Source organism: Lygodium microphyllum, chromosome 13 (assembly GCF_053477565.2).
Source record: "Lygodium microphyllum isolate KBCC chromosome 13, Lygodium_microphyllum_v1.1.10, whole genome shotgun sequence".
In the NCBI taxonomy this organism is placed as follows: domain Eukaryota; kingdom Viridiplantae; phylum Streptophyta; class Polypodiopsida; order Schizaeales; family Lygodiaceae; genus Lygodium; species Lygodium microphyllum.
In genome coordinates, this window is record NC_141147.1 from 91,869,247 (window position 1) to 91,941,335 (window position 72,089).

The window sequence follows — 72,089 nt, forward strand, 5'->3', positions numbered from 1 at the left end:
GTTTTTTTATAAATATGATTAAAATTGGATAAATGGGACACATGAATATATTGGAAATATTTATGGGGAGGTTTCAGCAGTCCACCATGAGTGAACACTAGACCATCAAGTTTCAACAATATTTTTGAATTTATCTAGTATTTTTCAGTTTATTTTCGAAATTGAAAATGATTTTTCCATGAATTTAGGTATTGAATTTAGTATTTTTGTCTTAAAATAATAGTTGGACCATTTGACAAAGTATTTTCAACATATGAAACATTCTAAAAATATTTAGATAAGTTGGTGGATTTTTTGATTTTTTTTTGAAATTATTTCTATTTTAAATCATTTTAAATGAATTTTGTTCAAATTTCAATGGATTTTGAAGGATTTTTAATATTTGTAATTTGTTTGCAATTTATTTTCTACATTTCAACCAGGAAAATAAACCAAAAAAAATTCCAATTTGGTAAAGGTTTTTTCAACTATTTTTATTATTTTTAAAGAAATTTTAAGGATTTTAGGTGTTTTCTCAGGTTTTTAATTGGGTTTTGAAGTAAAAAATAGGTACCTGGGGCTACGTGTGAATAGTTGCATGAAAATGGTTGAGCACGCACCACCGCACGAAGAAGACCAAACACGCATCCTCGTGCGTGAACACCTGCAAAGCAACGCACCAATACGGGATCACGCCTTAGCGCCTGCACGTGACTATCCCGCGTGTCGCGTGGAGGTCCCATGAGCAGAGCGGGGTGGGAGCGGGGGCTAGGAGACCGCTGAGGGAGAAGGGGAATTGGGGGGGCGTAGGAGGGGCATAGGAAGGGGGCTTAGAAGGGGAAACCAAATGTAGAGGGGGGTTCAAAATGGGGGGTGGGTTAAATTAGGGGGTGGGGGGGTCAAAATGGGAGATGGTGCCAAAATGGGGGGGTGGTCAAATTAGGGGGGTGGGAGGGGGGGTTGAAGAGGAGGAGAGAGGTGGAGAAGAAGGGTGGAGGAGGAGGTCTAAGATAAATGTCATTGAGCATGGATTGTATGAAAATGGTGCATGGCCTGTAGACACTGATCATGGTTAGCATATGAGGGCTACAAATAATTCTTTGGGAGAGCTCTATGCTGCATGTCCTAATGTAAAAGTGACAATTGGTGATGTACAAGAAGAGCAATACTTCTTTGTGCAAGATAATTTCTCATATGCAGTGATTTTGGGACAGCCCTATATTACAGTAGTGTGTATGGAAACAAAGGTGCTTGATGATGGTTTTGCTTATAGAAGAGTCAGAAGCAAGGATGGGAAGAAAGCAGTCCAATTTCTTACTATTTGTGTTAATCATCCTAGAAATCGAGATACGCTTCGAGAGTCTCCTTTGGCTCCCAATGCAAGGGAATTCAAAGACCTGGATTTTCATTAAGCAATTTTCATTAAGCATTGCTGTAATGCGGGGCTACAGTAGTGTTGTTCAAAGGATATACTCACCTCTTGATGGAATGAAGCATGTATTTACTATTGGTTATTCTCAGATTATAGCAAACAGTTCATGTTGGTTTAAGCCTATGGAAGTTATGTGTAAGGCTGAACGCATATATATGAAACGGGCTACTAAGGAACTGAAAGCATTGGGAATATTAATGACACTATGGCTGGAATTTCAATAACTATACATGCAGAAAATGAGGCTGAAAACAGAGTGTCATCATTATGTTCTTTGGACATGTATGATGTTATAGCATTGTTTGCTCAGCAAGAAGAATTACAATGGGTTGAAGCACTTGTGGAGATAAAGTATAAGACAATTGACAAAAAGGTGAAACCAATTGCTTTGCCACTTCCACCACAGAGTGAGGGTTTGTATGAAAAAGTGTCAGGGCAGCCAAGCTTACGGGATCCTAAAGATATAGGTCATCAGTTTACATCTGAAACATTACAGGAATTGAAAGTTGGTGCAGAAGGGTTTCTTTTGCCTACTAAGAGAGACTATTTTATGTGGATGTTGTCTAGGAATGGAAAGGCATTTGCATTTCAGCCAAGTGAAATAGGTTGTGTGGATCCAAATGTTATCTCTCCTAATGGTAATATTTACTGTGCCACATGTGCCATGGAACTTGAGGCCTATTCCAATGCCTAAAGATTACTTGCCAAAGCTGATGGATTTGCTAAATGAAAAGATTCACATGAAGATCTTGGAGCCCTCCTCAGCCCCGTACTCAAATCATTGGTTTACTGTGCCAAAAAAGAATGGGGCTTTGAGATTTATTCAAGACATGCAACCGGTTAATAAACGAGACCACAGATTAATTGGCCATTAATCCTAGGGGACTGGACAACTATTAGTCAAGCGTACCAAAATTATCTCCATTTTTTCCAATAATATTCACAATCTCTCGATCCTTTAGTGAGATTGACAGCCCATTTTGCTTGGTACCTAGCATTTATGCATAGGCATTCCCATAACGATCAAAAGGCCATTCCCAAGCTTTGTATGAATGTCAATGTGAACATTGATTCCCAACATTTGGATTTCCTATATTTTCATGCCCTTTGTTTACCTAGCAGATACCTTGTTTTGCTAGAACAGATGTGTTGCCTTCAATTATTTCAGAATCCTCCAAAATCTTTTGTAGATGAATCCTTATCCATGGATTGCTTTCGTAATCATCAAGTTTTCAAGAGGGATCATCTTCACTGATACCCCTACATGTATCTTCTATGCTTCTTAATGATATATTTTTTGGAGGTGCCATTCAGATGGTTGTTTTGTGTTTGTGATGTATTAATTTTTATGTGATGAGTATGTGCAAGTTGAATAACTTGTTCGAGAGCTCTCTTTTCGACTATTGACACTGATGGTGATGGTGGATGGCAAGCCTACTATGAAAAATTGAAGAACCTCTTATATCCTTTACAAATTTGTCATGACTTTCTATTATTTATAAGTTATGTTAATGCATAACGATGTTTTCCTTTAATAGTATTCTTTCTTAGACATAGGTGATAAGTTGGGGTCGTGCTTGGGTGATTATTGAAGATGCTTAAAAAACTCAAATTGAGCTCTTTACTGAAATTACATTCTTCTTTTCCTTAGGTCGCGAGGATGCTTCCTTTCTAAGTGTGGGGATATGTTGAGAGTGGAAAAAGACTAAATTTTTGATTGATTTTTTGTTGTTTTTGAGGCCTGAATGGTTGATTTTTGATGGATTTTGAGTGATGTTTGGTTGTTTTTGGAAGTGTTTGAGAGTGTTTTAGATGATATTGATTATGTTTTGGAAGCTCATGATGATTCGTAGTAGAAATATGAAGCTCAATGATGTTCTGATAGGTCCTGATGCCTTCTGTTTAGCTTCTATTTTGTTCTGATTTTCTTCTGTATGAAGCTTGGATTAATGATTGATAAAGGTTGAGGTCTTTTGAAAGCTTATTGAATAGTTTTGGATAGTTTGGAATGATTTTAGTATGAAATATGAGGATCTGATGTTCTCTGATGACCTTATGTAACCCTCTGTAGACCTTCTATAGAGGCTCTGTCTCTACTTTGTCTTTGCTCTGTTCCTGTTCTATTATGTTCTGTAGATCTTCTGTAAGTGTTCTGTAGAATGTATGTATAGCTTTGGGAAAGTTTTCTAACTTTTGGAAAGGATGAATCTAAGTTCAAAAGAGCTAAAACAAATGGAAGAAGTAGCTGTTGCAGACTGAAGAGAAGACTGAAGCTATGAAGAGACACTGTAGTGGCTCTGGTGCCCTTTCATACCTCCCATACCTCTTGGGAGGTGCATCCACGACCTAAGAAGGATTATTAAGTGCCATTCTTGAGTATTGTAATGAGGAGATGATGTACTATTGATATATATATATATATAGAGAGAGAGAGAGAGAGAGTCAGAGATAGTCAAATCTATCAAAACAATGTATCTTTCTATGAGAGATTGTGAGAGAAAGCTATGAAGACAATGAAGATAAATACTATGTGATTGATTTTCATTCAAAAGTGGTGTACTATTTTGTGTTCTTGTTTGTTATGATGAATTTTGTGAAGATGTTGAAGATTATGGTTGATTCTATCAAATTTGTGGGAGATATCTACTATGATGCTATGTGAAGATTTGTTGTTTTCCTTGTTTTGGTCATCAAAAGAATGAAATAAAATCTTTTTGATGTTAAAAGATAGATTTTATTGTAGTAGAATCCCCTTTTCCTTGGTGTCTCTCTTGGGACACCAGATGCATAACATCCGTTTGTACGAGTGATGAGTCGTCGATATTGAGAGTGTGAGGTATCCCAAGCCATAGGGCTAGATATTTGATTCCTTGGGAGCTATTTGGTGAGGTTTATATATAATCTTATGGATCCTTTATCAAAATGATTGGACTTTGTTCCGAATGTGTCTTATGTTCAGGGCGCATCTTGGGGCCAATCCTAGAGGTGTAGTGGAGGCGCGGTGATCAATGGAGAGGTGTTCCTTGTGTGTGTGCTACGTGGTGTATAACACCAACATGTTTAGGGACTCCCTTTAGGAGTGAGTGAAAGAGTTATTTGTTGGACTATAGAAATATACAAATGCAAAGTCTTAGATGCTCCTAGCTATGAGGCCATGTGGAGTAGTTTTAGGGGAGTGGCAAAGGCTTCGGCTAGTGCCTTAGAGCCACTGTTGGGACCATTTTAGATCCGAGACCTATCTCCTTTGCTTAGGAGTCAAAGTAGATTGAGTCAGGAAGTACAAGTGGATGTGATGGTCTCTCTTTACTTGAAAACAATTGCCATATAGGTAGTGGTGCCATTTCTTAATAACATGGAGAATGGCCAATATCTCCTAGTTATAAACATTCATTTACATCTCCTTGTCATCAAGCTTAAGACTCTCAAAAGAAATCTTGCCATGCTCTTGCAACAATATAGCACCAATGCCTCAATCACAAGCATCACATTGAATGATAAGCTCGTTGGAGAAGTCAGGACATGTGATGATGGAGGCTAAAGTAAGCATTTCCTTCAGCTGCGTAAAGATGTGACCAACACTAGTATCCCAAAAGAATAAATCCTTCTTTAATTGATTAGCCAAAGGTGCTATAATGATGGCATAATGCTTAATGAAGTGTCTATAAAATGAAGAGAGATCAAGGAAATCACGTAATGAAGTAGTGGTGGATGGTGTGCGCTAGTCCTTTATACATGACACCTTCTTAGGGTCAGCCTATATGCCATTCTTGCTAACAATGTGTCCCAAGTACTCTATTGATGTCTGCATGAAGGTACACTTACTTTACTTAGCAAAGAGTTTATCCTCTCTCAAGATATCAAATATCCTTTTGACATATGCCAAGTGCTCCTCTTATGACTTGCTATAAATGAGAATATAATCAAAGAAAATGAGCACAAACTTGAATAGAAAGAGGTGAAGGATTTTATTCATGAGGCTTTGAAATGTGGCAAGGATATTAGTTAAACCAAAAGGCATCACTAGGAAATGATAAAGCTCATGATCAGTCATGAAAGGTGTTTTGATCTCATCACCCTCCCTCATGTGTATCTGATGGTAGCCAGAGCACAAATCAATCTTAGTAAAGAATTGTGCCCCTTTTAACTCATCCAACAAGTCATCAATCCATGGGATGGGATATCCACTCTTAATTGTAATTTTGTTCAAGTCCTTTATAGTCAATGCACATGTAAAAAGGCCCATCTTTACTCTTGACTAGCAGGATTGGAGATGCATAAGGGGAAGAACTCGGTTCAACAAAAAGCATCTCAAGTAACTCCTTGACTTGCTCTACAACTATTTTATATTCACACTTGGAGAGTCTATAAGGTTTCTTGTTCATTGGCTTGGAATGGTACTCTAAATCAAGTGGATAGTCCACTTGTCCCTTAGGGGAAGGATTGTAGATATGTGAAATAAATCACTCAGAGATAGGCTTGGTCCCAACCCATATATGTACTTGTGTAATTTTGCATTATTACTAATACTCTCCACATACATGGTCAAGTTCATAAATTGATTTGTGTATTCTTGTACAATGAGATTGTGTTGGTCAAGAGTGTATCATCATCATGGCAATCGCTCTGTTTTCACTGTGGATACAAATACTTGAACCATGTGCATTTTATAGTCTCCACAATCAATAAACCGATGATTCTCTTGGTTAATATAACACCACCATGTGTGGACAAACCCTTCCAAGTAAAGAGATACAAAGATAAATTTTTGATCATCCATGAGGGGTAGATATTGAAATAAAACTCTCATTTGAAAGTCCATTCTTTCAAATCCAATGGGGATGGGGATTGCACATTGTACTTAGTGAGAAGGATCTTATCATGGAGATCATAGGGTCCTTGTTACTGCCATGAAAGCCTTGGTGTCCTCCATACATACCATGATGTACGCACATAGCATGCTATCCATACATACCATGTTGTGCATTTATCCCATGATGTTGTCCATTATTTCTATGTTGTCCATTATTGCCATGTTGGCCATTAATACCATATTGTCCATGATTGGGTTGATCCCTATAAGTGCCATTGGGGCTTCTAGGAAGAGTGGGGTAGTTCTACCAATGGTGGACGAGGCTCTCATTAGAGGATTGGCTAGATGGATGATGGGGGAGCTCAAAAGGGGCTCATCATTAACATGAGAGGGCTCACCAAACTCATAGGAAGAAGGGGGAATACCCTTGGATCCAAGAATGCCATGTGGACAATGTAGTGGGTGGCAAAGGCTGTTAAGATTCGCACTTGGACTCGTTTGCCTTTTCTTGTGCCAGATGGCTAACTAGGCTACAAGACTGGTGAGTTGCTCTAGGGTTTGTTTTTCCAAGAATTTGAGAGGGCCATTTTCTTAATTTCCACATCAATTTTAGACAGCTTCTAGTGAGGGTTGGCAACCATGTCATTATGCCTTTCCATGCAATGAAGCTCATGTCGACATAGAGTGTGATTGAGCATGTTGTAGAGGTCCACATGGGGCAGTTCCTTGTACATGTCACCATGATAATCTAGTGTTGAGCTAGGTACATCATTCATTGAGGTCCTAGAGTCCCTAATCTCCCTCTGGGCCTCCTCATGGGCCTTTCTTTTTCCTTTTTGACTAGCCATTTAGGTGCAATCCACACGACCCACTATCAATAAATGGGGTGTAACTTGTAGTAGAAAACTCCAATCAGTGAGGATTTTGATTCAAATCAAAGAAAAGGAAGCCATCTTCAAGATGAGCTATCAATCTTTGTGACAAAAAATGATCAGAGAATTCTACAATTGGATTTTCTTACCTATCCTAGAGTGGTTTGCACCCTATCCACAGTGACCTTGGTGCATAAAAATGGCAGTAACTTTTAGACTGTAGCTCCCATTGGGGAGATTTTTTATTCAAATAAAATTAGATGAAGCCTCTTCTAGATGAGCTATAGGGTTCACTCACACATGCAATACATAATTTTCTGTAGCAAGCTTTCTACGACTGTTCTTGAGTGCCTGTGGCTAAAACACTGTCTTTCCCAATTTCCACATGCATCGTATGAGTGGCACATGGGCCGAGGGACTTGAGAATCATCATAAGAAATATCCTGAGCATATTGAGCATAATCCCAAGAACATTGAGATATCCATTTTATCTACCATCATTGTACAACTAGGTTTTAGTATCATACATCTCATATTGACCACATACATGTGTCAAGTGTCATACATGGGTGCTTTGATCACTGAGGGGTGTCCAAATAGGGATCTCATCAGGAATGGGGTGATCATGGATTGTACTTGTAGTTACATACAAGTATTAGGTTCGAGATCACTAGGAGGTGAGCAATGTTCCCCCGAGCTGGTGGGTTGTGTACACCTTTAGGGTCTTAAGTGTGGTAAGGGAGGGTCACCTCTCTTTGGCTTACCACTTCGCCTGGCATCAACATTTTTCCTCAATCAAAGTATACATGGCATATATTTTAAATTAAACAACCAGCATGAGGTGCATTGGAAAATAAGCATTAAATTTTTTCATGAGATGCAAGCATTAAACAAGAGCTTGGGTAGGGTGTACCTTGGTAGTCACGTGACTCATTGGCTACCACTTATCCTTTAACAATGGCTTATTATCCACTTGGGATTAATCCAAGACACACATGATCACATAAGAGTTAATGTTAGTAAGAATAAATGATGGAGAGTTGACATGATGCATTGGAAGATAAATGGGAGCAAGTAGGTTTTTGATTTCATGTGGGTAGTAGGCATACAAAGAAGGACTAGACTAGGAGGCAATATGCATCCTTAATCTCTCCAACAAAAGAAATTAAGCTCAACAAGTGTATTAAATAAGAGATTAAGATTTAATTGACATACCTCTTCAATGTTTGAAGTAGATTGATGAAGCATGATCCCACCATGATGCCAAGTTCTCCATTGTTAACAGTATTTTGAGAAGACTGCAAAATTGGAAGTGCCGACTACTATTTTTTTGTGGATATTATTTTTGTGGAGTGCATTATTTTTGGGTTCTTGGATTATATTTGTACTTCATGGACATCACCAAATTATCATGGATGTATTACTTTGTGAGAGAGAGGCTCACTCCTGTGCATATTATATTCACCATCCGCAATTGTGTTTGTCGCACCTACAACTATTGTGTGGCATTCGAGTTCCTTGGAAAATTGTTAAGTGAGGAAATATCTATCTCTTGGAACATTTTAAAATAAGAGTGGATATGTATTTGTAATTATAATATCTTAGGCTTGGTCTAATTAGGCTAAGGTTGAGGCATGCAATGATGATTAAGTGGCCCTTAGAGCCCACAAAGTGGATCACAATGTACTTTGATGGAGCATCCAGGGGTCCCGACAAGAAAGGAAGTATAGGGGTAGTTATTAAATACCCCCTGATGTAGAGTCGTAATGAAATTGGCCGTTTATCTCGGGGTTGGATTTATCAATAACATGGCAGAATACAAAGCTTTAATCATGGAATTAAATATTGCTAAGAAAGGTGGCATCTGTCAGTTATTAGTCAAGGGGGTTTCCCAGTTGGTATTGAACCAACTAAATGGGACATACACACTTCGAAATCCCATTCTTTCTATGTATTATTGCATTGCTATGACCATGCTCGATGGGTTTGAGAGGGTATCTCTTTAGCTAGTTCCCCATTATTGGAATCAATTTGCAAACTCATTAGCAAACTTTGCTTATGAAGAAGACATTTTTTTTAACTATGGTCCTAGTTTGGATATCTCTATTGATGATGAGATAGGACCCACTCAATTGTGGGGCCTTATATCAGAACATGTCCTATATGGTAGGCGCTGGTTAGTATGGGTGATGCAAAGAGTGGTCGAGACCCATTTGTCTTTGTTATCTTGGACCCATACGCTGGTTAGACAACATGTTATGTGTACATCTCTTACTATTTACGCAGGAGGCATGGGTCACAATATGATGCATTTAGTCTAGGGTAGAAGTCATATTACCTCCTTGGGATGGAGCATCTTGTTGTATATTAATAAGATTTTACAAGGGGGGCTATATACAAGCTAGTTTGTTTGATTTCTTTAGGCCAAGAGGGCCAATTTTTCTTGGGTTTTAATGTCTTATTTCTTTAGGCCATGAGGGCCAATTTTGTTAGGAGTGTACTGTGTTATTTCCTTAGGCCAAGAGGGCCATTTGTCTATTTTGTTTAGGTACGTTTAATGGTTTTCTGTTTTAGTGATTGCATCATACAGGTTGACGAAGTCACTAGAGGGAGCCTTTGCTGCAAAGGAGATTCTTGTGGCCATTCCAGGTGGTTTCATCCCCCTTTCTGAGTTTGTCTCTTAGGTAGATACTATTATATATGTATGTAGGGGTTACTTTCTTTTTATTTGTTGGGAACCAGCAATCAAGGCATAAAGTTCCAGGTTTAGGTTAGGTATGTCTATAGGAGGTTTGAGCAGTTGTTGCCTCCTGCAAAGGCATTGTCAGGCACTAAAAGACCTATTTTAGAAGGCAGTTTCAGTGATCCTATTTTGTTGACCTACCAGGCAACCGTTCTAGGAGTTTTCGTTAGTTGTGAGGCAGTTAGAAAAGCCTGCTCGAACAAATATATGCAAAGAAGTAAAGCCCTGAATAGCTAAAGAATAAACATATACAAAGGTGTGTAAAAAGGGGTTCTAACCCCTCTAAAAATAGAAAAAAAAAATCCTTGAGCAATTATGCATCGCCTTGTGAAGGCATGGTAGGTTCCTGCGGACGAGACAAGACCCAAGGTTGATGCCTTGTCTTCCTAGGGGTGGCATCTAGTTGAAAAAATCAAAATAAGAGAAGGTTGGAGTGAAAATAAAAGTGAGCGTTAGAAAAGGATTAAGTGCGCCTTGCAAGGGCTTGGTAGGTTCTTGGGTACCAAGACAGGACCTAAGGCCGATGCCTTGTTCTCCTTGGGTCATTGCGCTCAACTCCCTTCTTTTTACACGCCCAGGTATGGAAAAAATAAAGGCTTAAAAGGAAAATGTGCTAAAAGATAAAATTTCTCGCTCAGGCTATAGGAGTCCTCGCCTAGTAGGAGCTCCTGGTTGAGTTGTCCTTAGTTAGGTAGGTAGTTCAGACCACCACTTAGGATGACCTCTTTGATAGTTCTTTTTAGCTTGGCCATGTTAGAGCAATCGGTTAGTGACTAGCTTTGGGATTTCTGTCAGATTATGCTAGGCCTATTCCTCGTGGATTTCATGCTTTGGTTTTGTTAAGGGTAGGTGAAAGCTATGATGTGTTTTATTGTGCGTCTATTTTGTATCATGCTCTTTGTGGTTATGTTTGTCCATATTTGTTTGTGGTATTTGACGGGCTGAGTCGCCCTATCCCGTGGTCACCAATGAGCAGTGGATTTTTGCCCCAAAAAAGTACTCAAAATTTTCCAAAATATCCAAATTTCAAGAGAAAGGTGAATCCCATCGAAGGCGGCAAAGGTAGTTGGGTCGATTTCAAGGGTCGATTTTAAGCGGGAAGCAAAAGACGGGTTTCAAAAGTGCTTCGAAGACCCACCAAGAAATGGTTGCAAAATTTTCCTAATTTTTTCAAGTGTCAAATCAAAATCTTGGAAGTGGCCAGTAGAAGGAGACCCCGAAATAGTCAGCAATAAATTTTCACATCATTAATCTAACACCGAATGTGAAAGAGGCAGTGCCCGCAGTGGAGGCCAGGGAAAAATGGTTGTAAATGGACTTTTGGAAGAGAAAGTGTGACTCTTGGGACCCCCTTGGGCCTCGAAATTTTCGGTGAAGGGGGGGGGGGGGGGGGGTTTATGGCATGAAAAAAATAAATAAGGAGGAGGGCGCATGTGAGAGAAAAACATGAGGAGGGGCCTCCATAGCCACATGGGAGGGTCAATACATCCATATAAATTGATTATAGCAGCAGGATGAAGGATTTCTACACTCCCTATCGCCTAGCCTCGTGCGAGAGATGGCTGCCCGATTGCTGAGATCTAAATCTAGTCTTTCTCTCTCCTCCATCTCTCTCTCCCAAAACCTGCAACACGCGAATAAGTGGTATGCGTCATTTTTATAAAGAAAATTTGCATGTTTTTGTTGTTTGATGGTCTAAATGAAATTCATATGGAACGAAAAAAAGTTTGGATCTTGTTTGCATCATGATTGAGGGTTGCACATAAAAGAAATGTAGAACCATAATGATACATAGTCGTAATAATTAAATTACAACCCGAAAAGTGTTTTTTTAAAGGAAAAATAAAGATTTTGTTAGTTTCGAGTGGAAAAAAGAGATTCACATGGAATAAAATTTTGATTAAAACCATCTTTTAGCTGTCATAATCAGTCAAGAATTGTAGATCATAAAATAACCTATTTTTATGAATAAATAAATAGAAAAAAGAAGGAAAATGAGATAAAAATGGGTTTTTGTGCTTTAAAAATTAAGAAAAAATATGATTAATATTTGTGAATGTTTAGCAAGGTTGAGAAATGGGGATTAAGCCTCATCTCATCCTTTTTTATATGTTTTAGTGTGTTTTTATTACTTTTCATATGAAAAATGACCTACAAACGAACCCTACAGCTATTCAATGCTGCAAAACCTAAACGATTAGGGGAAGAGAGATGTTAAAAGTGAGGGATTGCTGGAAATGCATAAAATACTGATTTATTTGGTTTATTCATAGCATATAGGCCGAAAATCATTTAAGTTTAAAGAGACTAGTAGCACGAGGAAACTCGACGCTAGTCTCTAGCAACGCAACAGTAACGCATAGATCGAAAATCATTAAAGAATTGTCTTTGCACACCACCCATTGGTTTGCTTGAGGATTGGCCTTCAATTGTGCTTCTCATGTGACAAATTCATCCCCAAATATTTTTGGGCTAAATGGACACTTGAATCTTCTAAAATTGCCCAATTTCAATTACTAAAACTCAAGTCTCTAAGCCTTCAATTTTTTAGCATGCTTCCTAAAGTGGCTATCAAACTCTTATTTTTGTTGTAAATTAGGATTTGTAGTAAAAATTCACCAAAATATCTACCTCCAATGGCTGAATCTACTAGAAATTGCTGAGAAAGTACGAGAATAGGTTGGATAATAGAGAGAATATTGAGGATAGAGAAAATTCATAGTAATAAATCAATTCCTACCCTATCTAAACAACCATAAAATTTGTATTTGATGGAGCACACCAAATATGATGTTCCTTGGCTAAAGTAGCCCTCAAACTACCGTCATCTACTATTGTAGTCTCTTCTAGGAATGTTGTTAGCTCTTGGAGGGTCTTCTACTAGTTGGAAGGGCTCGTCAACTATTGTAGTAGCAATTGCTCTCTCTCTCTCTCTCTCTCTCTCTCTCTCTCTCTCTCTCTCTCTCTCTCTCTCTCTCTCTCTCTCTCTCTCTCTCTCTCTCTCTCTCTCTCTCTCTCTCTCTCTCTCTCTCTCTCTCTCTCTCTCTCTCTCTCTCTCTCTCTCTCTCTCTCTCTCTTTGTATGTGTATGTATGTCCACGTGTGCATGTGTGTGCATATGCACACATCCAAAAACGTTTTTCCCACTTGCATGGGCAAGTTCTGCCAAGTGGCAACCTTACAAAATAATTTCTACTATTATCCAGCTTTATTGAATTAATTTTCAAAATATCAGTTCTAAAAATAGTTTAATAATTATGTAGGACTCAGTATAATAATCTGACTACTCAACACTTAAATTACTAGGCCAATTTAGCACCCAAGTGGTCATGAGCACTCATTAACCTAGATTTGGAATTTACTATTTAATTAATGCCAATTCTCTAGTTTCATTACTTATACTTAGAGCTAATTAAATGGTCTAGGCCAAATCCTGATACTATGTGCCACCTTGTATCTATCTAATATAACTTGTCACCACAACTTTTGCCTTTGGCACTCTCACTCATATTTCAAGGTCCCAAGTACATTATGGAATAACTAACCTACACCTCACATGTGCAAGTCACATTTGCACATTTGATTAACTCTTTACTCAAATGCTAAGCAAAGCATCAAAATCCCATGTCCTTGTGATAGATCCATCTTCTCACAAAGAAATGCTTGCATTAAAAGAATTCATAAGAAGTTTTAGTATTTTCATGGAGCATGTCCCTTTTATTGCAATGATAGACCTAGAAAATAGAAAAGGATTCATGTCCTCTACAAATCTTTATGAAATTCGCACTAAAACACTCTTAAAATGGTCATTGTGATTTGACAACATTCAAATCACTTATGAACCTATTCGAAGGCATAAAGCTATTATTGTCTATGTACTTTCTAGTGTACTTTCTAGATGGATAGAAATAGATGATCAAAAAGAAAAGATTCCATTCAAAAAAGGTTGGCAACTCACCACCCACTATTAAGAATATTGTAGTATATTTTTTCTAGTCCACTTCCATCTTTTGATCAAACAAGTCTTGTTGTAATACTCTTGTCCCATAGAAATGCCACCAAACCTCTGTGTCCAAGATAACATCCCCTTTTCTCTATGAAAGGAGGCATCTAGACTTGTGAGCCTACTTTCTTCTTACTTTCACGTCTTCTTTGAACCCTTAAATCATCCTACCTCCATTCATAGCATTGTTGTTATATCAACATATTTATTTGTGGTTTTCTTATTATGTTGAGGAGCCTTCTTGGTTTGTTTGGTTTTGCTTTCTTACCAACAATCAATGATTTTGTCTACCAATACATTGCCAATATTCAAATCTATTTTGGTATCAAAGGCCAAAGTACATTGTTATCTTATGTTAGTTTGAGGTTGAATTCTTGCATTTGGATGTTGTTGAGCATGTTTGTCATGTTGTCAAGGTGACATTTTCATGTTTTTGCTCCTAAGCTCATGCACTCACAATGCCTTTCATCTCACAACTATCATGGCTATGTCATGAGCTCTTTCCAAGAAGTACCAAACTCTGGTTCTCAACTCTATTGTTGTAGATGAAGCAAAATCATTTGCTAACTGGAAATTCATTGCAAACCGACCAACACAAATCTATGGAAGAAAGTTCAACTTGTTCAAGGCATCTATAGTCTACATAGTTATCTCAAGCAACCAAACTAATTCTCATTTCCTCAAGTTTCTTGAAAAACTATCTCAATATGTCCAAAAGGATTTTTAAAAAGGCTATAACTATATGCCCTTTGAATACATAGCTATAGGTTTGGTTCCTTAGTTTATAAAGGATCATCTACTTTTGGATGAGCTACTGTTTTGGATATGTGCTATAAACCTTTAGATAACCATTTTTCCTTTATTATCCAATGTTATCCCCTACTCCAACTTCCATATCCCATGTCTTAGCAAATATCTACACTTTGTCAAAAGCTAGTAAACCACACCAAAAAGGCGACTATACAACCAATATTTTTTCTAAGCCTTCAATGTTAGCTACAAAGAAATTATATGCTAAACCAATTATTTGTCTTTAAAAGAATATTGTTTGAATAGATTTAGGCTTCCAATGTTGGCAAGAGACTTGTATATTTAAGATCCAAAACCAAAAGGTGCTCACAACTCCATTCATCCTCACTTCCTATGGCAAGTATTATCCTTAAGGTTTGATAAAAAACTAGCAAAGTATGTCCATCTCTGATATTCAACAAATCCATAATGTTGCAAAAAGATAGATGATTTAGAAAGACCAATGGATTGAAAAAATAATAAAAATAAAAAATTATATCTCCTTCTCCAACTGGACACTTGTTACCTTATCCCAAACCCCCAAGACACATCAATGGTTTGCAAGTACACCAATATAAGATAATGTTCCAAGCATGGATTCCATATCAAGTGAAAATTTTACTCGTTTAGTTAAATATGCTATGAACAAATCTCTACCCCTCATGGTTTTCTATGCTTTGGAGGGGCACTTGTGCAATAAAGAAAGTTGAGTGTAATGCAAATGGCTAAGATAGCTTCTACTCCACAAATTCATAAGGTCCAAATAAGTTATTACATAGTTTACTTCTTACTTATGCCACCATAGGTGGTGTGCCTCTAGGTTTTGGTATGTTAGTAATCAAACTTGTTGGAATAAGTCAAAACCAAAATATATTAAGTGAAACAAAATCACTCGTGTTGAAGATCAATGTTTGGGTCATAGAGCTCAATTTGTAATTCATTTCGAGAATGAGAATGCTTCATATGAAGAGACATCGTATCAACTAAATGTATGCATTGCATTCACTCTACTAAAGTGACATTGTTAACTAGAGGCCAAGCAAGCATTTAGTGGGAAACCTCCATCCTTAAGTGACATAGTGTTGTCTACATGGAAAACCAGCACTAGGAGATGTTAGAAATTATGGTGCAAGAGTGCAAAAATTGGAAAATGTTAAATATTGTATGGTGATTGGGCTATAAATGTAGCAATGAAGAGTAAACTATTGTATGATGATTGGGCTATAAAAGACATTCAAGATTATCAAATATGTCAACAGATGAAAGACGAAGTAGTGGCTATATCATGCCAAAGAGTGGTCAGTGAGGTGAAAATCATGTGAGGTTAGCCCACCATAATCAATGAAGAGGTGGAGATGATTTGGGGATGCTCTTTTGGAGATACATGATATAAACATTGCCTATATAAAGATGTCCATATGAATAATAAAGTGTCACATTTGCTTCATTTTTTGAGTTTCAAGTGGTATGATTTCTCAACTCTAACCTCATCTAACTTTTTGGTAATGATGTGCTTAGTTAGATTGCTATTTGCCATCATAGTTTCAGATATTAGTTTAGCTCTTAATCTAAAGAGTAGTGTTAGTTTTCTATCAATGATTTTCCACTTCTTACACTTTAATCTATTGGACTACTTTCTAATGTACACTTCCCCTTTCCTTTTTCTTATGCATACACATTGTTTGCAATGGTTGACCATAGCTATGAATTATAAAACTTCAATATGGCCGATTGCATTAGCCCTAAGTAGTGCATTCAAGACATTTTGATTACACTAGCATAGATTGTTCATAAACAAAAATATCTCAAGTGGAGATAATTTAGGGATGCTCTTTTGGAGCTACATGATGCAAACATTCCTTACATAAAGATGGTCACATGAATAAACAAGTGTCACATTTGCTTCATTTCTTGAGCTCAAGTTGTTTGATTTCTCAACTCTAATCTCATCTAGCTTTATTGCTAATGATGTGCCTATTTGTTTTCCCACTTTTCCACTTTGTTCTAGTGGACTACTTTCTAATATGTACTTTCCCTTCCCTTTTTCTTTGTGTATACACATTGTTTGCAACAATTGATGATAGCTATGAGTTATAAAACTTCAATATGGCTGATTGCATTAGCCATGAGTAGTGCATTCAAGACATTCTATGGTGCTTGTGTAGATTGTTAGTAAATGAAGATATCTCTAATCATACTTTCAACACCTCTCTCTCTCTCTCTCTCTCTCTCTCTCTCTCTCTCTCTCTCTCTCTCTCTCTCTCTCTCTCTCTCTCTCTCTCTCTCTCTCTCTCTCTCTCTCTCTCTCTCTCTCTCTCTCTCTCTCTCTCTCTCTCTCTCTCTCTCTCTCTCTACACACACACATCCATAATTAATCATGAATATGAAATACTTAATAATTTGCTCATATTAGACATTTTTGCCTTTTTGGCCATATAGAATCATGGATATGAATACATGATGATCCATAATGCCACTATCATGAATAGGGATTTATATAAGGGGCATCTTATATGGAGAAAAGAAGGAAAATGTCATGGCCACAAGTATTCTAAAGCACTTATGCCCAATAGAGTCTCCATTAATAGACAAGTCTTCCCCACTATACTTCTACTTTGCGCTTTATAATAACTAGTGAAATCCTAATCTTGGCAATCCAAAAAAACCATAAGTCAATTCATTGCAATGTGAGAACCTTTGAATCAATAAATAAAGATATGCTTACTTAAACCAAAGGATGTTTTGTTTTCAAAAATATTTTTTCAAAAATCATTAGGATAAATCACCAAATTTAAGATTTTTATAAAATAATTTACCAACATACATCTTTTTTTTTTGTGAAAGTTTCAAATTACCCTTTAAATTTCAAAAACTACTAAAATATCTCTTGTATTTGTTCAAGTTGTTCCTTTGTTTAGCCAAAATTATTAAAACATCTCTCAACTTATTGTCATACCCACATAATAATTTGTAAGTATTTTTTTAAAAATATTAGTCAAGAGAACATGCAAGAGCCAAGCTAGTATTATTTCTATGTGCAACTAGGATAGCTTGCAAACTAAATATACAACAAAGCTTGATTGCATTGAGACCCTCCCTCCTAATTGACCCGAGGAGGGCGAATCATGTGTTTTATGAGTAAGAGCCTAAATTTCCCTCCTTAGTGACCCTCCCTCCTAAGTGACTCAAGGAGAGCTAATTACATGTTTTATGGGGAAGAGCCTAAATTTCCACCAAACACACCATGTGTATAAAAATATCCATAATGCAACAACAAGACCATGAATCCACAACCTCAAATTATAGACCCAAATTTTAAACTACTAAACCGTCACCTTTGGGACTATGCATTTTATGTTTGAGTGAGAATAGCTAGGTCATCACTAAGATATCACTCACCCATATCACTTCCTTCAATAGCATTAGACAATCTTGATGGGCATCACTTGGGTTTTGTAATAACTTAATGCTACTAAAGCTATCAAAGTAACTTAGTACTTCTGTATTAACTTTGCCACCTAAAAAGACTACCCATTTGCCCCAAATGCAAGCTAGTGCTAAGGCTTTTTTAACTCCTCTACAATGACTTTGCCACCTTAATAAACTACCAATTTTTCCTTTTTTCTAGCTACCTTCGTCTTTGTGCTTTCACTTGATCATGCTTTGAGTTGTGCCAATATAAGTTCATCCTGATTCATAGTTTGCCTTGAAACATTTTGATTACTTTAATTCTTAAACTTTATCTTCCATGTTTTAAAACTATGAAGTTACTTAACTCTTTTCTTGCTTAATAACTCATCATCATACCATCCAGTTGAACCCTTTTTCTTTCAATATTACCCTTAGTTTGATCTCTAGCCTATTTGACTCTAATCTATAAAAACATGGATCTAGGACATGGCAATGCAGAAGCTATGGAGGTTGGAAGACGAAGACCAAACTCATGAAGGCATGGACATAGACAAGACTAACTATCACACAAATGAATTAGGTTCCAAGATTGATACTTGGACTCAACACAATCTTGTGTGTGGATTATGACAAAGACACTTTACTGAAAAGAAAAGAGTACTTTCATATCATTTAAGAAAAGGAAGCAAGTGCAATGCTTTATAGGAAAGTGTAGGTAGCACATCTCCTACTGTGCTTATGGGATTCTAGTCCTAAGCCCTCACTGCTCCTTCCAAAGAGACTGGAGTAGGTGTGATTACAAACATCTCAATATCCCTCAATCACAACCAAAAGTACAAAGCGTATAGAGGCTTTAGTGAAAGCAACACCTACAAAGTGTGGGCACACCATAAACATAGCAAAACACCAGAGGTTGTTGCAGAAAAGGCTAAGTGTGGTTACCATAAACATGATGGACACCTAGAGGATATAACAGGGGCCTCACAAAGTGTATAGAGACTGTAGTACTACATGAGGAGTTTACAAGTTTATGTCCAATGCATTAGGGCTAGGCAATACAAAGCTAAAAAAGTTTATGTGAATAGAAGGACTAATAAGGTTTGTCCTTCTCCTAGTGTTCTTCTTCTTCTTCTTCTTTAATAGCAACTAGATAGGCCTTTTGGGACTTCTTTATGATGGCAGAACTTCTCAGTGTGTCCGGTCCTTTTGCAAAAGTCACAGAAAAGCTGATCCTTTTTGCCTTTATACCTGTTATCAACATATAATGCTTGTTCATCTCTAGAGGTGCTTGGTTTTTCTTTAGTCTTTAGCTTCTTTTCCTCCTCTAATAGTGATGCCTGGATATCAACAAGCTTAGGGTTTGGCATATTGATTAGATTTGTTGACACATTATTATATTCAAGAGGTAAACTTTTGAGCAGAACACCAATGCAAACACCTTCCATTTTAATGTTGATTCTTGCAAGTTGGATTAGAAGTCCTTCCATGTAATTCAGATGTGTGATAAGTGATGTGATGGACTTCATTTCAAGCCTGAAAAATTCAATCAAGAGACCATATTTTGATGACTTGGACTGTGCACCAAAAAAAGTATTAAGTCTCTTCCAAGTATCCTATGAAGTATCACAGTTATCCACATAGTGGATATAACTGTCATCTAGCTCTAGTTCGATAATGGCCTGAGTCTTATCATCATTCTTTTACCAAGTGATTGCAAGGTCCGCATCACAAGGCTTCTTTTCTTTTCCAATGACGGGCCATAAACCCTTCTTCATCAAGATGAGTTTGATGCGAGTTTGCCAAGTGTAAAACCCGACTCCTTTGAAGCGAGTTGTTGGAGAGTCTTTTTCCATGTTGGATTTGCAGGGGGAACAACAACAATTCAATTCTAGAATTCTCAAATTTTATCAATGGAAGAGCAAATTATAGTGTCAAGAGATAAATAATGTCAGTGTGAAAACACACTGTAAAGACTATGTCTAAGTTGATGTCGAACTTGAATCTTCTTAGTTCGGAGTCGTTGATCCTTTTTTTATATTTCCAAGTCCTTCCCCTCCTTGATTTAATGATGGGACAATAGATCAGAGTGACAATGGGTTGCTCCAGGTGGTAGGAGAGAGAAAATGATGAGATTTTTTAGTTTAGGTGAAAATGGCTATGGAGTCACAGTTAGGGTTTTTGACAATGGCCTAGTTTTTTTGACATTGCATGAGCTATACTTTATGATTTTTGAAACTTTTTTTATGAAAATGAAGCTTACTTCATGGGCTATCAATGCCCTATGATGGCAACTGAAATCATGCTGCGCAAAGAGAGATCAGGGCATTCGATCAACACGGACACAGTTTTAGACAACGTGACGAAATTTCAGCAATGCTGAAACATAGGATGGTCAATGTTACACTCTAAGGTGCCAAGAATCAGTGCCTTGAGCAAAGAAACAAATCTCCATAAGGAATCATGAGCTGATATGCTTTGTATTAAGAGATCCAGGAACTCCAAGCAAGGTATGTCCTGCATATCATAGTTACAAGCTATGGTAATGACTAAGAATTTTGACAATACTGAGCCTATGGTTGCCTAATATCAGTGATTGAGGTGACAAGAAGGAACTCTGGAAACATAGAAACACTTTACTAGAAAGAAGCTATAGGAGATTTGACCTGTGGAGTGAGATATAAGAGCTTCAAGTTGACAAGGTGCAACTAGCTATGGTTGCCATGAAAGCTCAAGTGAAGGTAGAGTTGAGAGATGAAGTCATGGGCTGGAACTGAGCTGACCGTAGTTTAAAAGAAACTAAGAGAGAGCAGAAAAGAGCTAAGTCTAGCTGAGCCATACCTAACTGGGCTCTGATACCATGTAAAAACATGGATCTAAGACATGGCAATGCGGAAGCTATGGAGATTAAAAGATGAAAGCCAAACTCATGAAGACATGGACATGAACAAGACTAACTGCCACACAAGTGAATTACGTTCCAAGATTGAGACTTGGACTCATAAACACGATCTTGTATGTGGATTATGATATAGACACTTTATTGAAAAAAAAAAACACTTTCATATCATTTAAGAAAAAAAAGCAAATATAAGAAAATCTAAGTAACACATCTCCTACTGTGCTTATGGGATTCTAGTCCTCAACCCTCATTGCTCCTTCCAAAGAGACTGAAGTAGGCGTAATTGCAAACATCTAAACATAAGCATTCTTGACATAGTCTATTAACTAGTTTGTCTTGTGTTTCTTTATGCCATCCATCAAAAAGCTATCATATAGTATATGAAATGTAATTTTTTTAAACAATAAAGCTTCATTAACTACTAAAAAGATGGGTGTTTGTCATACGTTCTTGATGTATCTCCTTATTGATTTTGCTTTCCTTCTATACAAGTTGATATACCATTGTAATAGGTTATCTCCGAATAAGAAATGTTAATGAACAAGAGAACTTGGTGGGTAGATGTATGTGTGCACGTGTGTATATACGCGTGTATGCATGTGCAGGTGTGTGCATGTATGCACATGCAGGTGTGGGTGTGTGTTATGGAAAAGAAAATGAAAAGACAAAGAAAGAGTGAAAATGATTTGCTTTAAATTTAAAAAAGAGATTGAATGACATGTATGTGGACTTTATAGTCAGCTTGTAATGATTCAATTACTCTAACCGAAAGTGCACATCATGCCTTGGAATGGAAAAGAAAATGAAAAGTAGGGAGGGAGAAAATTATTAACTCTTTGAAATAAAAAATAGAAAAATAGAAAAATAAAATGGCATGTGTTTGTAGACTTGAGATAACCTGGAGTGGTATAATTGCTCCAACTAGAAGTGCACATCAAGCATTGGAACAGCATGCCTCCCTAACGTTCAAGTTTATATGTTTTTATGAACATTCCAATTGGAAGGGAACCTTCGATCCCCTTTCAAGGCCTGTTAACCCAAGCTAGAGTGATAGCACTACTTCTCCATGATCCATGAGATGCTTCACAGGAGAAGGAACATTGATGGACACGGATGCCTCTTATCCTACGGTACTTTAAAGCTATAAAGCAGTACCTAGTCTGTTTCGTCCTTGTCAATCAGTAGTCCTTAGACCCATTGTCCCGTGCTTAAGATTTTATAGGCATCTCTCCAAAATATGTGCATTTCTGCATGGATTTAGATCGCTTTCGTTCAGATGAATTATTATGCCATGAACCCATCTAACCAGTCAATTGCACACAAGTCTTAAGTACCGAGCGCACCACATGCGATTCTTGGGATAGCTAATTAACCATTCCCACATGCCTGATGTAAAAGACAACAATGCACGTGCCCTTCCTTGATATCTAGTCTCCTAAACAAAGGGAAATTTTTTGAAAAAGATGGACCATGGGAGCTTAATCCACATACTCTGCAGACTCCATGTGCGAGGAGTGATTCAAAGACAAGTGAAATTTACAGGATTATGGCTTTCAAGTTGCCACTTTGTACTTCATGATTGTTACATTCTCGCAAAGCAATCGATGGTGTTGTCAGAAGTCACAGCATTAAGCAATTTGATAGGGGCAAGGTCTCCTGCTTGATTGAGTTTTCTCTGCTGAAGCTGGGTCAATTGTAAAAAGGTTGCTTTGGAAAAAAGCTGAGTTCACTTTGGGCTGCCGCATGGTATAGGTAAGAGTTCAAGATTAGGTCTAATGTACATAATTTATACTCTTATTGTATGTATCTCAGTGATTCAAAAAGGCAACATTAGCTTTCATGTGACATCAATGTTGTTAGTTTAGATGCAAGTTGCAAGTTACCAAGTGCAGCAACATCTATCATCACAAACAGGTAGTTAAGAAGTATAGGACAAAAGAACCCCACTCAATCTTACAAACAGTGTTGCTGTCAAACGACTAGAAAATCAATATGAAAAGAAATGAGAGAGGTGCAGAAAATTGATCGACTAAGGAAAGCAAAAAGTTATTGGACTGAATCCTTGAACTTTGGTGTATGAATGGATGAGCAGTCTGAACAGGGTGCAAGTGAGAAAATGGCCTCAGTAGCAGGCTGACTCAGGCCCTGCCTCGACGTTTTGCTGGCCCAAGACACACACTCTTCTTTTCTGGAGAAAGAACAAAAAGGTTCGCTACCTTTGCCGTCAAAAGTCCAACTTCCAAGGGCTACATACAGTCAGAAAAGGAATATTCACTACTGAGCATCTCTTGGCTTTTTGTCGCTGACATCAGACCATAGGAATATGTGCAAGGCATTATACATGGCCCATATGCAAAACATAAATACTCCAAATCCTAAACCTCCAACTACAAACCAAATCAATGAGAAGAACCCCAAAACAGCAGCCCACCACGCTAGCAGCACGTGAGCCAGAGAGAGTGGCATCAAGAGCAATAAGAGTGCAACCAAGGAGAACATGCGGGTAGCTTGCCAGAACTTCCTCTTGACCTTTCCCTGAACCCACTTTGTCTCCCTTGATATGGAGTGTAAAAATGACAGTAATACTGATGGGTCAACAACAATACCTGACACACGTGCTTCATCCATGCTGTTAACACATGCCTGCAATGTTTGATCAATTGCACTAAGTAAAATGAAATTCTTGGGAAGTTCTGTTAATCCTTTCCACAAAGATGGGCTCCGACATTCAGGGCAAATTAAGCACTGCTGTCCAAGCTTAGTGTCCAGCGGAAGGTGTTGGAGGCAAGATTCACAAAAGGTATGACCACAACGAAGAACTCGGGGTGTGCGGATGTTGTCATTTAAATCATCCCAGCAAACAGGACATTCTGGTGTCTGCATTACCCTGAGGGAGAGCTTCTGGATCATAGCATTCTCTAGATGCATCATCGCATGCATTGTGTCATCTGCAGTGATTAGTAAAGTACAACTTGCCATCATTACTATGTTACAACTTGCCATCATTACTATGTTGTTTGCTTAAGGAGAGCCCCTTTCATCCATTTTTTACACACACAATGCATATGGAGAGAACCAACAATAAGAAAGAGAAACTGGTCAAGGAGACTATTGAACAAAATGAAAGCAGCTAGCAGTTTTGTGCAGTCTAAACAGTCAATAAGTTACATCCAGTGCTTCAGAATCAAATTAAGCCATGTGTGTTACTTGTTTTATTGTCAATTGCAAAGAATAGCTATGTTGAACTATCAGTAAGTATGACTTCCCATCGTTACTATGTTGTTCGCCTTAAAGAAATCACTCCACAGAAACCCATTTGTGCCCAGAATGCCTACGGAGAGAACCAACCACAGAAAATCATTTGTGCCCAGAATGCCTATGGAGAGAACCAACCACAAGAAAGAGAAACTGGTCAAGCATACTGTTGAACAAAATGAAAGCAGCTACCGGTTTTGTGCAGTCAAAACAGTCAAAAGTTAATGCAGCAGCTAGCAGTGTTGTGCAGTCTAAACAGTCACGAAGTTACATGCAGTATGTCAGAATCAAATTAAGCAGTGTGTGTTACTTGTTTTACTGTCAATTGAAACAATAGTAACACTGAGTGTCACTTTGGCCATGCTCTGCAATACAAAACACAGATGCTCACAGTGGGCATTTTCCCATTAAACTGCCTCCAAGTAAACCCTTTAAGCATGCCTCCTCCTCAGATTGCCCATTGAATGACTACGCAGGGGTATCCTGTATCCTTAGAATGGCAATCTGGTGCAGATGCCCAAATACACATGGAATCTAGGCGTATTGCCATCAAATTTCTCTCATGTCTGAGGAAATATGTCAGTTAAGTGGAAAGCTGATTTCCTCCTACCTGACTCTGGCTGGTAATTTATTTTAGTCACACCTGTAAAACCGCATCTAGGGCGTTATGTTGGAACTTCGCAGTCTTGGAAAACTTTGGTTACAGGCCAGGAAAATTTATGCAGGGATAAAAAATTGTTAATCCTGTCAGAATGTGAGCAGAAGAAAGAACATATGAACAGATGGCTGAAAACTGAATGGCAAGTTAAAGGCAATGCAGAAAATAAGCACACATAATGAAGAAGGCCGATACAGCAAAAGCCCCAACATGTGTCACAGGAAGCAACTGCAATCAGGGCGCTGGCATGAGAAGACTGAAGATGGAAGAGAGTAAATGATTGAAGTGAGGTCACCCTGGCTGACGAGCTGCCTAAACAGGCTCATGACCTAAATCAGGATGCAGTCCTACAACAGCAGCACAGAATATGCCAGGGGCTCAAATAAGCAGGGCGGGCCCAAAACAAGGACAGCACAATCACACAGTATTTAGCTTCATATTCTATACAAAGGAAGGTGATTGGGGGTCAGATTGTTCCTGCAAGACCAAGCAGCAGGCTGATTGGAGCTTGCACAAACACAAAGCCAAGCTTGTTGCCAAGGGCTTTGACACAAAAGCCTGCCTTGGACTACATAGAGAGCTTTGCCCAAACATCCCGAATATCACCTAGGGTGGACTTGGCATTGGCTTCCCATCATAGATGGCCAGTTTACCAAATTGAGGTGAAGTTACTCTTCCTGAATGGCAATCTTTAAGAGGAAAGTTACATTGAGCAACCACCAGGCTTCTGTGTCCCAAGGTCAAAGGATGAAATTTATGGCCTGAAGCAAGCACCCCGAGCTTGGTATTAGTGGACACACCACTTCTTTTTTGACCATGGCTTCCAGTGGCCAAATTATGACCCCAACCTCTCCTTCAGGTAGTCAACTGGGTTGGTGACCTTTGACCATGGCTTCCAGTGGCCAAATTATGACCTCAACCTCTCCTTCACGTAGTCCACTGGGTTGGTGACCTTAGTCATTTTTTATGTAGTTCACTTGATCAATACTAAGAGTCACAATGAGCACATTGCACAAGAAAGATGCTAAGCATGGAGTTTGACATGACCAATCTTCAGCTTCTTCACTTTTTCCTTGGGCTAGTGTTCTATTGGCATTTTTATCTCACAACACACATATGTGGCTCAGGAGTTGACAACATTTTGCAGGACTGCTTACGAGCCAATTTCATACCCCATGGACCCGAGGTCCAAGTTCTCACACACAGTGATAGGCATCACTGGTGTAGGTGCTTGGTTGGGTCATTCATATGGTTCATTCATACACAACCAAATGTTTCTACGCAGTCACAACTTGAGTTCTTTCACACGGACCTCTTCATTCCCATTCACAAGCCACTTCACTTCGCCGGTTTTCTGCTAATCGTAGGGCACCTAAAGGCTGACACATGGGACTTTATGTGAAGAGGGAATCTCACTAATAGGTTGGACAGGTTTTGATTGGGCAGTTAACAGAGACTCCTAGGGATCCACTATGGGTGCCATTTATTGCTTAATATTGGGATCAAGAGCCATTTCTTGAAGTGGCAAGCCACCTCTGCTGTTGCTCTTTCTTCCACAAAAGCAAACTATAGAGCAACTTGTCCAACCACCTAAGATGTTTCATTGAGGCAGATGTTGGCTGAGATTGGATTTCCACAACCACAAGCTACAATTATTCATGGTGACAATCAGAGCTACCTTGCCACAGCCCAAAATCCTGTACATTCGGCTTGCACAAAGCACATTGAGATGGGTCACAACAAGGCACAAGATGGCTTGTAAAAGGACTCCATGCCCAAAAGGGTCATGAACTTAGCGAAAAAGAATCACCAAATGAAACAAAGGCGCCTAGCCTCAAACAGATCCCTTGATCAAAAAATATGCTAGGAGGATACAGTCGACCCACCAAAGATTGGCCATCACCCTCTAAAGTCACTGCTAAGTATTGAGGGTGAATACCCTCCATTATGCCTCCTTGATAGGCAATCATCAAATAGCCCATTGTGCCACGTTGGACTGCAGCTCAAACCGCCCATTGTGCCATCAGCAAATCAAGATACTACAACTAGGCTATGCCTAATGACACCAGTACGTAGTCATGGCATCCTCCCTCAGGACAAGGCTTGCAGAGCCAAAGAGCCTAGTCATGCAGTCTTCAAATAGCCCATCATGCTAGCACCACATCTTTAATTGTTTACAGGAAAATAATCATCCATAGGCACAAGCAGACCAAAATGGCCGCAACACCTACATGTCTAAATTCTAATACCATGGATAGATGTTCAATGTTCATGATGGTCCATATATGTCAACCAGCAGAGGAAGATCAGTCCCCCCAAATGCCAAAATATTAACACCATTCTCCTCCTCATAATTCACCATACAACCTGCACAACACACACTACAGCCTAAAAACCACCCTCACCATCGTGCCCAAGGGAATGTGATGCAATGTCCTTAGAGTGGCAGCTACCACAGACACCCTCACAGCATGCAACGTCATCAAAAAGGGAGATAAGCCTAACCAGCAACCATGAACACCTTTTCTGCACAAGAGTCGTAGCAAAATTTCAAATTTAATAAAAAAAGAATATACTATCGACTCCCACCATTAGCTTACATGTGCCCTCATCTCTCACTACTAGCATTCCATACTGCTATATGACTGTACTGAGAGCTTGGTGGACCATTGCAGTCCCATGAGCTCTAGTTGTTTTGTGCATGTCATCATGGCACAAATAGGAGAGCAAGAAAAAGCTTTGATGCCAATTTACTACCCACCTACAATCCATCCAACATGTGTAACATGACACAAGCTACACAAACAAATTGAACAAGCATAAGGAAATGGACATCTAGCTCATCTCCCAGCCATAGAGCGAAATATAAACTCAACCCCTGCCTAGGAGCTCCAGTAAACAGGTCAAGTCTCTCTCAAAAGAATTGACGTACCAAACCACACCAATACAGCATGCCAAACCACACCAATACAGCATGCATATAGGGCTACCTAGGGTCATAATTCCAAAAGTGGTGGTCACATGATAAAATGTGCAAACGACACTGGCTGCTATTTTATTAGGGCTTAACCATCCTAACCCCAAAGTGGGCCAAACGAGTTCACACTACAAATCCCTCTTTGGTCAATGCTACATCCTCAAATTTCCAAGAATGTAACACCCATAACACCTCATAGTCAGCTTCGCTAGCAAGCGCTCTTTGCCCTTCATTTTGGTAAGCCTTGCCTTTTCAAAGTGCGAAAGAACCAAATCACCTTTTGCAAACTCTAATGCAAAATGGTGATGGTCTGCTGCTTTGTTTTGTTTTGCCAAAATCCATCCTCTCGACATACTTGTTAGCCTCAAAGTCCTTTTTATTTGTATACAAAATGGGTGGGACTTTCTTTTCCCCCTTCCAAGTGACACCCGTCAGTAAATATAAGCAAGATGTTTTAATAAGCAAACTCAACCAATGGCAAATATCATTCCCACTATGCTTTATACTTTAGTACACATCATTTTAATATATATCTGAATAGTGAAATTAGCCTCAAGATTCAGCTGCCCATCTGTCTATGGATGAAAAGAAGATGAAAACTCCAATGTAGTGTCCAAATTCCTCAACAAAATACACTTCCCGTATATGCATCTCTATCACTCATAATAGAAAAAAGTATGTTGTAACCAACATTTCTTTTCGGAGAAGGGTGGTGCAGCCCTGATATACAGCTAATTACAGCAAGCAATTAATACATAAAAATAAGTCTAAAATCAAAATTCAGCATTGTACCACTTTGGGCTAAATTGCCCACAAGAAAAGAGACGAGTGAACACCGACTAGCCCCAATACCTTGTGTCTCTTGTAGTATTTCTTTTCACATTAATTACAAACATTAATGAGTACAATAGGAAAGGATGAAGCTCTGAAATTGGGAAGACCTGGTCAAGAGCTCAAATTCCTCCAAGTTCCGTCAACAGAAATCCCCTTTAGTTTCCACAAATCAAGGCTCAATCCTTTACAATTCTAGATCAACTTGCTGTCATTGGCAGCCAGCAACCCTAATACTCAATTTTCCCCTTGATTGTGCATCCCAATGAATCTTCTCCTGTTGAATGCAAATCAACCTTCTTATAGACCACTAGATTTCACTCAATCTACTATCCACTAACTAAATTCATAGGAGCAACCTTCACAAATCATTGAAGCATGCATGCACACATCCCAAGGAAGCCGTGCAAACCTTAAACCTTGCTAATTAAAAACTTGGGATCAATAAAATCCCAACAAGAATGCTTCACGTCCAAAATTGAGGCTCCGGATGTTACCAAGTGGTGATACTTTTTGCAGTTCCTTTCCTTATTTACTTATATAAATATTTTATTTTTCTTTTCTTTAGTTGCTGTTGTTTTTTACCCCTAGAATTCTCTTGGATTAAGTCGGGATCTTTGCATGACCAGAAGAGGCAGTCATTGGAACAAATTGGACTAATGGTTTGTTTGAGCCTTGGGACCGGATTGAATGGACACTAAAGAATAGAATGCGAGTGGTTTGGGACTGTGTGCTCAGCCACTGGAGATGGTGTAGGACAATAAGCTTGGCCAAGACAGAAGATGCACATGTGAGAATGCCCACGAAATAAAAGTCACTGTAACTGAGCCACATTACACTTTTTGATGTGGTTGCAATGATAAAAGTTGCTCAGAACAACTTGAGAAATACATGGGTCACTATCCCTAAAATTTAGGGAGTTACTATTTTTGGATCCCAAAATCTGTTCGCATCATTATCTTCTTTTTTGCACAAGGATTAATTTTCTAGTCTGTACCGAGGTCAAATTTTGCGCCGATCATGGAGAATTTTAGACCGAAAGGTTTAAACTGAAAAATTGTTACGTGTATGCCATGTAACATAATTTGGGCACAAATCCCCAAAAGAGAGAGAAAGCATTTTTTAAAAAACGTAATAGACAAGAGGGGCAGATTTGAGTGTGAAGTTTTCAAGGACTAAGGGCAGATTGATGCAAGTACATTAGCTATGGAGAGTACTTCGTCGTCTCTGACTCATGTAAGGAGGTAGAGCTTGCTCCCTCTAGTCAACTCTCTCTCTATTCTCAGAGGAAATGCTCTGCATGATAGGCTAATTCCATCGAATGCACAGTTCTATGTTTTCTTTGCTCTTCTATTGAGGCAAGAGCCTCACTGTCCAAGTTCAGGAGCAGTTGATTGCTTCTCCAATGCAGGAACTAAAGAAAGTGATGACCATGCCACACAAGAACAGGGTTTTTCAGCTCTGATTTAGTGTCGTTTGTGGGACTGTTTTACTGCTGGAATGATGCCAAGGTCAAAGGGTTTATAGTCCAACTGGTATGGAACAGATCTGGAATGGAATAAGGCTGGGAACAAGTCAAGAAACAGGTGAAAAACAGTAAATACAGAATTCTGCAGATTACAATTCTACACTTGAATTATTAAGTTATGGTCACAGAAAGTGTTTTCCTACTTAAGATGTTATTCTGGATATGTTGTACTGTCCTTATGCAGCTGAAATTTACTCAGAAAAGATGAAAGCCAATTGTTCACAGGTTTTGTACTTTGGAACTTTTTTTTTTTGTAACTTTCCGTCTTTTAATTGATAAAGAAATACTAAAAGGGGCGCCAATCTTCGGGGCCAATGAGCGAGGGAGTGAGGTATCTGTTTGTGTGTGTATGTGAAAATACCAAGTATTAATTGAAGGGACTACTGCTTTATGTGAGTCAGAGACCGGTTACATGGTTCCATCCCTAGGATTTGAATTCTTGTCTGTAAGAATTTAAGCTCGGACAGTTTTGGGTGAAAAGGCCATACACACAAGTTTTACAGAGATTATATGTGAGAAAGGCTACAAGTTTTTCCTAGATACAATATTTGCTAGATACACGACTAGAGAGATGGCAAACATGGACAAGGCAGAGGAAAACTCCCTCATGAAGAAGAGAGTTCTTCTGCTCATAGACACCGAAGAGAGAGTATCGGTGCACAGGTGTCAGCATCTTCTAGAACTGAGATTGAACCACAGGATGAGAAGCAAGAATAGGACTTGTTTATGGCACAACTTCTCAATATGTTTGGCTCTTTCGAATAGCTTGTAAAGAATCCTTTGATGCAAAAAATTTTGAAGTCGCATAATGAGGATTCTTAGGCTGAGTCATCACATCATACCATGGAGCGCTCAAAAAGGCAAACCTCTAATGTGCATGAGCATGTGGAAAAGACACCAAACATGGAGACAGGTCTAGTGCAACAAGAAGCACAAGCACAAGACCAGGAAGTGAATGGTCAAGGCAGTAATGCACAAGTGACACAGCAAACTATTCCTCCTCAATTTGCTACCTATCCTGGTTACTTGGGTGGTGGGTCAGTTTTTCAAGCATTGGCTGGATTACCCACTAGTTATGAGGGATACTTGCCCAGAGGGCCACCAGGAATGATGCCTATTGAGACAGTGAACCCACTTTATACTAATATTGGTCTACAGCCCGGTTATCAGACTTTGCAAAGCCCTTATTTGATGCCTGGAGTACAAAATGCAGCGACTAGTTTTTTCACCCTAGTGGGCATATGGCAGCTAAGATAGGTGAAATTAATGTTGATAATGCGCCTAAGGGACTCCCCTTTTTACAGCCGCCATATGTCTATGACAACCTAACACCAAAAAGTGCAAAGCCTAAAGACTATAAAGAGGGTGGTCAAGCATTAAAGTTTGAAACCTTCAGTGGTATGCAAGATAAGTTGAAAGCTTTGGCATTTATACAGCAGTTTGATGCAGCTTACATAGGAGGAAATTTTACTGAGACTTCTAAGGTGCGGAAGGCTGCAACTTTTTGGAAAGGTAATGCTTTGCAGTGGTGGAACATATTGTTGATGCAAGGATATGCACTTGCCAGTTGGGTCCATTTTAAACAGTTGTTTGCAACTTCATGGTTAGCTAACACGTTTGAAGTAGATGTCATGACTGCATGGCATAAATTGGATACGGCAAATTGTACGGATTTAGAAGAGTACAATAAGAAATTTTGGGAAGCACTTTTGCCCGTGAGTTCTTACAGGACAGTGCCCCTGTCAAAACAAATTGAAAAGTATTGTTGCGGTTTGCCCGAAGCCATCAGGGATATTGTACCAAGACAAAGGTTACAAATATGGTACAGTTAATTGAAAATGTTGGTATGGCAAATGCATTGTTGAAAGGAATAACTGACAGCCTTAAAGGCACTGAAAAGAAGGGTTCTCAGTTTAAGCAGGATCCTAGCAAGAAGAAGAAGCAATTTCCAGAAAATACCAGCTTTACAAAGAAGTCTTTTTGGAAGAAAAGATTTTACCCGCAACCTCGAACTTCTTTTAAACATGGCAAAGGACAAAAGAGGCCCCTTTTTGGCAAATCATTTGAAGAAAGAAAGGCTTTAATGATGGCTGGAAAATGCTTTATATGAGAACAGAAAGGCCATATTGCTTCTAAGTGCCCACAGTAATCTTCTAAAGATGCGGAGGATAAAGATGCACCAAGTAAAAAGAAGCCCAGCATTGGCTTAGTGCCTGATATGGTGGGAGATCAATCAACTAATGATGCTACAGAATTGTGCAAAGCTTGGGGAAAGATCAGAGATTCCACAGTGCTTATTTTCTTTGACCTTGGAGCTCGTGCAAACTTTATCTCACCGGCATTGGTAGCTAAGCTAGGTATACGTCCCAAGGAAATGGGACCAGTTGGATAGGCTAATTTGGCATGCCCAAGACACAATGAACCTGTCACCCCCATTCTTGGCAAACTCCGTACACACATTCAGAGCTATGTGGACACAAAGGAATTCCATATTATGCCTTTAGAGGGCTGTGATGTTCTGTTGGATATTCCATGGTGGCACAGGAAGCAAGCTATCTTGGATACTTACAACAAAACGATTACTCTTGTATATAGGGACAAGACTCATGTGTTAGATGTGAAGCTTAAAGGAGAGTTTGTCCCAGTTGTTTTTGCTTCTACAATTACTTCTGTAATGAAAAATCATATTTATGCGTACTTAGTTTTTGCAAAGCAAGTTAATGAAGTTGACAGTAATGTGTTTGTACTAAATGAAAGTAGACGGGCTTTCTTGGATAAATTCAGTGATTGTTTCTCAAATTCGTTACCAGGAGAGTTATCCCTTAAGAGGCCTGAAGATCATACCATAGATCTTATTCCAGAGACTAGTCCGCCCAATAGGCCACCGTACAGGGTCAATGCAGTGCAGCAGAAAGAGATTATGACACAGGTTAATGAGCTTTTACAGAAGGGACTAATTCAGCCTAGTAGTTCTCCGTTTTGTTCACCTGTGTTACTAGTTCAGAAAAAGAACGGCTCTTGGTGAATGTGTATTGACTATAGAGCCTTGAGTAAGAACATGATCAAGAATAGGTTTCCGATTTCAAGCATAGATGACATTCTTGATCAATTACAAGGAGCAAGAATGTTTAGCAAGATATATTTGAAAAGTGGATACCATCAGATCAAAATCAGGCCAGATGATATCCATAAGACAGCTTTTAGAACGACATTTGGTCTCTATGAATTTTTAGTCATGCTGCTTGGATTGACCAATGCTCCTGCCACGTTTAACAGGATGATGGATAGAATTTTCCGCCCTTATTGAAGTTTCGTTGGCACATTCTTTGATGATATGATTATCTTTTCAAAGAATGAAGAGGAGCATAGAAAACACTTAGTTACAGTCTTTATGAGCTTAAGCGTAACAGATTGCTCATTAATGGCAAGAAGAGTGAATTCTTTTTGGAAAAGATTCACTTCCTTGGGCACATAGTTTCTAAAGATGGTGTGAAGATGGATCCTGCAAAGATAGAAGCAATTGTCTCTTGGCCAGACTAGAAAACCGTTCATGATGTCCGCAGTTTCCTTGGCCTATGCTCTTACTACAGAAGATTTGTAAGACACTATGCAGAGATTGCTTCTCCTTTACATGTGCTTGAAAAGAAGGATGTCAAATGGCAATGGACTGACAAAGAGAAATCAGCATTTAGATGTTTGAAGAGGAAAATGACTACAAGTCCAATACTTATTTTGCAAGATCTGCCTAAGCTATCCGTAGTGTAGTGTGATGCATGTGGAAACAGCATTGGTGTTGTATTAATGCAGAATGGCCAAGTTGAGACATACGAGAGTAGAGTACTCTCTGTCGTTGAAAGGACTTATCAAATTTATGAGAAAGAGTTATTGGCCGTGATCCATGCACTTTCTAGTTGGAAGCACTATTTGCTTGGTGCTGATTTTGTAGTGCAAACGGATCATCAAACACTTAGATACTTTCTCGCACAGGCTAAATTGACAGAGAAACACATGCGTTGGGCAAATTTCCTATCTATGTTTCATTTTCAGATAGTGCATGTGGAAGGCAAGAAGAATGTAGTTGCAGATGCTTTATCTCACCAACCACAGGTGTCATCTGTTTTAATTTCTTATCGCTATGAATTGGATGATATGAAAGAGCAGTATGCTGATGACGAAGATTTCTCTGAAATCTATAAACAATTGATCAATGGCCAACATCATGATCATTATGTGTTCAAAGAAGGCTTTATCATGATGCATGAAAGACTATGCGTTACAAAACAACTCAGGCCAAAAGTTTTATTAGAAAGTCATGCTCCACCGTATGCAAGACATCGTGGTATAGATGCTACAGTCAAAGCAGTAGAGACTTTCTTCTATTGGCCAACCTTAAGATCTAATGTTGATGCATATGTCAAATATTGCCTTGAGAATGCCCACGGAATAAAAGTCACCGTAATTGAGCCACCTTACACTTTTTGATGTGGTTGCAATGATAAAAGTTGCTTAGAACAACTTGAGGAATGCAAGGGTCACCATCTCTAAAATTTAGAGAGTTACTATTTTCGGACCCCAAAATTTGTTCGCATCATTATTGTCGTTTTAGCAGAAGGATTAATTCTCTAGTTTGTACCGAGGTCAAATTTTGCACCAATCACGGAGAATTTTAGACCGAAAGGTTTAAACTGAAAAATTGTTACCTGTATACCATGTGTCACAATTTGGACACAAATTTCCAAAAGAGAGAATTGCTTTTTTTTTTTTATAAACGTAATAGGCAGAAGGGGCAGATCTGAGAGTGAAGTTTTCAGGGGCTAAGGGCACATTGCTGCAAGTACATCAGCTATGGAGAGTACTTCATCGTCTCTGACTCATGTAAGGAGATAGAGCTTGCTCCCTCTAGTCAACTCTCTCTCTATTCTCAAAGGAAATGCTCTACATGATAGGCTAATTCCATCGAATGTACAGTTCTATGTTTTCTTTGCTCTTCTGTTGAGGCAAGAGCCTCACTGTCAAGTTCAAGAGTAGCTAATTGCTTCTCCAATGCAGAAACTAAAGAAAGTGATGACCATGCCACACAAGAATAGGGTTTTTCAGCTCTGATTTAGTGTTGTTTGTGGGACTGTTTTACTGCTGGAATGATGCCAGGGTCAAAGGGTTTATAGTCCAACTGGTATGGAACAGATCTGGAATGGAATAAGGCTGGGAACAAGTCAAGAAACAAGTGAAAAACAGTAAATACAGAATTCTGCAGATTGCAATTCTACACTTGAATTATTGAGTTATAGTCACAGAAAGTGTTTTCCTACTTAGGATGTTATTCTGGATATGTTGTACTGTCCTTCATCTAATGATGCCATGAAAATGCCATGCCTTCATCTAATGTGTCAAGAATGAAAACCATTGAAACAAGCAAAGGACTAATGGGTATGAACAGTGTTAGAGCTCCAAAGGTCCTCATTTGGCTCACCCTGAGACTCACACCCAAGAGATGGACATGGGCACTAACATAAAATGACATGATTGCCAAAAATCCTCCTCCCCTTTTTATCAAATTCCAAGTGTGGTTGAAGGCCAAAAGAGTAGTAAAGATGGAACATCAAAGCATAATAGATCATTAAAGAGAAAACTCGTACACCACAAACTACCTCCAAAGAAAACACCAAAAGACTATAGTGGATCCAAGGGTAGCAAAAATACTACTACTAATGTTGTTCCCTAAAGATGAGATCTAGCCAAGGAGTATGAACCCCCCTCCAATAGAAAACCCAAAAGAAATAGATGGCTAGAAGATGCAAATGGGAGTGGAGAGGCTTCAAATGGATCACACTAAAGACAGTTTCCAATTGGAAATGGACAAGCTAGATCACTAGCTTGACCAAATGATGACATATAAAAGCTATCGAAAGCATTGTGCCCTCCTAAAATGGATGGATATCAAGGACCAAAGGGCATGGGATAGGCATGCAAGTAACAAGAAAGGGTGGGTCCAAGAATGGGGAAAGAAATTGCTATGTATGATGAAACAAGCCTTGTAATGATGAAAAACCATGAAAGAACTCACAATCTCAAGAATCTCCAACTAAAACTAACATATAGACCAAGGAATCCACAACCACATTTCCAATATCGGAATCACCCTCTAAAAGGGATAAAGGATCTACAATAACCACCAAAGAAGATGATGATGAATGAAAGGAACTTGTGGAATGAGTTCCTATAAGAAATGGATGGACCAATAGGGAGATGCTGAGAAGGACCCTACTCAAAAACCAGAGTAGAAACAAAGGAATGAAGCTGATAAGCCCATGCTCTTGATGACCTATCCAAAGAATGGTCTTCGAGGTAGCTTCCTCCATAAGACCATTTACTCAATGAAGATAAACGAAGCACCAAGTCAAGTAAGGCCATAAAGGGAAAAGATGGAAGCCCAAACATAGAATGCTATGGAGCTTGAATGAGAACAATGAGAAGTAGCAACAAGATGGTCACACCGCAAATAGACATGATGAGATGTCTACTTGACTAGATACACTACTATCCACCAGCCACGGCTTCTTGAAGAATGAGTAAGCTGAGAAAATCCTCTATACTAATGAATGTGAAGGAAAACAACTATGTCGTAATGGTAGGGATAGATGTAGATGTAGAGACTACTTCACTCCTACGAAAATATTATAGGGTTTACACTAAGAAAACACAGAATGTACAAGAATGACTAAAACACAATAACTCAGACAGTAATACAATAAACACAAACCCTTAACGCAAATCTCAAAACGCAAAAATACAAACACAAAATAGAGAGAGAAGAGAACTCTGAAGTAAATGAATGTAAGAGTGCATAGAATGCTCAAGGGCAAAGCACTAAGTGATGACATCCACTGAAGACGAATCCCAAGTGCTATAACCACTAGTCGGAGCTATAGGAGAGCCGAATAGTGAAGAGCAACAGGCTGGTTGTCACATACTGGTAAACACAACAATGTATCATCAAGAAAGGGCTAGAAACTGATCACCCGAGGCTAAAATCAATCAAGCGGCAACAACAAGAGGAGAGTGTGCTAATGCGGGGCAGCTTGGACAACTGCAAAATGCAAGCTAAAAACAAATAGCAATAGTGAAACGGGCTTGCATTGCCAAAATATCAGCTAGTTGATGTCGTACAGTGTGCTGATCAGCAAGGCAGCAACTGAAAACTGTTAACATAAGCTGTTTGGAGCAGGAGAAGGCATCACCATAGCGAATTGATTTAGTCACCAAACAACAATGGACATGTTGATAATGACATGGCAGCAATCACATGGGCTAGACAACCACTAATGAAGGTTAAATGAAAATCTACAAAACAAGATGGGGTTAAATGGTGGTGAACTTGTCTATTAATAAATATAGAAGGATCCTCCCAAATTAGGGCTTTGCATATGGGACACCAAAACTCTCTAAGACCACTCCCCATTTAATGAAACTTTTGATAATTTACATGTTTTGGGGTTGTTTAAAAAGCTAATCGACATGTATTGTATTTTTAGCTCAACGTCTCCTCTCAAGCCCAAAACTAGAATCAAGTGAAGACTATAAGAAAAGCTCAAGTCCATTTTTACACCATCGAGTCCCACCCCAAAGCAATCAAGACATCAAATAAAGAGTGCACCTTGGCTGCCCAATGGTCTGCAAGACTACAAAGGCAATGGTTATCTTACCAAGCAACCCAAGTAATCATCCCAATGAGGCCAAGACATTGGACAAAGAGTGCTCATCGAATACCTAGTGGCCTACTACGACCTACAAAGACAAATAAATTGCAATTATTTTTTTTTTCAAGATATGATTTGCAATCTATCAAGTAACTAGGCCCTATGGAAAGAATGAAAAGAAATAGTTAACACATCATAAAATAAACAAGCTATCCCAACCACTCGAGGGTGTCGATGCATAATGAGATGAATAAAGTAGTACACTATATAATGAGAATACGCATACAACAATTGCCACTTGAATAATGTTCCTCATAGTAAAATTGTTCACTTGTCCAAGCACCCTTGTACAAAGATAATGATGATCATGCATTGCAAAGGGGAGAAGGCTCATAGTTAAATCCTCAGTATAAGAGAAAAAAAATATGCCTTAAAATTAATTCTGTCATGTACGTATGAGAGGTTGTTAGATATTTGTCTTATTAAATCAATATGCTTTCAGTTTATTTAGTCTAAATTAGTGGTCAAGATGAGTTTATTATTAATAAAATATATTAATTTATTAATCATTAAAGAAAAATGATAAAGTTGTCCAAGAGTGACAAAAGAAGCAAGTAAATAAATAAAAAAGACATTTGGCTTTTGAAATTAGTCAATAGATATGAGATGGCATATGATCACAAGCTATTTATACAATGTACATGTGTAGGTTGAAAGCTTAAAATGCACAAATTTTTGTGTGGAAAACCCTATAAAGATTTCGTTTCAGCACTATTTTTGTAATATACTCGTAAAGAGCTTTCACATGACACCATATAGGGGGTCCCTAGATTTTAAGAGATTCCTAGATTTTAGGAGCCTCGAATTGGTTTATGGACCTTTATTGCAACAAAACTATCCAAAGTGCTCCCAAAGGAAAATAAAACTGAGCAAAAATATCAATCTCAGCATAGAACTAATCCAATCAGCAAATTTGAGCCAAAGGAGGTGACAGGCAGCCAATGCTGTTCAAAAACAGGAACATGATGCTACTTAGTATGTCATAATGCTGCTCTCCTAGTCACAATGCTTCAGCTGATGGCCATGATGCTGCTCCAGCCATTCATGATGTTGTTCTTCCATTCTCCAAGGCTGAATAAACTCCTCTGCTGTTCATTCTCAGAAACTCAGCTTGTGGTTGCCGTTTGGGGGCAAGTCTATCTTGCCAAACCAGTTCCAAAAATCTTGCAGACTGATTTAATAAGTTTTGGACTGCCCAAACTTTCAAATGGCCTGCCTATCATTAGATATTCAAGTGTCTGTCCAACTTTGCTCCAAACTTTCAAATTTGGGATGTGAAAAGTAGCTAGAAAGATCCCTATTTATAGACACATTAGCCAATCATAGCCAATCAACTGTCTAGGGTGGGGGTGGCACCCGAACACTTTGGGTGCATTAAAGATGGGCATCCAGATACTTTAAGTACATTTAATACTTGGGTTTTGGGGATGTTTAATGAGCTGAGAAAGGGGGGCTATACTTTGTAGCCTAACATGTGGAACCATCCACAATGAATTTTAAAGAAGGGTGTAAAATGTTCTATTCGACAAAAGAGTAGTTAAATATTTTAAAGGGTAGCCTTCTTTAACTTAGTATTAAGAATAGCATTCTCCTTTAGGGTTAACAAAAAGAATTGCCCTTCAAAACAAAGGGCTGTTCACCTCTTTATCCATGACAATAATCCCAACGTGACAAGAGAATAGAAACTAAAACTGATTTCTTCAAGAAATTTGCTACGACTTGTTTCACCTGGCTATCTAGTGCCCAGTACTCCTGTTGAACTTTTGAGAGTAGTTTCCGTCCTCTTCCCACGACAATCTTGGGCAAACAAGTGCTTTGCGTCCTCTTTCCCATGACAATCCTAGGTTAACAAGAGAATTTGTTGCAAGATTTTCTACATTACCGAATCTGTAGCTATCCACAGTTCCTATTAAACTCCAGAAACTTAAAAGCAAGGAAGCTCAATAAAATGCAGAATCGAGAGGTATGCACATTTGCTGCCAATTTTTTCCTCAATAGGAGGTAAACTTCGCACAGAAAAAGTCTACCTATCTACTGTTCCTGTCATACTTTGAGACTCCTTAAAACCAAGAAAACTCTACAAAATGCAGAATCAAGACGCTTCTAGGGGATGATGCATGTTTGCTGGCAAATTTCTCCTCAATACACATCACAGAATCTCTAGCTATCCACTGTTTCTATTAAACTTTCACGGTCTGTGAAGGCAAGAAAGCTCAACAAAATGCAGAATCGTGACTCTTCTTGAGAGTTATGCACACTTGCTGACATAAACTTCACAAAATTTGTACCTATCCACTGTTCCTGTTAAATTATCAGAATCTTTGAAAGCAAGAAAGCGCGTGAAAGCATACAGTTGCTGCCAATGGTTCCATCAGAAAATGGACCTCACAAGAAGTGGCAAACAGATAATGCAGAACGCCATTGCATCCGGCAAGGAAACGGAACAAGACTCTGACGAAAGAGAATGGAAGATCACCGCTTATTACCAGTCGCACCGCATGACGCCATTCTTCTTCGGGGGCGGAAGCGGCCAGTCCTCGAAATTTGAAATTTATATGTTAGTTTTCGTGTAGTGTCAAATCAATAACTAGGAAAGTGTGGCTCTCAACGTCATGGTTAAGGAGGTGCTTGAATGCCTCTAACCTTCTAAATTTCTAATAACATTTAGCAAAAACTTATTTGCCAATTTTGTCCAATTAATATGCACAAATTTTCCAATACGTTTTTAGCTGCCAATGGGGTCCTCGCATACTCGTTTGAGTGCAGGTTGAGTTATTCGAACACCTGAATCCAAACCCTACACCTCACATTGCCAAAGGGGAAATAAGATATCTGTCTGTGCCCCAAAAAAAACAAAGAAAAAGAAGGTTTAAACTTTAGATTTTGCAAAATCTTTTGTTTTGAAACTAGCAAACACATGTAGCTTGATTTAAAATTTCTCAAAATTTTAAGCTGACGATTTTTGTGCCTCAGATCAAAAAGGGCTTTTACAAACCTTCGTATCTCTCCAATTCATAAGATTGTGCTTAAAGCCATTGTTGACAGGTCCAAAACACGTGAAGATGTTTACTAAATAGTACCGTGTTTTGTAGTGCACATTGTTTGAGCTTAAAGTTCTCATGAGTGCACCTCGCCCAATATCTTTAGGCACTTGAAAATTAATTACGTCGTTATATTTCGATTAAGTTGTAAACACAAATCACCCACATGTGAGGACCTTGAAATAGTAGATGACAATAATATATTATAGTCATTGTGGCACCTCTCTCTCTCTCTCTCTCTCTCTCTCTCTCTCTCTCTCTCTCTCTCTCTCTCTCTCTCTCTCTCCTAGATTTGAACCATCATCACTCGCCATCAGAGATGAGTACCTCCCCTTAGTGGACTCAATGACTTGGACCACCCCATGACTTATATTATTGCCTCAAGGAGGATACATTGTTTCTAGAGAGTCATATTGATCAAGGTGGGATAATTTAGGTTAGTTGCACCGAGTTCATTCAACTTATAAATCTTATTTAGTTTTCATTTAGTGGTTGTGATTTCTTGGAAGCAGAGGGCTTGCTTAAGCAAGGTCCCAGCTCAAGCTTAGGGCAGCTTGAAGAAAAGCACATGGCATGCTTACAACAAACTTAGGGGTAGCTTCCTTCAAAGACAAAGATAAAGATAGAGAAGAGAAAGAAAAAGTGATGGCTTGTTGAGCTTGGAGCTCAAAATCAAGATGCTTACCGCTCGAGGGTATTCAAGCCAGGATCAAACTAGTCTACAACATCCTAAATGCTCCTCTAGATTCACACCGACTATTGAGTCACATGCCCTACCCCATGACTTTTTCTTCTTTGTCCTTCTTAACTTTCAAGCACTAAGGTTAAAATAATTCTCTTCTCAAACTCCTCTTTCATACTATTTCTACCCCAAACCAATTTGCATACAAGCCCTTACTCACATTGAGTGCATAGAACTAGTTTTTCTCAACCTCTATTCACACTACTTGTCGTCCCAAATTGGTTTGAATATTGTAAGTTGTATTCACAATCTCTTCAAAAAGGCTATTATATGCGGGATTTTCATTGCCCAAAATCTGAAACCTAATTTATTCCACAAAATACATTGTAAGGAGTTAGACACTACCAAGGAAAATAAACTAGTAAGACCTCTCCACAAAAATCATGGCTTCAACTTCCAACATTTCATTTGGCATTGAAAATTTTAAGGATGGGGAGAAGTATCACACTTAGGAAACTCAAATGCAATTTCTACTCATGCACAAAAAACTATAAATGGTAATTCAAGATAATGCAGTTTTACAAATAACTAAAGAGTAGATAGGGAAGGATAAATAAGCACTTGCTTTAATTGGATTGCATCTTTCTCCAAGCCTTGTTTATCACTTTAACATCAAAGGAACAACAATGGAATCATGGGAGAAGTTGAATAATTTTTTTTGTGTAAAAAAACAAAAAATTAGAAGATGTACTTAAAAATAGATTTCTATAGTTTGCATCATGAATACAAGGATTCACTTGTAGAACATGTATCAAAATTAAGAAGCATAATCAACCAACTTGAAAGTATCCAAGTTAAAATTCCTAAAAAATACATAATAACAATGCTACTTGTATACCTACTAAAAGAATATGCATCTTTGAAAGTTTCACTTCTTACCCATGAATCACTTAACCTTAAAGGGTACATATCTTCAATTCTTTTGAAAGAGAAGAAACATAAAGGGCAAGTTGACTTATCAGCAAGCAAGGACACCATATTCTTTACAAAGAAGGATTCCAAAAGGAATGCTACCACTATGGAAGGAAAGGATATATCAACATAGAATGTAGACTGAAACACTTGCCCGAATATAATCACTATAAGAAGATTGAACATCATGAAGATGTATGCATGTTCAAAGGAAGAATCAAATCTCATGGAGGAAAATAACCAAAACAAAAAGGCATCCTTTTTTAAGATAAGAAGAAGAAGACTTGAAGACTTGAAGACGAAAAGCCTAACTACCCACTAGTAGTAGCCATAGGATGCATTTAATGAGGCAAAGACAATCGACAATTAATATAACTAACGTACTCATCCAGCTAATCACCTTATAGTAGCCGAATAAGGCACCAAAGGTGGTATGGTTGTGCATATGAATGGTATGTTGGACAACACACACTCAATGTCTTGGAACCATTTGACACACTCCTATTATTCTAGGAGCTTCAACACACGAAATACTTGGACTAGCTCTCACCTAGCCACTGACATGTGGATCGAAACCCAATTGTAACGAGCATTGCATAGCATACCACTAGTCATGGTGAACGTGCCTACAACTCCACAACCTAAGTGAATGCTCCTGTGTTCCTCAATCCTCTATAGCCTCCTCATGTGAGAGAGAAAGCATGGGTATGGCAAGAGAGAGAGTGCTTGGAGAGAATATGGAAAAGCTTTACCCTCTTAGTCCCTCGCACTCACTCTCTCTTCTCTTACTGTCAATCTCTCTCTCTCCCTCTCAATCCTCTACATCCTCCTCATGAGAGAGAAAGCATGGGTATGATAAGAGAGAGAGTGCTTGGAGAGAAGAATGGGAAAGATTCACCCTCTTGGTCCCTCACACTCACTCTCTCACTCTCTTACTATCAATCTCTCTCTCATCCTCTCTCTTATACAAGGAAAGAAAGAAGGCAAGTATACAAGGTTTGCACACACATGAATAGCTTGTTCTATTCATTCTTATCATTTTTATACACTTTATTAGGGTCAGGGTTTCCCCATCATCCTTGGGCATCTAGTCCACTTTTTAGGCCTCAAGGCTAGTCATCTCTTATTGTATGCTTTTTCTATGGTAAGAATGAAATGAAACCTTTGCAGTTTTTCCTTGGAATCCTACTCTAATATTACAAATTGCAAGCCTAACTTATAGATTTACATGATAAAGTAATAGAATTGTTGTAAATTTTTAGCAATTCAAATATGCAAGTGCTTCATGCATATTATGTTGTAGCTAACGATCCAAAAACTAGGCTCCTTCTTTGTGCTTTCTTGCATATTGCATGCTACTTCTTGCAGTTAACATTATCCCTCTGTTAGATGAGTGTCACTCCCATGTCACTCTTTGTTGTAGATGGCATGCTTTAGCTTGCACCGAAGACATGGATGCTAGGGACGGCCGTGTGTTGTTCTTGGAGTTCTTTAGAATATTTGATGGCAGAAGTTTCTTAGTGTAAGGTAAGTGGTGGTTGTAGTGGCAATAGGTGATCTTGTTGCTAAAGTTCATGGTATTCTTGGGATTCTCTTGGGGGCTCTAACGGTGAACATTCTTCTAGTAAGCTCCTATAGCAAGTCAAAGGGAAGAAGTACCAGGTCGAGACTAGAAAAACTTGAAGATGAGTTGATGGCACATTACTCGTTAGGATCTTCAGTACTTATAATTGAAAAGAAACCTCTCGTGTAGTCACTCTTTAGGGGAAAGTGTCAGTCTTCTTATCATACACAATACATGTTTTGTTGGTTTTCGAGACAGGTCGACCCCAAGAACTTGAAGTGTTGTCCCACACTTGAGAACCCAAAGCCGTGCATAGATTGTGGTGTAGATATTACATGAGTGCACATGAATACTTAGGTATTACTTAGTTAGAAGATAGCCATTTTGTGTCCTCGTAGTGGTGTTGTTGATTAAGAGAAGAAAAAAAGTGTTGCTACTGACTAAAATTGCACTCGAAGAAGATTCTAAATACATTATTAATATGTTGGATAAGATGTATTGTAGTTGAATAGCCTAAGACTAAGGGTCTTTAGTAGTTGTAGCTACTTCTAGTGAGATTGAAGAGAATGGTCTCCTCTTTTAGTGTTTTTCTACTTTGCTTTGTTGGTGGTATTAATGTGATACATAGAAGGAAATGTGCAAGTGACTCAGGGTGATAGGTTTATAAGGCATGCTCCCTAGATATACCCTATCCTTAATGTGCCCTAAATAAGTGTGAGGGAAATGAACAAAAGGGCTAGGGGATTAGGGACAAAGCTGGTCGATCAAAGACATTGGATGTACACGATTTGAGAACCCCTAGGTGCAGTGTAGTGATTGTGCATGTAATTTCTAATTCAATTTATTTTTCTCTTTTCAAAAAATAATACAACAATGCCATACAATGAGGTTGTCAGCCTTATAAGAGAGATGTGATGGATGGTGAAGATTTGGAAGGCTGAAAATAATTACACATTTGAGTAAGAGGTGTTCGATCCTTAAGCCTTAATTTGATATCATGAAGAACTTGTTGTTGATGAAGAGTTTGAAGCTTGAGGGATGATTGAACCCCTTGGTAGCCATTGCACTTCATGTTGAGATGGTAAAGAGCTTGAGGTAGCAAGTTAGGTTTTCTCAACAAATAGGCTCTTTGTTATCAAATTTTTGTTAAGATAGCAAGCTCAATACATGCGGACATTGATGATGGACCACCTAGATAGATGGGATTGCACATCTATACTTAGCATGTTAGTGGTCATTATGAACTTCAAATGGCCATTGACTTATCACTTATTATATTTAGTTTGTTGCATCTACCTACAGCTAGTATAGTTGTAGTGCCAATTAATTAGTATAGTTAGTTATGCACTATTTGACTTAGTAAGCCAATTTCCTTTATGTTATACCTTATCTATACTTTGTGTATATTGTATTGTGGGTGGAAGAAGAAGAAAAAACTAGTAAGAAAATGTTTTGCCCTCCATCTTGCTTCTTGTGTTCTTGAGTGGGCTTTCTCTTGTTTGTATGGTGTGTGTTTGGCGTAGCAACTCAAGTAAGTTTTCCCACCACACGATTCCTTACATGCTATCAAAGCAATGCTACTGAGACAGGCTAGTTTTGAAGATTGAAGTGAAGGAGAAGAAGTAAGAATTCGAGCAATTAAGCAATGGGTAAGAAGCTCTCCCGTTCTTCCACTCTTTCTCTTGGATAGTTCTTATGGAGGCACTCGAAGTAGGGCAAAGTGAAAATCTCATATTGGTATGAGATTTGGTGTGCGAGCAAAGCACTATATATTTTGCAGATAGGCCCTTTAGGGACATTATTGCTTTTTTAGCAAATCCAAGGCCATTTCAGGCTCCATTTTAGACTTGCAAGGTTGTAGATAGTAGTTTCAGGGTATATTGTGATTTTAGCTATGTTGATCAAAAGTGGGTGCATAGGTTACAGATTTTAAATCTGTAAGTTTTGAGGTATTCTCCAAGAAGAAAATACAAGTTTTATCTATAAATAGGTTGCATATTATATGTATTATTCAGAAAGAAAAGCAAGAATCATGTAGCCTTAGTAGACAAGAAACACCATCTAGTACTATATCTATAGTTAGCCCTTGGTCTGGGAGACCAAGAAGTAGCCCCACATCTTCAGGTGCATCTACAAGTGCTGCAAGTAAAGACAAAGGGAAAAAGAAAGTGTCGGATGGTAAGGATGCATCTACTAGTCATTTGGGATTTGATGGAGATTCTAGTGGTTTAGAGAGTTTGGATAATGAGCTTGGTATTCCCTTAAACAAGACACCAACATGTGTACAAAGAGTACATGGTAATATAAAGGCTCCATTAATCAATCCAGTGATATGCAGGTCTAGTAGGGTCAGATACCTTGTTAAAAGATTTGGTTTGGAATGGTTATGCAGCTCACCATTAAACTTATATGGTAAAGGTAGTTGAGGATGTTGAACCCACTTGCTTTGAGGATGTTGTTGGTCATGGTTATTGGGATGCAGCAATGGATGAGGAGATGACTGCAGTAGAAGCCAATAAGACTTGGGATCCGATATCATTGCCTAAAGGCAAGAAATCTATTAGTTATAAGTGGGTTTACAAAATTAAGCATAATGTAGATGGTTTTGTTAGTAGGTATAAGGCTAGGCTGGTTGCAAAAGGCTATGCTCAAATATATAGTGTAGATTATGAAGAGACATTTAGTCCAAGTGCTAGAATGGCAACTATTAGATGTGTGATTGCTTTGGCAGTAACCAAAGGTTGGAGTTTGCAGCAAATGGATGTCAAGAATGCCTTCTCACATAGTGACTTGTAAGAAGAGGTGTATATAGAGTAGCTAACAAGCTGTAAGGATTTAGAGCATTCTACAGAGTGCGTGCAAGAAGCGAGCTTCTTTGGGCAACCTCCATTTCTTGTTCCACATAGTCCACTTATTCCACCCCTTGATTTTTTTGACCTCCACCACCACTACCACAACAACTTCCTCCACCACCATTGCCACTACCGTTACTGCCACTGCCACCACCACCACCACGCTACCTCCACCACTACTACCACCATCTCTGCGGCCGCCACCAATACTGTTGCCACCTTTACCACCACTACCATTATCCCCACCACCTCCATGATTGCCACCACTACCTTCACTCACACACACACACACACACACACACTCTCTCTCTCTCTCTCTCTGTGTGTGTGTGTGTGTGTGTTTCTCCCTCTACATGTATGTCCTCTTTTTCTCTTTCTAGCACACTCGATCAAATAGCACTCCATCTCATGTAAACGATTTCTCTCTCTCTAGCACATGATGTGGATTCATTCATGCAATCACCCCGGAAGAATTGAACACCACGGCCCACACCTTTCTCTCTCTCTCTCTTCCCTCTGTCTCTCTCTCACGAATTACTCCATGTCTTTACTCTCTCTCAGTTTAGAGTTGTATATGCAATTTCTCCCTCTCACTCTATATTCTCTCTCTCTCTCTCTCTCACACACACACACACACACACACACACACACACACAAATCTTAGTCACTCACTCACTCTCTGTGTTTATGTCCCTCCCTCTCTCACTTTCTCTCTCTCATGCATGTGATCAGTCCACATTGTATCATAATGCCTCACATCAGATTATGGCGTGTGTTGTAACAAACGCTTCTCTTAAATCCTAAACACATCTCTCTCTCTCTCCTCACACACACACACACACACACACACACACACACACACACACACACACACACACACACACAGAGTGAATGCTTGGGTAGCCACTCGGTGTTTTTAGAACTTTAATTTCAATGCATTGATAGCTCCCTCCCCTCCCCCTCTCTCTCCCTTCCCCTCCTCTCCCCACAAGGCAATTCATACAAGCAATCCAAATGTACATTTATATTGTGTTAACTCTGGGAAACGTACTTTCGCTTGTCAAATTACGAGAGACAAGTTCACCAAAGGCTTGCCATCCATATGGATTCTATAACAGTGACTTCTCAACACAATAAAGTGTGGTTGTGCTAAGAGGTAGTGTTGGTATTGCATTGCTAGTCACTATATAGGTGGTGTTGGAAAAGTTATTCTACTTCCAAATACAATGTGCAAGTTTTCTTCAGTGAGTGTGGGTTGGTGTATAAACATGTTGGCATTTGCATCCATCCCAAACACTCGGAGGTATACATAGTATAGGTGGTTGCATGCCAAATACGTTTTTCCTTCTATGGCACGATCCATGAAATCCCCAGCAATAACGTGTTGGATTCTTTGCAATGTGCACATCATAACACTCATGCATGACACTTGAGTTAGCTGTCTCTAGTTTGAAAACCTCATGCTTCAAGGCCCACACTACTGTGTAGACCTTCACAGTTGCATCTAGAGCCAACATTGAGTCTATCCTTTTCCCTACAGCCTATGAAACACCTCTTCAATATCTATAGGAGCCCTCCTTAACATCTGCCTCTTGTGCCGCCTTTTGTAAAACAAACCCACTCCTCTCCAACATGTGGATTTCTTCTACGGTCAAATTAGTGCCTCGTGCCACTGGCCATACTTGTGGAACCTTGGGCGGTGCGTGTTGAATGGAAGAACAAATGTTCCATGTATGGTCCACAATACCATTACAAAACCACATGAAGTGGTACTGAATTCCATGTTGATTGCTAGCTTCTCCTCTTGAGCTAGACCACTCCATGATACCCCAAAATGAAGGTGTAGACACCCCATATGATGTATTTTTTATAGGTTTTTTACATTTTCCCTCTCTAGCTCCCAACCATCCTTGACATCGTACACGGCCGCGAGTTGGAATCCTTCTTATAGCCCAAACAGTGTCATGAAGGACGGTCTCCACCACCATTTCCTCCGAACAATTTGGTGATACTGCCCTTGATTTGTTGGAAGGCAAAGGGTCCTCAAAGTTTAGTTTTCTTATAACCTTTCTTCTAGGTATGTTTTCGGTCACATACTCAGGCCTGTCAGAGGTGTTGGCTTCCTCTGACCCCACTTTCCCATCAACCTTGCATTTTCTTACTACAGTCTCATTATCTCCTAAAAAATCGGGATGTTTATGCAATTCAGCTCATCTTGCCACCTCCTCAACCATCCTTACTGTTGCTCGAGGTGTGGGGCTAATTCCTTATTGTAGTCGACTCAAAAGCTTCTCTGCACTAGGTCCTGCACCATGGAACTTTCCATCGATGAATGCATATCATTTTGTGCTCTGTATTAGAGCATTGGCCAAATCACTGACATATGCATCATATAAGATAATAGATCCCTTGAATCCCTCCCTTGCCAACCAACTTTCATGCATCGACTCTGCCAAGTTTGTGGTTGGCATATGAGCAATGTCCTCCACCACCTGGACAAAAATATAGCATGAGAAGGTATGGAGTGTGAGAAAACAAACACATTTCTCCGCATAATAAGGGGCTGTTGGTGACCCCTTTTTGGCGAAAAAATAAACCACAAATCTGAGAATAGAGACTAATAGGGTATGTGTTTTTTTTTTCCATCCAAGAGTGGGAAAAAAACTCATACCCTATTAATCCCTATTCTGCCCATGTTGTATATTCTCGGATCCGTGGTTTGTTTTTTCGCCAAAAAGGAGTCACCAGCAGCCCCTTAATTGAAAAAAAACCACAAATTTAATTAATTGGGTAAGGGAAGAGAGAGAGGGACAACATAAATAAAGCAATGTTTGAACGAGTGTGTATAAGCTTCTACTTTGTATGACTATCTCATATTATGCTTCTAGGAGTGTAAAGATCTACTATTTAGAAAATTATATATCTCTCTTTTGCTCATAAAATTAATTAAGTAAATATTTGTTAATTAGTTGAGAAAATGGGAGGAGAGAGAGAGAAAGGGTGATGAGAGAGAGGGCATGTGATGTGTGTAAATTTTTTCTCCAGAAAGGGGTCACCGGTAGCCCCTTATTGAATGATTTTTTTTTTGGCGACCCATTCCTTACGAGAGTAACTTTTCACCCAACTGGATTTGTGGATTTTCTTCGCCTAATAAGGGGCTACCGGCGAATCCAAGAATATAATCGCAAATCCAAGAATATAATGCATAAGGAGAATAGAGACTAATAGGGTACATGTTTTTTTTTCATCCAAGAGTAAAAAAAAACCCATATTCTATTGGTCCCTATTCTCCCCGTACTGTATATTCTCAGATCTGTGGTTTGTTTTTTTGCCAAAAATGGATTGCCAGTAGCCCCTTAATGGTGGAAAAAAACCATAAATCTTATTGGGCTAAAATTTACTATCCAAGAATGGGTCATCGAAAAAACAAGTCACCCGACAAGGGGTTGTCGGCGACCCCTTTCTGGTGAGAAACATTTACACATATTACATGCTCTCCCTCTTTCCCTCTCTCTTTCATCACTCTTTCTCTCTCCCCCTATTTTCTCTCTCCTTCACCTATAAAACGACCCATCCCCCCTTTTCACATTGCAATTTGTTCCACTCTCGGTATGTGACTCTCTCTCTCTCTCTATATATATATATCCCTCCCTCACTTTCTCTCCTTTGTCTTTAAAAGGACCCCCCTCCCCTTGCAATTCAACTTTTTGTTTTATGTCCCCTACCCTTAGTACGGTTCCGTCTCTCTCTCTCTCCACACCTCTCTCTCTAACATAGTCACACATAGTCTATCTCACCATTCTATGCTAGGATTTTTCCCTCTCTTTCACCCCCTCCCACTCTCTCACACACACACACACACACACACTCTCTCTCTCTCTCTCTCTCTCTCTCTCTCTCTCTCTCTCTCTCTCTCTCTATCCCCACCTTCCTTCCTTTCTCTATCTCCTCCTTCCTTCCCCCTCTCTCTATCTCTCTCCCTCGCTCTCACTCTCTCTCCTTGTATCTGCCTCTCACTCTCTTATCCCAATGTCATCTTTTCCTTCCCCCCCTCTCTCTTTGTCACTAAATTGATTGCTTATTACACATTTTCTATTTTAAAAATTCATGTCAATAAATTAATGACTCACTTTTCTTTAAGTGTGTTGATGATGATCTAGCATGGCCATGAGACAATTTAGAGACCAATATTCCTAGTGCATCACTTAATAGGGTGATTAGAGCATTGTGACGAGGATATTTGGTACATGCAGTACAAGTTATGAAGGGGAAAAGAAGTGTCTGCCAAGTGTAAGAGTGTACACAAGAACCAAGGAGTTACACATAAATGAAGATGGATTAAGTTCTAAGAAGAGGAAGTGCATTAGCATTGTATATATGTATTTATGTGTGCATCTGGGGATGCCTGGGAAGGTTTACTTGTGTGTAATGAGCATTGTATTCATTTGGGGTCATCTTCTCCCTTACAAGTCAAGGTTTAGGGTATTTTATTTAATGAAGAAAAACAAGAGAAGTAATTCTTGCACTAAGAAAGACAAGAGGCATGATCCTCTGGAAGTGAGGAGAGAAGTGATTTTCTCTTTCTAAGGTCTAAAAAGACACAAGATTTTGTGTGGAAGTCAATCTTAAGGTTGAGGCCCAAGGCAATTTAACGAACTCTCCTTAAGGTGGTTGCATGGACCACAAGTTAAGAGTACAGTTTGGGAAGCCGTTCTTTTGAAAAAAGACACGGTGAATCCATTTTTAAAATATCTTGCGATAGAAAGATGATCTCTAAAAACAGGCTATTGGGGTTATCGGAAACAACGAGATTTGCAACTTTTGTGTTGGATGTTTTTTCATCCGAACAACGCATAAAGAGATATCTCAAAATTAGTACTCTAGATTAGGTCTTGGAACAACCACATCTTGCATGAAGATCAACTCAAGTCTCTCTCCAAGAAGAGAAGCTCTTGAAAGCCTATAAAAGAGAAGGCTCTCCTTAGGTGTGAGGGAAAAAAAAGGAAGCATCACTTTGCATGCATCCAAGAGGAGAAGAGAAGGCAAGTGCTGCGGAAGCTCTACTGAAATCAAGTGCTGTGGAAGCTCTACTGAAATCAAGTTCCAAGAGGAGAAGAGAAGGTGCAAGTGCTGTGGAAGTACTGCTGAAATCAAGCAACAAAAGGAGAGTCAATAATATAACTCCACAAGGGGGGGATTGGCCCATCTTCTAGTCCCTCGTGTGTTGCCAATTTCTCTACCTCTCTCTTTCTCTCTCTACATATTTCTTTTCTCTCATCTATTCTACCTTTGTGCCAGTAATAATATTCGCCATACATATTTTAAGTATATAAGAAAATCGAGCGTGTATCTCGGATCTTATAACACATACACACACACACTCTCTCTCTCTCTCTCTCTCTCTCTCTCCCCAATGTCATCTCTTCCTCCCCCCTTCTCTCTCTCTCTCTCCCCAATGTCATCTCTTCCTCCCCGCTTCTCTCTCTCTCTCTCTCTCAATTGGTATTTCATTGGCAGGAAATTGAGGAAGCAATATATCTGTAAGAAGTAACCCTAAGCCCCTCTATCACTCAACGAGCTTGCTCCCAGGATGAGTGGGAGTTATTATCACCATTGTGCATCAAAGGACTATGAAGGCCCGTGGCAAATACAATACTGAGATTAATGTTGAGGAAAACACAATTGTGCAATGGCCAATTGAATAGATAGTAAGCAAATCCTCTCTTGATTTTTGTTATGATTGCTCTGTCTCCCCCTCTTATCCTATTTCACATTATTGTTTGCAAGAAAGAGAGCGACGACCAAACGAGTTTCATGAGGACTTTGACTTGCCTCCATGATCTACAACAGGACGACAGGCTATTGCCACTGGCAACATGCAATCACAAGGGGGGAGTCACCCTCCAAGAGCGAGAGGAAGAGTAATACAAACAGGATCATTGACTTTTGTCGAGCTAGAAACAACCGTTGCAATTGCATGTGGGAAAGGAGTGACATCATGAGAAGGTGGACAAGCTTTGATGATGCAGGCAAGGAAGGGCAAGAGAAAGCTTGTACTATTGGAGAGTGATATTGAGGAGGAAAGCAATGACCATCAAAGCATCGAGTCCTTTAGTGTACAACAAGGGCATGGCCATATGCAACCCAAGAAGAATCAAACACAAAGAACCAAAAAGAAGCACATAACAGATGCCAGTGAAATGACTGGCGAGACTGTTCTCACAGTCACTTGTGATAAACGTATTGTGCAAGAATGCATAGAAGACCAGTTGGAAACATTGACGGTGAGTGCTTGTAAGAGATGGCATCATGATTTAGATTATGGTTTTTATTTATTTACATTGATTGGACATTAATTACTTCATCATCTCATTCAGATGCGGACATCCACCCCTTTGCCACCCATCCCATTATGTCATTTGGTTTCCATATCTACAATTAGACAAGTCACATCGAGGTACAAGCAACTCTTGGAAGCCTTTTTTAGTAATGGGTATGCTAGAGGGATGGGTATACTGATAATGTCATTAGAGACTCCAAGACACCAGTGCAAGGAGGTTGATGATATGATTAGAACTGAGTGGGATCCCCATTGGCTAAAGAAGCATGAGGACTTCAAGGTAGAAATCAATGGCACCGATTGGGCCTTTTTGTCAAATTATATGTTTTATGTTTGGGATGGTAACCATTGGCTCACAACATGGATGAATGAGATACGCACATGTGAGTGGCCCTAAACCATAGGACCTTAACATTCTACAATGTGTTTGTTTCTTACATCATCCTTAACATAATTGATTGTTTGCAACATCCTTTCTAGATAATGCGAGGCAACATGTGCGCGTTGACTATCGCCTTGTGAAAGTGACAAGTTGGCAGAGGGGGAGATTTTGTTAGCTATTTCTTGTACAAACAGGCATGCAATGGACTATATTCATGAGATCCTAATATAGAATGTACACATGCTGGCAAAAAATAGGGTTGTCCATACCTCGTATCCAGACCTTGTTTGTGAAGCAAGGATGCTAGGGCAGGTTGATCACACAACTATTTTTAACAAGCTAATTGATGAGGCACAGGAATGGGTGCAAGCGCACAGAAAGCGATGCCCATTCCCGCATGGTACAAGGCACCATTGATTGCACTGGCCCACGTTATGTGGAAGGTAGGTAGTTCTTCAAGCTATCTTAACAATGTTTTTCTTAATGCATTTTTTCCTAATGCAATGATGTTGTCCCTAACTACCAAGTGCAGGATGAGTATGATATGGCAGTGCGACCGATCAAATAGAAATGGACACAACTCTCCGACTTTGAGTTTAGAACCAAGTGGGGTGAGGCGTACTATAGTGTCAATGAAAAGCTCGTCAAGATAACTCGACATTTGCTAAGAGTTGCAGATCCTAGTCTCAGAGAGAAGTGGTATTAGTAAGTTCCTACCTCTATGTACCTGCCATCTATATGTACTTACACTACATTTGTCCAAAGTAACAATGTTTTTGTCAACGAAAAACTGTCTCGTGCTTGGAGTGGGGCTCTAAGATAGGGGGTGTATTGAACGAGGAGAGAGCATACACATTGGCATCCTCAAAGCTAAATGAGGTAGATTGCGTAAGGATATTGAAGGCCATGGAGAGTTTTGACAGGAAAATTCGAATGTTGATGGGCATGCCTGAACGTAGGTTATTCCTGTTCATCTAAATTATGTGCATAATAAGTTTGACGAATTGGTATTAAACAACACATCTTTGATTCGATCAGATGGAAATGCACCATTTCGAAGTTGGGTAAGACAAGAGACCTTTTGGGCCATGTTGCAAGATGGCGGAAAGAGATTGCTTTTGAGTTGGGAGGACTACTATAACATTCAAGTGGAACACAATTTGTTCTTCCAATACACCCAGGAGATAAAGAGAAAGCATAGAGAGTAAATGTTTTGCACTGTCTTCCATGATTTCAAGCTAGATGAAGATATAGAGTCACTGAAGTCAACAAAGTTGACAGCATGGAGGCTTCTGTACAGGTAGTTCACAATATCCTTCTTTAGTAGCATGTTTGCAGTGCTATCTTGCCAATCCACTCAAGATTTGTAATGGTGACTTTGCAAGTCAGGTTCATGTATGGGTAGATGGAGAGGAGGGCTATACAAACTCTGCCAAGAGAGTGTGATAACTGGGCAAATGTGCAAGAGGATTAGTGCATGTATGAGGATTACCAGATAGAGAAACAATGGGATGAGGAGGTATATCAAAGATGCCCTATTTTCCTCGACTATCCAAAAGGTGAATACCCCTCCAATGAGAAAAGTTTGTACAAAAAATACTCAAGGAAAAAACAAACACAAGAGACACAAGGATCCAAAGGCATGGTAAGTGAAATGAGTTGCATTCTTAGGAGTATATTGCACTTTGTTGTCTCTTAATGACAAGACTATGATGGGTTCATAGGAAATGGATGATGGGTTCACAGGAAATGGATACTAATATATTGCACTTTGTTGTCTCTTAATGACAAGACTATGATGGGTTCATAGGAAACGGATGATGGGTTCACAGGAAATGGATACTAGTATATTGCACTTTGTTGTCTCTTAATGAAGAGACTATGATGGGTTCACAGGAAACGGATACTAGTAGTGTGGTTACTATAAAAAGATAACACTAGAGCAAGCGCACATCCAATATCATTAAAGAGAGGCCAAGCCCTCGTCACCAATTAATTTGGTTTCTCCACACCTAAAAGGTTTGATGTTTTGAAGTACTATAGCCAATACATCTCTTGTGTTTCTCTAGTAAAAATATTTTCTTAAATATGAATTGTAACTACCGAACCATGTAGGCCCCTTTGTTGATACCACTAAAGAGCAGATCACAATGGAAGGCATCACCGAGGAGGTCCGTGACATTGGCATGGATAGAAGGATACAACAAGTTCTTCCAGATCTTGCAGTGGAGAGTGTTACCTTACACACCGCTATAGAGAGATGTGTGACAATGACGAGAAGTAGTGAGGCATCACATGGAATTGACACACGTATTATAGAGCACCAAGATGGTAAGCTTGCTTTTGTACAAAACTCATAATGTGAAGGCACGTAATTCTTGTTTATCACCAAAGTATCATCAACAATATTTTTTAACATGCAGAGGGTAGAAGAATTGAGTGTCTTGGATTTGAGGTCACATCGGACGTGGTGCGTGCGCAAAGAGGTAAAGAAACGATGCTCGTGAATTCCACACATGCCATGATTGGATGATGTCAGAGCTTTAAAATATTCTATAATTATATGATGTTAATAGTGATGTGTGTCCTTGTGTAGGGAAGGAAAGAATGCAAGAACATGGACTAGTCGTGCTAGGGGATGTGACAGCTACTGGTAAACAAGTGTGACTCGTGGTTTTTTTTTTTCCCACAATACAATGCCAATAAGAATGGTCTATATTTTTGCAGAGGAGGATACAATTTTTGATTTTCAACCTATAATGCTAGAGGATGTGCCAGCCACAAACACTAGTGAACTAACATGTCTCAATAATACTATCTACAATAACATTTCGAACGAAAAATATGTTGCTAATTATGAATTTATCATATAGAGGGCCATACTAAAAGTAATGTGGAATTCCACTTGCAAGACATCGTCTCCCACAAAGCTAAAATGGTGCAAGATATTCCAACCACACATGCAGGTAAACAAACATGTAAGAAGAATATTATCTATCGTTAACATTCAGTAAGAAGAACGTGTTACTAATCGAGGAGTCAATGTGCAAAGGTCCACAACATTGAAATTGCGAAATGATCAGCCAAGTGAGGCATTCTCTCGATTGGTAGAGGCATTAGAGGAGGTAAACCAAAACAAGATGGTCGAGGTTGATGAAGAAACCACAAATACAGCATGCGATATCATGGTGGTTCGTCTCCCTGAAGATAGTGTCGTGCATGGATTGGGGGATGGAATTCCATCATGGAACTCCCATACTGAGGCAAAGTCAATCAATGCCATGTATTTGGCTGATTGTGTTCTCAAGGACGCAGGGATGTTATTGTTTCTTGCCACAACACACTCCATGGTAGAGCTTATCGAGCATGTTGTGGAGGATGGACATCGATGGATGGAGTCAGGGCAGAAGTATTGGGCCTTACGCATGGCACAAGTTATTCATTGCGGACACCTATATGTGTCATTAGAGAGGTGAGATTTTTAAAGTCATGATATGCTCATGCTAGATACTGTTTATGTATCACACTTGTTGGCTCTATTTAGTGAGTATAAGCACTAAAATTAGCATTTTAATCTTTAAATGCAGGTATATGTGCTATATATTCTAGCGTACATGCGTTCAGATATCACTTACAATGAAATCATCCCTCCGGAGTTCACAAAAGATGACATTACTGCAAATGAGTGGGTGTGAGATACATCAGGATCCCCAATGAGAGGTAAATATGAGATCCAATGTTGTTAAACTATTGTTGATATGTTTTGTAAACATTTAGTAGATTCCTAATATATGATATGACTACCAAATACTGTAGGTGGCATGCAACGTGGTAGGGCTTTTTGGAGATCGTTCTTGCAAACATACACAAAAGAAGGGAACACCATTTTAGATTGCAATGTAGGATTGTGGGAGCATTCACTCAACCGCCAAGACCCATGGACCGCTTATTGATTCAAGCGTTCCAAGCCGAGTACTAATGGCTACCTCTCACATAGCCGACGCGCCATCCATATCTACGGGTGTAGTGAGCTTACCTTCGTGCCGTTCAAGTTACCTCCTCTCCCGCACACTTCGGTAGCTCCACGATCCAAGTGCAAGCTTCAAGCAAGCTCCATCCTCAAGCTCCACGCTCCAAGCTCCATTGCCGCGAGCAAGAGAAGAGAAGAGAAGAGAAGAGAAGAAGAGAGGAGACGATGGAGAGCTTCTCCTCCTCGGTCCCTCACCCTCACACACTCACTCCCCCACACTCTCACACTCCCTCTCTCAAGCACAAGCTCAAGCAAGCAAGAACAAGAAGAAGAAGAAGAAGAAGAAGAAGAAGAGGAGAGCTACTTTTGGCCACACACAAGAATGAGCTTCTCATTCACTTTTCAACTTTATATACAAAACCCTAAATCCCTTTTGGGCGGTCATCCCCTTTTCCCCTTTTTACATGGCCGGCCGTAGCCTAGACCCTTTTTCCCATTGTCCTTCTATCTTCCTAGCTTCCTGTCCACCGCCCGTCTTCATTTACAAATTGCACGGGTGAGAGCCCGGCACTCTTTTACAAGATTTCAGGGTGCACCTTTTTATTTTAAAATGTGCCTTTCCCCTTTTTCCTTTGCCTTGGACTTTTAAGGTTGCCCTTGCACTTTTGGCCTTTTCTCCTTTTCTTTCTTCAGTCGGGCTACCTTTTTTCTGCCTTTGCCTTGCGTCTTTTCCACTTCCTTTTGCTTTCTTCATGTTGGGGTTAACATTACCCCCCTCCTAGACGAGTGCCAGTCCCATGGCACTCACCGTCGTAGGTAGCAGGCTGTAGCATGCACCGAAGATATGGGTAACAAGGACGCTTGTGGTTTCCATGGAGGAGTGTTGGTGGTGGTGTGGCAGAAGGTCCTGGGGGCCTGTTGGTGGCCAAGGTGGCTGGTGGAAGATTGTTGGAGTCGGTGGTAGGGCTATGCTGTGTTGGGGATTGTATTGATGGCCAGCACAAGTGTTGGGTTGTTGGGGATTCTTCACATGATGATCCTTTTTGGGCTTGTCGAATGGTAAGGGATAAGCATTCAGAGTTGGGTGTCGATGAAGATCGAACGACACTTTTGTTGGAGTCTTCAACACCTGCAATTTGAAAACCTCTCGTGTGGTCTCTCCCTAAGGGGTAGTGCTAGTCTTCTTATCATGCACAAGACATATTTGATTAGTTTGGGAGACAGGTCGAACTCTAAGCAAGCTGAGAGTATTGTCCCGCACTTGAGGACCCAAATTGTGTATATACTTTGGTACATATATTAGGTGAGTGCCCGTGCATACTTAGATATTACGTAGTTAGAAGACCGTGGGCTAGTTTCTCATAACAATGTGTGGATGAAGCAAAGTTGTCCGTGTTGAGAAGAAGTACATGTGAAGGTATATGAGACATCCTTTGCATTGTGACTGCACGATGGAACATAATTGAATACAGGGACACTGCACTTTCAGTAGCTGGAAACTATTGGACTTGCATGATGAGTACGGTGTACTTTTCATGGCCAATCGTGCGGTGCTTATCACTACTGATTGCAATGGTACTAAGGCAGAGTGCAAAAGAAAATTGTGCAAGTGGGTCAGGGTGACAGGTCTAACCCTAGGCGAGACAAGCTCCCCAGGTATGTCCTGCCCTTGATGTGCCTTGAACAATTGTGGGTGATTGTAGGGGGCTAGGGGACTAGGGACGAAGCCGGTCGACCAAGGTCACCAGACGTACCTAATTTGAGGACCCCTAGGTGCTGTGCTGTGATCGTGGGTGCTTCTATTTTTTCCATTCATTTCTTTTCCTTTTTTTTTTTTTGTCATGAGTACAACCATTACAATATGTTGAGGCTATCAGCCTTTCCATGGGTTGAAAAATGTCAAGCTTCGAAGGCTTCGAAAATGAATAGTACCATGATGATGGTGCCCTAGCCTCGTTGTTAGAGAAGCAGTTGGCGAAATGGGGAGATACACTTGAGAGATTGCAACCCTCCTTGCGGCACATGCGATGTGGGTACAATTGAGGTGACGATTGCCGTGAGCCAACTATAGAGCTTGTCCCAGAAAGGGGCGTGGCCCAGGAATGTTTTGTGGGCCATGCAATGTGGGCGATTGGCAAGGGTGCTTTCGGCAGCGTGGCTTTGCCGCGGCTCGCTGTGGGGTTGTGGGTGTTGCGGTGATTGGGCATTGAGCATTTTCGCACAGGGACCTGTATTATCCTGCATTCACTTGTCGCTTCATGAGAGCATATGCATTGTGTATGCCACAACTATAATAAACCAGTGCAATGCAAGGAGACATCACTTATTTGAATTCTATGGTGTTGACTAGACATTTATCACCTGCGCTTGATTAGCTTTTTCTTTTGCTAAAGGCATAGCATATATTAAACGCAGATATGATAAGTTCATACAAGTCAGGAACATGTCAACACTTAATAAGTCGGGAACACTCAACCATTTAAAAACAAAAATCCTGGCCAGTTATCATTTGATAAGCCCCTTATGCATTATGGGCTACTCGATTTGTACGAGGCGGGGCGAGTCTGGATGGCCGGGTGATTGGGGCTCTGCTGGTGTGGGACTCCCGCGGGGGTGAGCAAGGAACATGTCGGCTGGGATATGAATGGTGTAATCCCGGCTCGCTACCGTCTCCAGAATTTCTTTAAATAATTCATTAAATTCTTCTCATTCCCGAGCTGCCCTTTCTGCCTTTGAGCGTCTCGGGCCCGAGCAGGAGCTGGGAGTGCGCACCACTAGTGCTGTGGCCTGTTGCAGGTTTCTGGTCTCGACCTTCTGAACTCGCGGGTTCTTCGGCCTTCCCCTGGGCAATGTTGCTTAGGGCCCCGCTTCTTGGCATATTTCTTGATGGTGGGCACATAGCGCTCTGGTGGAGGGGCGCGTGCCACATGCTCCCGCCTTCTGCGAAGAGCGTCTTTGCAAGCCAACTCTTCATGATTCTCCATGTGTTCCGTAAAAAAAAAAGGAAACCTGCAAGGTGTGAACCAAGGGTTAGACCTTGATACAGGGTACAATTGTTCGCATGGAAGGGATTTTAGTGTGGTTTATCAAGCGCACATGACAAGTAAATGTGTGATGAGAAGAGGGCTTGAGGAGGTTAGCCTGTTAGAACCAACTCTTCTCCCTGCGCTTGACTATCATTACTTGTGTGTGTTGATATTGTTTATACAAGGTGACACAAAAATCAGTGTTTATTTATATACATATCTATGAATCCATGTCACTTCACGAGGATAAGAACCAAGTGTAGAACTCGGGGTTGTACCAGAGCATGGCACACGCATCTAGTATTCGTGGCAGCTGACTTAATACTGATAGATATTTGGCCACGTCGAGTAGCATGGAACCTTGACCGAGTCTACTGGCAATATGTAACTCCTCCTCGGTGAGAACCTTATCAATCAAAGGGCCCTGTAGCCTAGCCCCAGCCAAGTCCGCACCCCGAATGTCAGTGAGCACTCGAAGGGAAGTTGGTGCCACGTAGGTTGGGTCTCTTTGAGACCGCCATTTGGCCAATCGCTCTTCTGAGATCGTCATGATCTGAGCCCCTAGTTCGGCCATTACGACGCGGCTTTCGCACCAACGCTGCTCAAATTGACTCTGGCCTGCTGACAGTCGCTTTAGTAGCTCTATGTCTATGAGGTTCGGTCGACAGAGCACTTCATTGAACGTGACGGTTAAGCGTAGTTCGTCAGCCTCCTTGTCAGGGATGAGTCGCATCTGTTCATGCAGGAGCCTGTCGTAGTACCCGTTAAGATGTTCTTGTTCTTCCCATGATAGAGGAAAGGTCAAGTACTCTCCAAGCTGCTCCTTGGGGATCGTGCCCACGTCCGCAAGGACGTAGACACGCGCGACCACTTTGAGCTTAGCCTCCAACTCAGTTAAGCATTCTGCGACACTTCTATGTTCAACGAAGGCTTGCTCGGTTGCTATCTCATGCAAAGTTCTAAGAGTTTTTTTAGGCTTTAGCATGGCTGGGGGCTCAGGCCTAGATGAGCAAGATTGGTCAACGCTAGGATTTCTTATGCTCTTGGGGTTCTCACGTTTCTCCTGAGGTTTTGCTACCATTTTGTCATGGTTTTTCTCGGATGTGACTGGTATAGATTTGTCACCCTGTTGTGACAGCGTTGCATCCACTGTTGATTGATCAATGTGAGTTCTATTGTCAGTGGATAGAGTGTTGCAAGCAACTGTTGATGGCAACTGTTGCTTTGGTTTCTCAGAGCACACGGATGTGTCTGAGGTTTCACCGCTATTAGGAGAGGCATCAATGGGTTCATTGGTGGGTGGACTCGATGCTTTATTCATATGCTCTCCAGCGCCCTTCGTCTCAATGTTCTTGGGGTCCACAACCACCTGCATCTGTTGCTATTTTCTCTGCTTTCTCCTCTTTTTCTTGGTCAATGAAGGTGCCTCTCTCAATGACTCAGGACCCTGGGCTATATCGACTGTTGATGTGCTTGGTCGGGCCTCAGCATTTCCCTTCTCTAATGTGTCGTCATGGGACCTAGTTGTGGCCTGCGGAACAGCCTCGCTAAGTTGTGAGAGCACAACTGCCTCCCTTTTCGGAGAGTGTAGCCCTTCAGCCAACTCCCTTGTGTTTAACTCCTCCAACCTAGGCTTTAGGCACTTTGAAAGTACTGGAGTTGTCGAGGGATTTGGTTATGACACCTCCTCCACAGGTAAACTACTAAGGACACGTTCCACATAGGGTATTGTCACGGCCAAGGGTTGTGACTGCTGTGATCCCTGATTGGAAGTAGTAGCAGCTAGTTCAGTGGGCTGGCTACCCTTGGTGGATTGTGGTGTCAAGTCCCTAGGGCGATCAGAAGTGGTTGTGTCCTTTGTTAGCCTTTGAGCACTCATTTGTGTAGATCGAACATGAGCTGATCTAGTCACATTAGGTGGCTCAGGCATATCCTTGGGTCGAGAGCTACAGATGGCATCATGTCCTACCTCCTTGATGATTGGAAGCTTAGATGGAGATAGAGATTGGAATTGAGCAGTCGCCCTTGACAACTGCTGTGGTGCTTCCTGTGTCTGTTTGGGAGAAGAGGGCGTAGGAGATCTAGGACTCCTAGGTGGATGTGGCACTAGCTGAATGATTTTCTCAAGGCTATTAGATGATTGTGCCATTTGCTTTATTGAGTGAGTAGCCTTGCCATGAGCAATGTTGTGCCTATGATGTTTGTTCTCCCCTTGGAAAATCATAGGCTCATTGGGCACTAATGATTTTTGTGCACGCTCAATGGCTGCATCTGATGTCCACTTGTCAAGCACACTAGGCTGAGGATCTACTTTTTGATGGGCCATGTTTGGTTTCTTGATTTCAGTAGTGATGGGCTCAATCACTCCAATATTTTTGGTTTGAAACTTGGCCTTTCGTTTGGTTTTCCTCCTACGCCTCTTTGCTTTGGATATAGTTTGGGCTTCTGATAGAGGTGGCCTAGCAGGGAGTTTGGGTACCCAAATCCAATGATTGCCTGCATAATACCCTTGAACACGAAGCAACGCCTTGGATATCCATCGTGGCATTGTGCTGACCCTCCATCGATGCCTGTGTCTATAAGGCTTGGACTTCTTTCATGGTCTTCTACGATATCTGTAAGTCCAAAGCCCATCCTTGGCATTGTCTCTTGACCTTTTTGTTGCATGGCCTCACTCACTGGTTCTCGATGTTCGACCTGTGCTTGTATCAACTCTTTCAACAAGTCCTTGCCCTCGTTTGTAGGCTTGACTGTTATGTCATCACCTTCCTTGCCTTTCCCTCGAGGTTCGATGAGGTCACCCTTGCTAAAGGTTGTGACTATCCTCACACCCGGTAGTGTCAGGTGTATCCTCTGTGCTACATAGTCGGCCTCACACTTGGTCGCCCTTTTGAAGGGTCTACTTAGGAGGGTTTCTTTCCCGCAGCTAGCACTATTTGGAGGAACATGGAATAGGATAGGCAAGCTTTCTGTTTCAATTGTCGCAAGGATTTTGCACTTCCCTATGAGTGCTTGTGGATGTCCCCCATAAGGGCTAAGAGTTGCACTAGTCGGTGTGAGCTCTGGTTGGCCTAGTAGGGTCCATGATTCATAGGTCAAGATGTTAAAATCTGCTCCTTCATCAATCAGAGCATCGATAGTGTGCTCTCTTTTCGCGGTGAGTTTGACCCTAAGATATGCAGGTGGTACTATGTCTTCATCTTCCGGGTCTTGGCTTGTAAACTTAAGCCTTCTAATAGATGCCCTTGAGTTCTCGACTGCACGACCAGATGTGGATTCTCCACTGCCGTCTTGGATCGTCAGTGCAGTGCTATTCAAGGTACATCTTTCGTCAAGAGTGTCATGTCTAGTCATCTTGGCATTTGTAGCTTGTTGATGTTGCATTCCGCTCTGACTAGACATGGTATGAACACAATGTCTTTGTGTTCTTGTGGTGTAGCCTTTTTGCCCTTGATGGCTAGATTGGCCCGTTGAGGTTCTAGGGTCTCTGTTTGTCTCTGTTCGGGTATGGGCTTTTGGCTGCTCTTTTGCACGTGAGAATCCATGCTCGTGTAGAGCCATTACTTCACTAGGGTCCAATTTGGAAGACCTGTCACAGCGCGCGTTTTCTCTCCAACCTACTCGGGGGAGGTGCAGAGGGTGCGGGGGTGCGGGGGGGCAGTCCCCCCCGGTCCGCAGGGCCATTACGGTAGACGCCATATGCAATTTGGAGGACCGTTTATAGCCAAATTTTGGACTACGTGCTCTAAATTTTAGCCCGGTTATGGATCTGTGATGTGTCTTCAGCTCTACGTAGCCTTAGGGGTCGATCTCGGGGTTTAGATGTATCAGAATTTGTGTTCTAGACACGTGTCCGATTTTGACAGTTTTTTTGTCCGATTCTCAGATGTCCGATTTTCAGGAGTCCGATTATCAGAATCGGATGTCCGATTTTGGGTTGGTCCGATCGGACCAGTGGTCCGATTTTGGTCACGTCCGATTCTAGGAGTCGGATCAAAAAATGGTCCGATTTTGGGAATCGGATCGAACAGGTGGTCCGATTCTGATCTGGTCCGATCCCGTCTGGTCCAATTCTGGGACTCGAACGGCCTAGTCCGATTGTGAGTGGTCCGATTATGGACTTGTCCGAGTGTCCGAGTAGGACGGATTGGTCCGAGCGTCCGATTCTCAAAATCGGACGGGTTGGTCCGAGTGCCACATGGCACGTTCGATCGGGCTGGTCCGATTCTGGGAATCGGACGGTCCGACTCCCGAACTCGGGTGGTCCGATTCTAGGAATCGGACCACTGCGAGTTGGTCCGAGTGCATCGGCGGCGGGCGCGATTCCCGCGCGTTTGTCCCGTCCTCACTGTCTGGTGCACGAAATCACCACAGACTTTCTGGATCTAATAAGAGCACTTGTTGGAAAACACCAGACTCACCTAAAGCAGCACGAATCACCGATGCCTAGGAATCGGGGCAGCGCTTCCTCGTCCTGTGAACCAGAAGTTCTCTCTCTCTCTCTCTCTCTCTCACACAAGGCAAACCAAGGAAATGAGGTCTGTCCTGGCCTCCCAGGCCTCTTAGGGTCCTTTCCGAGCACTGTAGAACCTCATAGCTAGTTCCTTGTACCTATCTTACCCAGAAACTTGAATCTGGTCCCCTGTTTCCCTGTTTCAACCTGTTATACAGCAACAGAGAACCCTACTGTTTGCTTGTTTTTTTCTTCTTTTTATTTGTTTTTTCCTACTCTAAATGCATCCAAATCACAAAATAAATACCTATACTACTCCATTCCACAACATAAATCACAGAAAGCAAAAAACCTACTTGCCAAGGAGATCGAATACCATCTTCAACCCCCTCGCTTCCTACCTATCTACCTCAAGCACCAGTTCGGGGGAAACCCCTTACTTTGATGCTCGATTCGAAGCGCGCAAGCGCTCAAGGCTTGAATCCGTTGGTCCCGGCAACGGAACCAAAATGTGGGAGCATTCACTCAACCGCCAAGACCCACGGACTGCTTATTGATTCAAGCGTTCCAAGCTGAGCACTAATGGCTACCTCTCACATAGCCGACGCGCCATCCATATCTACGGGTGTAGTGAGCTTACCTTCGTGCCGTTCGAGTTACCTCCTCTCCCGCACACTTCGGTAGCTCCACGATCCAAGTGCAAGCTTCAAGCAAGCTCCATCCTCAAGCTCCACGCTCCAAGCTCCATTGTCGCGAGCAAGAGAAGAGATGAGAAGAGAGGAGAAGAGAAGAAGAGAGGAGACGATGGAGAGCTTCTCCTCCTCGGTCCCTCACCCTCACACACTCACTCCCTCACACTCTCACACTCCCTCTCTCAAGCACAAGCTCAAGCAAGCAAGAACAAGAAGAAGAAGAAGAAGAGGAGAGCTACTTTTGGCCACACACAAGAATGAGCTTCTCATTCACTTTTCAACTTTATATACAAAACCCTAAATCCCTTTTGGGCGGTCATCCCCTTTTCCCCTTTTTACATGGCCGGCCGTAGCCCAGGCCCTTTTTCCCATTGTCCTTCTATCTTCCTAGCTTCCTGTCCACTGCCCGTCTTCATTTACAAATTGCACGGGTGAGAGCCCGGCACTCTTTTACAAGATTTCAGGGTGCACCTTTTTATTTTAAAATGCGCCTTTCCCCTTTTGCCTTTGCCTTGGACTTTTAAGGTTGCCCTTGCACTTTTGGCCTTTTCTCCTTTTCTTTCTTCAGTCGGGCTACCTTTTTTCCGCCTTTGCCCTGCGTCTTTTCCACTTCCTTTTGCTTTCTTCGTGTTGGGGTTAACAAGGATGTGGTGACTTTGCATCGGTACTGCCAAAATTCAATAGACTAATTGCATATCTGTATTGTTTCGCTGAAGATGGAAGATATCTAAGAGCAAAGGTAACATTTTTATGTAAACTTGTACAATTACTGATCGTAATGTAGTGTTCTTTTTCGTCATACCAATACATGGGTGCTCACCCTTCCATGTGTGCATGTACAGCTACCTCCCCCAACTCAAAAATTAATCGTGCTCGATATGAATGGGGTGCTTCTACATAAGCGGCCAAAGAAAAAGGGATCATTACCAGTGAAGCCCCCAGAAGTGGGCAAGTATTGGGTGATTTTGGGGCCAAGGCTCGCCAGGTTTTTGAAGGAAATATCTACATTGTTGGACATTGCCATTTGGAGCTCCATGAAGGAAGACAACTTAAGTGAGTTGCTCCAATTGGTTAGAAGAAAATATGTGAAGTCGTCAAAGTAAGCACCAACCTTTGTATTCCAATATGGACAAGGAAAGTGCAGAGAAACTCCCATAACAACTTCTGCCAGAAGGAGTTATACAAAGCCCCTTTTCATGAAATGTTTTGACGACATTGATTGGCCACACTTCAGCCCAACAACAACATTGTTTGTGGATGATACCATGGAGAAGATGCAGATAAACCCACCCAACACCTTTATATTCCCACCCCCATTTGAGGGAAACCCCATGGATACAATCCTTTTGGAGCACATGCTTCCCTACTTGACCAAGCTAGCATGCTTTTGTGGTTCAGTCCTAGAATTTGTTAGGGATCACCAATTCCACCCCCCAACAATGGAACTCAATTGATATTTGACGTGCATGATAAATATGTACTTTCAAAATTATTAGATTCTTTTTATTTACAAGAGTAATAAAATGAGGATGAGAGGGAAAAGGAGAAAGAGAGAGGAATGTGCAAGTGAAGGAGATTCTGTATAGGCATTTGCCCAATTGCAATACTACAAGATGTGTAAATAGAGCATGTGAAAAATATCTAGAGAAGGGTGGAGTGTAGGAACATGCATGCATGTGAATGTATGTGTGCACAGTGGATTGAGTAACAATGAGGTAATATTGTTGTCTCGATATTAACTATTCAAACAAAGTGAAAACAATAGATATCTCACAATAGTGCAGTGAGTGTAACAAACTATTTGATACCCTATCCTCTTGTAGTAAGTCCACACAATAATGCGCTCGATTGAAAGTAGCGAAAACATGTGCAATGTAGTTTTGCCTATGTGTGCACAATGGAAGTGATATATCAGGATATAATATCAAATCATACACATAAAAGCGAGAGGTACATAAATGTATATATACATGTGGGATAACAATGTGATATTCTTTTCGTCTTGATATTAATAGCTAAAAGTGTTTAAGATAATTTACCTCATGCAAACCCTTGACCCTTATAATAATAAGATGGTTGTGGAAAATGGATGGATGACCCTTGCAAAATTAAGAGGGGGAGATAGAGAGAAGTTGCTAATTTAGAGTGTGTATGAGAGAGAGAGAGGGAGAGAGAGAGAGTGTTGTATGTAAAAGGGGGAGAAAGAGAGGAGTTTCTTATTTGGTCTAGTACTCTCTGATCTAATATTCATTAGTTGCTTTATTTAGTTGCTATATTTGAGAGAGAGAGCTCAGGGGGGAAAGGAGATACAGAGAGAGAGAGAGAGAGAGAGGGGGGAAATAAAATAGGGATAGAGAGAGAGTGGGTGTATATGTATTTGTGATGAGCGACACAAGGAGAGAGAGAGCAAGCGAGAGAGAAGGTGTGTGTAAGAGAGGGAGAAGCGAGAAGTTGCTGAGAGAGAGAGAGAGAGAGAGAGAGAGAGAGAGAGAGAGAGAGAGAGAGAGAGAGAGAGAGAGAGAGAGAGAGAGAGAGAGAGAGAGAGAGAGAGAGAGAGAGAGAGAGAGAGAGAGAATAGAGAGATAATAATTGGTGGAAGATGGGAAAGAGAGAGAGAGAGAGAGAGAGAGAGAGAGAGAGTTTAATTAACATGAGGGGAGAAACATGGGAGGGGACAGTAGTGGTGAAAGCGGTGGAGGTGGTAATGACAATGGCAATGGAGGTGGCAGTAGAGGTGGTGGTGGATATGGTGGTGGCAATAGGGGCGGTATGGTGCTTGATATGTGCACAAGAGAATAGGAGGAATAAGTGGAATATGTGGAATAAGAAATGGAGGTTGCATAGAAAAGCTCGCTTCTTGCCCTTCCCCCATTCTACATATGTGCGCAGGTTAAAGAAAGTGCTCTATGGACTGAAGCAAGCACCTAGAGTATGGTCTGACAAGATCAAAGAGTATCTTATTAACATTAGCTTTTATAATTCTGATGACCACTTACTTTATGTGAGAAAGAGAGATGCATGCTTGGTTATCATAGTCATCTATGTGGATGACTTAATTATTACATGTGATAGTGCGATAGTGGGATTGCTAAAGTAAATGACTTTTTGAAAAAGAAGTTTGAGATGAAGGATTTGGGTGAGCTAAGGTACTTTCTTCATATTGAGGTGATCATATGTAACGATGGTATATGGATGTCCTAAAGGTGGTATGGCTTGGATATGTTATCCAAGTATGGTATGACAGCGTGTAAGCCTCTTTCAGTGCCATTGGAACAAAATGTGAAGTTGAGTGCTGATGTTGGGGATGAGATAGAAGACTCTACTATGTTCAAGAGGATAGTAGGAAGTTTGATTTATATAGCTATCACAAGGCCAAACTTGAGGTATGATATTGGCCTTGTTAGTCAGTTTATGAAGATGCCTAGAAAGCCTCACTTGGATGCAATTAGATAAATATTGAGATACGTGAAGTCTACTTTGCATTATGGACTTTTTATGAGGAAAGTAAGGATATACAGGTGTTTGGATGCATAGATGTAGATTGGGCTAGTAACATATCCAACATAAGATCTACTAGTGGATTCATGTTTTCCTTGGTAGTGTACTAGTTACATGGAGCAACAAAAAGCAACCTACAATTGCTTTATAGAGTACAGAGAGAGGTGCCACTATGGCATCATGTGAGGTGGTATGGCTACAAAAGTTATAAGGTGATTTGGATATACAAGGAGATGATCTAGTTGTTATTCATTGTGACAACATGAGAAGCATACACTTAGTTAAGAACCTAGTGTTCCATGCTAGGACAAAGCACATTGAGGTGCATTACTACTTTATGAGAGAGAAGGTACTTGTAGGAGAGATTGACTTGGTATGTGTTAGTACACATGATCGGATTGCTAACATTTTCACAAAGACGTTGGATGTAGAGAAGCTTCGAAAGTTTTGAAGCTTACTTGGAGTTGCAGAGATACAGTTGAGCTTGAGGGAGAGTGTTGAGATGGTAAGCTCAACACGTGTGGACATTGATGATGGACCACCTAAATAGATGGGTTTGTATATCTACACTTAGCTCATCAATGGTCATTTTTACGATCCTCACATGGCTATTGACTTCTCATTTATTATATTTAGTTTGTTACACCTACCTACAACTAGCATAGTTATAGTGCAAGTTGATTAGTATAGTCGGTTATACGCTATTTGACTTAGTAGGCTACTTTCCTTTATGTTGTATCTTATCTATACTTTGTATACATCGTATTGTGGATGGAAGAAAAAGAAAAGACAAGAAAGAAAACGTTTTGGCCTCCATCTCGCTTCTTGTGTTCTTGAGTGAGCTTCCTCTTGTGTGTATGGTGTGTGTTTGTGCAACAACTTAAGCAAGTCCCCCTACCATGCAATTTGTGACAATTTCCTTTTACATTCCCTTGGAGTTTGTTGAGAATCCTACACATCCATGTCTTTAGTCTTTCTTGTGTCCATGAGTTCTTCCATATCTTGCCAACTTGCTACTTCTTTGTTGCTACCTTAAGTATATCATTTGCCACGTTTTTGTATGCATTCACTTGAAAAATTTTGAGAGCATAAGTAGTTGAGCTCACAAGGATTTGAAAATTTTGAGAACTTACTAGTTCGTGTTGTTAACAATCATTTGCTTCTGCTTGCTCACTCTCCCCATGAACAATGTTGCAGTGCTTATGAGAGTTTTGGGGATACTAATGATGTGATATGCATTGACTTTTTAATTTTTAAAAATAAATATAAATGTTATTATGTATGCAAATTGTAATGTATAAGTGGTGTGGATTATGGTACAAGGTTACTCTGCCAATATGTGAGCTATTGATAGAAGTTAGGCTTGTATTAGAGTGTGGCATATGTGCCAAGAAGTTGTGGCAATTGTGCAAATGGGGTTACATATGTTACAACATTAAGTACCACACCTCCTTGATTTAATCTATTTGTAACACGAAGCTCTTTTTAGTGAGGATTTTGTTGATTAAGGGAACGTCTAAGAGAGGTCCTAGCTAGTGTGACTCCTCGTACAATGGCAAAAACTTAGAGGAAAGTTGGAGCTACGTACATTGGGTCAATTTGGGATTTCCATATGGCATGTCTTTGCTCTAAAATGGTCATGAGATGGCTTTCAAGTTCAGCCATTGAACTCTCATAGTGTACCATACTTGGTCGAATGACCTTCCATCCTCTTATTTCTATTCTAATGCTAATATTTTCTCAATAGTTGGAGGGCACAATGCATTATGGAATGTGGGAAACAAATGGCATTTCTCAACTTCCTTAGTAGAGATGAGTCTTAGAAGGTCATCTAGCTGATCACTATATTGCTCATTGAGGTGTTCCTACTCTTCCAATATATTGGGCATGCTAAGAAATCCTCATATTCCTTGGGTAGAATACAACTAATCATGCATCCAAGTGTACTTACAAGAATGTCAAGGCTAAGAATTACAACATGATAATACTTGAGATGTGGATTATGAGGTTATTGAAGAACCAACAGTGAGTGCACAAGATGAATTTGAAGAGCATGATGAGGATCTTGATTCCGATTAGTATTATGAGGTTGCAGATGGATTTCCATTTGACCTTGGTGGGCATATTCCTTTTGATCCTAGTGGGATAGATTTATCCCTTGCTACCACTACACTTTGTTCTATTTCCATGGATGCTTGAACTAGTTCAAAGAGCCCTAATACACTTCGTATGAAGGGTATCATTCATGAAAAGGACATGTTTATTTTGATAGATAGTGGCAGTACACAATTTCATGAATAACTTAGTTGTGGATAGGTTACATTGTTTTCCCTTTGACTTACAACAACCCATAAGAGTACAAGTAGCTAATGGTGAAGATGAAATCAACACTCAAATATACCCACAAGTTCCCATATAGTTAGCTGAAAATTACAAGACACAAGTGAACCTAATTACCTTGGAAATGGGACCCATAGATATTGTGCTTGGCTATGATTGGCCGATGACTATAGGAGAAATTACTATGGATTTTATGTAGTTATATATGGAGTTTGCCATTGATGTACATCTTATCCATCAATAGGGAATCCCTAGTAAATTTGATTTTCAACAACTTATCACTGTTAAACAACTCAAGGAGTACAAATGGTACTCTTAGATTTTTGTCTTATAC

General features: G+C 40.2%; 2 protein-coding genes across 11 annotated transcripts; one reads left to right on the top strand and one right to left on the bottom strand.

The window, feature by feature from the left end:
* Positions 1 to 21,895: 21,895 nt before the first annotated feature.
* LOC148026897 (uncharacterized) lies at positions 21,896 to 40,524 on the bottom strand. Of its 10 annotated transcripts, none has more exons than XM_087690532.1 (3): positions 40,430 to 40,524; positions 39,672 to 39,783; positions 21,896 to 22,184 (listed from the first exon to the last, which is right to left on the bottom strand). In XM_087690532.1, exons 1-3 carry the CDS (start codon positions 40,441 to 40,443, stop codon positions 22,146 to 22,148), a joined length of 165 nt encoding a protein of 54 aa, XP_087546658.1. In that variant the 5' UTR covers positions 40,444 to 40,524; the 3' UTR covers positions 21,896 to 22,145. The 10 variants fall into 10 exon arrangements, with proteins under 10 accessions (XP_087546658.1, XP_087546649.1, XP_087546653.1 ...); XM_087690523.1 differs by lacking the exon at positions 21,896 to 22,184 and adding an exon at positions 22,904 to 23,885; XM_087690527.1 differs by lacking the exon at positions 21,896 to 22,184 and adding an exon at positions 22,904 to 23,885 and having other exon boundaries at positions 40,420 to 40,440.
* Positions 31,054 to 33,211, top strand: LOC148026898 (uncharacterized). Its single transcript, XM_087690650.1, has 4 exons — positions 31,054 to 31,398; positions 31,473 to 31,956; positions 32,346 to 32,543; positions 32,889 to 33,211. The coding sequence occupies exons 1-4, from the start codon at positions 31,090 to 31,092 to the stop codon at positions 33,209 to 33,211; spliced, it is 1,314 nt and encodes a 437-aa protein (XP_087546776.1). The 5' UTR covers positions 31,054 to 31,089.
* Positions 40,525 to 72,089: the final 31,565 nt, after the last annotated feature.

Coding starts and splice junctions, on each gene's coding strand:
- LOC148026898 (XM_087690650.1), top strand. CDS start 31,090: ATGGAGACAGGTCTAGTGCAACAAGAAGCACAAGCACAAGACCAGGAA. Junction 31,399..31,472: donor TGCCTGGAGTACAAAATGCA/GCGACTAGTTTT, acceptor AATGCGCCTAAG/GGACTCCCCTTTTTACAGCC. Junction 31,957..32,345: donor AATTGAAAAGTATTGTTGCG/GTTTGCCCGAAG, acceptor AATCTTCTAAAG/ATGCGGAGGATAAAGATGCA.
- LOC148026897 (XM_087690522.1), bottom strand. CDS start 40,451: ATGGCGTCATGCGGTGCGACTG. Junction 23,886..40,429: donor GGCGTCATGCGGTGCGACTG/GTAATAAGCGGT, acceptor TAATCACTGCAG/ATGACACAATGCATGCGATG.